The sequence below is a fragment of the Vitis riparia genome, unplaced genomic scaffold (genome assembly GCF_004353265.1).
Source record: "Vitis riparia cultivar Riparia Gloire de Montpellier isolate 1030 unplaced genomic scaffold, EGFV_Vit.rip_1.0 scaffold866_pilon_pilon, whole genome shotgun sequence".
NCBI lineage: Eukaryota > Viridiplantae > Streptophyta > Magnoliopsida > Vitales > Vitaceae > Vitis > Vitis riparia.
In genome coordinates this window covers 5,894-77,982 of record NW_023269818.1, presented here as the reverse complement: position 1 = coordinate 77,982, position 72,089 = coordinate 5,894, and the positions used below count along the sequence as shown (strand labels likewise).

The 72,089-nt window shown below is 35.6% G+C and overlaps 3 protein-coding genes and 2 long non-coding RNA genes across 20 annotated transcripts; 2 read left to right on the top strand and 3 right to left on the bottom strand.

Annotated features, from left to right (window-relative positions):
- Window positions 1-17,260: 17,260 nt before the first annotated feature.
- LOC117910800 (serine/threonine-protein kinase ATG1c-like) lies at window positions 17,261-19,058 on the top strand. The gene is made up of 6 exons (XM_034824949.1): window positions 17,261-17,377; window positions 17,808-17,901; window positions 17,984-18,064; window positions 18,258-18,366; window positions 18,629-18,701; window positions 18,791-19,058. Exons 1-6 carry the CDS (start codon window positions 17,295-17,297, stop codon window positions 19,056-19,058), a joined length of 708 nt encoding a protein of 235 aa, XP_034680840.1. The 5' UTR covers window positions 17,261-17,294.
- Window positions 19,059-20,983: 1,925 nt separating this feature from the next.
- Window positions 20,984-22,132, top strand: LOC117910799. The gene is made up of 3 exons (XM_034824948.1): window positions 20,984-21,358; window positions 21,467-21,643; window positions 21,917-22,132. The coding sequence occupies exons 1-3, from the start codon at window positions 21,071-21,073 to the stop codon at window positions 22,130-22,132; spliced, it is 681 nt and encodes a 226-aa protein (XP_034680839.1). The 5' UTR covers window positions 20,984-21,070.
- Window positions 22,133-26,102: 3,970 nt separating this feature from the next.
- LOC117910804 lies at window positions 26,103-34,243 on the bottom strand. Its single transcript, XR_004650801.1, has 2 exons — window positions 34,170-34,243; window positions 26,103-26,498 (listed from the first exon to the last, which is right to left on the bottom strand). It is a non-coding gene; the product is annotated as an uncharacterized LOC117910804 (long non-coding RNA).
- Window positions 34,244-54,045: 19,802 nt separating this feature from the next.
- On the bottom strand, window positions 54,046-59,319 carry LOC117910803. Of its 12 annotated transcripts, none has more exons than XR_004650791.1 (10): window positions 58,924-59,087; window positions 58,391-58,804; window positions 57,686-58,210; window positions 56,705-56,830; window positions 56,507-56,596; window positions 56,270-56,395; window positions 54,903-55,485; window positions 54,715-54,814; window positions 54,452-54,615; window positions 54,046-54,110 (listed from the first exon to the last, which is right to left on the bottom strand). It is a non-coding gene; the product is annotated as an uncharacterized LOC117910803 (long non-coding RNA). The 12 variants fall into 12 exon arrangements; XR_004650795.1 differs by lacking the exon at window positions 54,046-54,110 and adding an exon at window positions 59,191-59,319 and having other exon boundaries at window positions 54,243-54,615; window positions 58,924-58,969; XR_004650793.1 differs by lacking the exon at window positions 54,046-54,110 and having other exon boundaries at window positions 54,243-54,615; window positions 57,686-57,890; window positions 58,018-58,210.
- A 746-nt stretch (window positions 59,320-60,065) lies between these two features.
- Window positions 60,066-67,260, bottom strand: LOC117910801 (putative disease resistance protein RGA3). Of its 5 annotated transcripts, XM_034824952.1 has the most exons (5): window positions 67,168-67,260; window positions 62,897-66,405; window positions 61,743-61,980; window positions 61,152-61,609; window positions 60,066-60,497 (listed from the first exon to the last, which is right to left on the bottom strand). In XM_034824952.1, exon 2 carries the CDS (start codon window positions 65,541-65,543, stop codon window positions 62,910-62,912), a length of 2,634 nt encoding a protein of 877 aa, XP_034680843.1. In that variant the 5' UTR covers window positions 65,544-66,405; window positions 67,168-67,260; the 3' UTR covers window positions 60,066-60,497; window positions 61,152-61,609; window positions 61,743-61,980; window positions 62,897-62,909. The 5 variants fall into 5 exon arrangements, 4 of the variants coding, with proteins under 4 accessions (XP_034680843.1, XP_034680844.1, XP_034680841.1 ...); XR_004650788.1 differs by lacking the exon at window positions 67,168-67,260 and having other exon boundaries at window positions 66,119-66,561; XM_034824953.1 differs by lacking the exon at window positions 67,168-67,260 and having other exon boundaries at window positions 61,152-61,628; window positions 62,897-66,591.
- Between the last annotated feature and the right edge of the window lie 4,829 nt (window positions 67,261-72,089).

The window sequence follows — 72,089 nt, the reverse complement described above, 5'->3', positions numbered from 1 at the left end:
TACTTGAAAATAATTTATAATTGTTTAATTGGTTGCTAGAAAACCAGGAGAGGAAAAATGGAAAGGGGAAATGGAAAACCTAAAAACCCTAAAGTTTTCTTATGGTGCCTTGGCTTGAGATGTAGGCACAAGTAACAGACTTATCTTTTTTTATCTATTAGTTTTTTTGACCCTTAAACCTTAAATGTGTTAAACTATTGCTTATGGTTTTGTATGAATCATCTAAAGTAGGACATGATAGTTTAGAAGAGAATTCTATATTTGTTACATTTTTTAGGCTATTATCTCTTCATATTATTTTGCAAAGCAACGCTTTATAATTAATATTTAAATATCTCCATTCTCTTTGAATAAGTTTGTAGGCATGTCTGATATAGTAGTACCAACAGAAATTTTCTAAGGGTTTGAGTGAGAATGAGAATTTGTTTTCTACCTAGTGTAAGTATAGGTTAGAGCTTAATAAAACGTGGGGGATTATTTCCTATTGAATGTCTTATAGTTCCATAATTCCAATGTTTTTGGTGTATATATATATATATATATGTTTTGGAGTATTATGTCGAATCAGACACAAAATCCTCCTACTTTACTAGATATTGTTGTGATGTTCTGTCTTAAAGTTCCAAGTACTGACACGATTAGATTATTAGCATAGGTAAGTAGTAGTGTCAAATTGGGTAGCACTAAAGTAGTTGGAGAGAGAGGTTTTTGCTTATAAAAATGTGAAGTATGAATATATAAGTAAAGGGGAATGATAGGGAAAATAAGTTAGAGATTTGTTTTTAGAAGTAGGAGTAGAAGTAACATAGTTTTTAGTTGTAATCTTTCATTTTTTTTTTCCTTTTATAGCCTTTCTTAGTTTTTAATTTAATGATTTTTTTAATCTATTAATTTCAATCTTTTAATTTCCATTTCAGTTTTACATTTCTCATTTTTGTTTTTTATTTTTATTTTTATTTTTAGTTTTGTTTAGGTTAGGTAGTATTTATCAGTCCAAGAGAAGAGAGAAGCTCGGTCTTCATATCTTAGTTCAACTCACCGTTTGTTTATTAGTGCCTATCTTAAAATAATCTTACTGTTGACAATGGTTAGAATAATCAAAAGGAGCAACAAAAATTATTTTTTAAGACTTTAAAGTTACATTTTTTTGTATATACATTTTTTAAAATATAACTTTTTCGTATGGGAACATAGTATATTGTGAGATGAAAAAACTTTTAAGATCACATTGAATATGCATTATTGTTTGTTCAACAATATAAATTTGTGCTTTATTTCAATAGGTTGATGGATGCCACAAATAGAATATACTGTTATATTTTCGTGGGAGGCAAACTTGTCCAAAAAAATGATGGCCTTTGGGAATATGTTTGTGGAAGAAGCAAAGGTATTCACATTTATAAAGGAATGACATTTGAAGAATTCACTCACAAGGTCTTAGAAAAATTCGACATTTCCCTTCATGTGAGGAGGATGCACTACACCCTCAAGTTTAACCCTAGAGTCATCCAAGATTTAGAAGATGAGGATGACTTGGATAACGTGGTTTCCCACAGTGATGACTTTGCAAATGTGTACATAGTAGAGTCACCCGGTGTGGAAGCCATAGAGGCAAATATACCGAATACACAGTTGGCACTTGGGTAATGCGCTTTCACTTGGATGTCTATTTAAAATTTTATGAATATCAATTTTACGCATTATGTAGTCTAATTGTGGTTATGAATGTAAATGCAGAGGTCCACATCCTACGTTTCCTTCGTCTAATGCATCATGCGATGCAAATCCTAATACTATGATGTTATCAAGAGGTTTTGCATCGCGTCGTGCAGATAGTGAGTACACCCCTTTGGAATTGAATCAGTTTCATGAGGCAATATTAGGTTCCGGACATACGTTTAAGAATGCAGATGAGTTTCGAAATGCAATATACCAAATGTCATTAGCTGGAAGGTTTCAATACAAGTACAAGAAAAATTCACCTACTCATATGTCAGTAAAGTGTTCGGTTGAGGATTGTCCTTGGAAGATAACAACTCATGCTGTTGAAGGAAATGAAATATTGCGAGTTTATACTTACCAAGTTAATCATAATCATATAGCTCAAGATGAGTGTTCATCTAAGGTGCGGGTTTCTTCCAAGAGAGGTGCTGTTGTTGTTGAAGACGTGTTTAGAACAACTTCAGAATACCTTCCTCGACAAATTTGCAAGGATTTTGAACGTGAGCATGGAGTTCAATTGACTTATAACCAAGCATGGCATCTTAAAGAGAAGGCAAAAGAACGTTTATATGGATCTCCATGTGCGTCCTACGCGTTTTTGCCTTGGTTATGCCATAGGCTAAGGGAAATTAACCTTAGAACTATTGCCGAGTACACTTCTCATGAAGGTCACTTCAAGCAATTGTTCATTGCTCATGCATTTTCAATTCAAGGGTTCACCATGGGGTGTCGACCGGTATTGGCTATTGATTCTTGCCACCTAAGTGGTCCATACAAAGGAGCTCTTTTGTCTGCCATTGCATATGATGCAGATGATGGAATGTTCCCTCTAGCCTTGGGTGTGGTTGGTTCAGAAAATCATGAGGATTGGTATTGGGTCTTGGAGAAATTGAAGGGGATCCTAGATGGTCAAGAAGTAATTATTATATCATATAGACATCAAGGGATATTGCGTAGTGTTTTAGAGTTGTTTGGGGTAAAAAATCACGCCTATTGTTATCGACATGTGAAAGAGAACTTTTCAAGCTTCTTCAATAGGCAAAACATTAGGGGAAAGAAAGGGAAAGAAGATGCTTTGTTGCTTTTAGACAACATTGCATATGCTCGGTTGGATATAGACTACAATAAGGCGTTTGAAAAACTTGTGCATTTTAATGGCGACCTAGCAAGGTGGGTTGCGGAGAATAGTCCGGAGCATTGGGCGATGTCAAAGTTCCTTAAAAAACGTTGGGATAAAATGACAACTAATATTGCAGAGTCCTTCAATGCGTGGTTAAGAGAGGAATGACACCAAACAATTTATACGTTGTTGTTGATGCACATGGATAAGCTTGTAGCCATGTTGGACACCCATATGTGTGGTATAGATAAGTGGAAGAGTGTGGTTGGACCCAAAACAGAGGAAAAGCTAATGTCAAATATCATGAGATCTGCTCCGATTACTGTGATGCCCTATTTGGGTGGGACGTTCAAGGTTTTTACTAGAGATGTTTATTTGGTTGTGGATATGCAGCAACATAAGTGTACATGTCTAACATGAAAAATGTCCGGGTTGCCATGTCCACATGTATGTGCTGTGATCCGCACATTGAGACATGATGTGTATGACTATATCGGCCCATGTTTTAAAGTCTCCACCCAACATTTGATTTACTCGGGTCAGTTTCAACCGTTACCAACACACAACATGCCTAAAGTTTGTGAGGCTGGGACTTTGCAAGATGGCAAAGGCAACGTATTTCCTAGCCTCCAACCCCCGCAAGTGAGACGTCCTCTAGGAAGACCCCGACAAATGCGTATTGAGTCATAATTTAGCCATAAGAGAGCTATTCATTGCTCTCGATGCAATGGCATAGGTCACAATCGGTCTAAATGTAATAATCCATTGTCGTGACATGTTCATTTCTTTGCTTGTAAGGTTTTCATTTTGTGTACGATCCCTCATTGTTCCATTATTTGCTTTATGGTCATGGGGTTGTTGCTTTTGGATGTTATGTATTGTCCTTATTATAGACACGATGCACTACTTTTTTATTTTTTATTTATAAGACTACTTTTTAATTTTCATTATTTGGAGTTGTTTTCATTACTGATTTAATTTGAAATTGCACTTTCAATGTGGTATCCTTTAACTTGATGTATACTTTCACTTCTCTATTTTTAGTATGTCCTACTCACATCATTGGATGCGTGCATTTTTCTTGTCACTTAGCTGAACTTTCATAGTATTGTACTATACTTGTTGTCTAGTTATTCAGTTGGTCAGTTTAGCTGTGCATAACATTCTACTTTTCTATGCCCAATGATGCAGTTATAATATTAACAATGGCTGGTAATGGCCTAGATGGTTCTGCTGCCAATTCACTCCCACTCTCGGTATGGTTCATCATACTTGCTTATCTTTGTTGTTTTTTGCATTCTTCCGTTGCCAACATACTATTTGAGAGGTTTTGGCTTCTCTGGCAGAGTGCCACAAGAACTTATAATCTATAGTCATGCAATTTTAATGTATTGTGATAACATAAATCAGAATGCATGTTGGTATCAAAATGGGTAAAATTTCATTTTATGATATTTTACATATTTGAATTGGTGTGAACAAATGACTCCCTTGTTTATATATAATCTGAAATCATTTTATGAAAATTTCATTTTCAGATACCTTTTAAGTTAGTATATATATATATATATATATATATTATGCATGAAATTTAAGTGATTTCTTCATCTCCCTTATTATAGTTACCATGTATCAGTTATGTTGGAAAGTTCTCTAATATTGAAGTTTTAACAATTCAAAGTTTATTTATTAAATACTATTATATCATCTTTGTAAGTTGTCGGGTAATATTTGTGTACAATTTGGTAATATGGAAAATGTGGTTCACTAACGCCATATAAAATTATGCTTTAGGGATCTAATGGTCTTCGCTATACAGTTGTGGGGATAGGCAAAAACCATGTCCTCTAGGAGGAGGGAGGAGGGTAGAGGAAGGGATAAAGAGAGGTGTTGTGGTAGGAATGGTGATGGGGATGAGATTAATGCTAATGGATATACTCAAAGTATGTTCGGTTGTGTCACCTCAAACCATATTTTATAAAACCTATAAAAGTTTTAAGTCAAAATGAACTTCCTTACCTAGTGTAATGCTTCACCACATAATTTAAGTTTTCCATTTCTTTACTTAGGTTACACTTAAATTACAACTTGACACAAAGAAAAGAGGGAAAAAAAAAACTACTATATTTTTTGCAACTTTCTTATGGTTTGTTAAACTATCAAACAACATCCAAGAAAATAATTGTTTGACTTTTAAGTTGCTATGATGTCTTATTATGAAGCAATCTAAGTATCCCTTGATTAGCTTTTTGTTACACTGATATTCAACCCATTTTGTAAAGCAAGATTATGAGGACAAGTTGTCCCCCTTTAGAAGACACATGCAATATGCCAATTTTTGAATTTTGGTTCATTTTTTTAGTGAAATTATCACCACAATTAGAAGATAATTTCAAATGTTTTGATTACTATTTCCAATTACAACTCTTGGCTCAAGGTTTAATTTTGAAATCTGTTTGAACAATCAATTTCACACTTCACTTTCAGGTTTTACTTTGATTTTTAACTGATCATAGTCCTTAGCACTCAAAATAAAAAGTGACTTTACTAAAAAAGAACTAGTGAACATGAATAGCAGTTAGGTGGTCTCCAGAAGGATTTACCTATCTAAGTCCTACATCTATATATAAATGATCTATATTACACTACAAGAAATGTAAGATATAATGACTTAGTTTTAATTGGGCAAAATCCACAACCAAACCAACATTATTGCTAGGGGAAGGAATCACTACTGCTATAAAAGGTCTTATAACTGAGGGAAGAAATAGGTTGTAAATATAAGAGCTCTTATATTTAGGAGAAGAAATGAGCTGCTATTATAAATGGCTCAATAGAGCTACTAGATAACCACTACCTTTGCCGCTCACTTCGGACTGCCAATAACCCACTAAGAGCCACTTCCTTACTTCAAACTATTGAGAACCCACTGGTGATAATCTTCAAATGACTTGTGATTTTGTTTTCTTACTAATTGTTTGACATTTTTCTTCTATTCACTCTTCTCAACCCTCAATTTTGAGAGACGTTGCTAGTGATGGCCATTGAACTCTTCTTCCAAAGGCATAAAACCTTAGGAGCTGAGTCAGCAACTAGATTGTTGATGAACAACCAACTCGCTCACTGAACTCCTTGCCATACTCGAATCAGAATTGCATGTTAGATACTAATGATAAATAACCCTAGGAAGTGAGTCTCTATCCCCAAATTTTTAATCTCGAAATATATGAAATTTGATTGTGTTTATTTTCCTTTTTGGCCTTTATTTGGCTTATTTCAGTGAAAAAATGAAATTTGATTTTCTATACGGACCAAGAGTTATTTTTTACGCTAAACTTCGGTTCACTGTCAAGAGCTGCTCAGATATAGCGATTACTGCTAATATAATTAGTTGCTTCACCTTCGAGAAAAAAACATTTCCAACCGCATTCTAATTCTCTCAACTCTATATCCAGCCTTTAAAATAGATGAAATGGTGCTCTCCGTGACAATTTGGCACATATGATTGTAATCCCTTGTAGGAGTTTTCTTGACTTGTACCTCAAAAAAATTCAATTAAATAATTGGGAATCTAATGCGATAAGGCAGAAATTCTCCTCTTGAGGCAGGATTTTAATGCGTTGGACCAATATCCTACTCCACCAAATGTGAATTTGGATGAATAGTTCAGCTCCATGTGAAACTGATAGAAGATTTGGTGCATGAACTGACTGAAACATTAGAACTGAAACATCAATCTTCATGATGATGATGATTATTATTGTTGTTGTAAATATTTTCCAAATAATTAAGTCCTCTTTCTATAAAGATTTTTGTAATTCTTGAAGTTTAGGTCTTGAAATTAAAGCCTCACAATATTCTCAAATATCTGATAATTTGGTTCTGTAAATGGGTATGCAACCAAGCTGTTGAAACTCTAGTTGAGTCTTGCCTTATATTACAATTTTCATTTCTTAGGCAAACAGGAAACTTGTAATTAAGCAGGACATTATAAGTGTATGTTGTGAACTATGTTTTGGTTTGAAGACTGATGCATTGGCATAACACATAACTTAATGCTAGTTACTATGCTGTGGTAATGAAGAAGAACTACTGTTGAAGTTCCAAGTGTAACAAGCAGTGTCATAACTTCTACTTGAAACTATGTTCGATGTTTCTTACCTTAGTTGATGTTCTTGTTTATTGGCCATCTACCAGTTGGAGTTTATGGTTTCCAAACTCCTCTTCATTCATTTAATTCTCCAACACTCATGGATTCACCTTATTTATTCTTGTTTTCAAGCGTAAAGATACTCTTTGTTTACTATTCTACAAAAAATTATGTAGTAGCATTTCATAGTGTATCAGTACCTAATTTGAAATGCCCACTTCCTCTATTCTGCAAATTTTAGATTATTATGCCCATTGAATCAGATTCAAGCCTCAAAACTTTCACAAGTTTAGATTAATAGTCTTAGTTTTCATTTATTTTCCCATGAATCCTCACTCAGCTAACAACTTAGGTATGAATGAACTTTGGTCAAACACATGATTCATGGTATCAAATGATAGTGTACAATTATTCAATGATAGTTATTACCATGTGGGAATACTCTCAATAGAAACTTGGATTCCAAAACTTGTCCATGTTCAATGGCAGTAGCAAAGTGCTTGCTCTAGCAGTTCCTCTAGATTTTGTGTATGTCAGAAGTATCAAAAGGAGCAGGTTAAACCCCTTTTAAATAGCCAGAAGAATGAAAAGAACAGGGAAAACAAAGAGATCTCTTTGAGTTTTTTCTCTTGCTCACATCCATGAATGCAAGGCCCTTAGCAGCCACCATGTTGTTCGGTATAGTGGAAAACACTTGGGAGAATAGAATTATTGTAAAGATGATTCCTGACACAAAACCCAGTGTGTGCGAGGGAATACGAATACAAGGCCTTTGAGTTTGTGAGCTTTTATTTCCACCTTCTCTAGCATTTTATTGTAAGCATGTTAAGGCAATGAAAGAAATCTATTTTTCCATAGCATTTTCTGTTTACTCCATTTGTTCGTTGTTGTTGAAGATCACAAATTCATTACCAAGGATTTTTGTTCTATCAAGTTGTCTTACAATCTAAATGGGAATTAAATAGGATTATTCATTGATTTGTTGATGGTTTCTTTCTCTAATAGAATTAGTCAATTTATTTCCATAAATTGATTTGATTTCTTTCTTTTATATATCATGTAGTATTCTCATATTTATTTTTGTACTTTTATAGTCTATTCTGTACATTTTTACTGTTATTGTCTATTCTATATAGGCTTATTCATAAATTTACAATCCTCCCTCTTACAGGATATCTCACTGTCAGTAGCACCCAACCCCATCTAATGTCTTACCCTGCTGTATATTATTTCTAAATACAAGCAGATAAGTCTTTGTAACTTTGAGAAATGACAACTTTACTTTTTCACTTATTTTTTGCATTACTAACTGCAAAAATGTTGCTATTCCTAACATGTCCATGTTGTCAAACATTGCATGCAGGGCACATCAATGTTTACACGATGCTCAGCTGCAAGATTTAAGAAACTCTGCAACCGGTTACCAGAGGAAAAAATACAAGCCATAAGAGACCTCCAATTTGGAGGTCTCTTAAACTTAAATTGCACAGAGATGCGCCACAACATCTGTATCTTTCTAATCCAACATTTCAATGTTGGATTTAGACAGATAGAGTTCTTAGCCCAGAAACACTATCCTCTTACAGTCACCGATGTTGGCCTCATTTTCGGCCTCCCAACAGAAGGGCGGATTTTACAGGTGACCTCTACATCATCAGAGCATCCATTTGGGACTATTTGGGCATGCGAGGAGAAACTCCTGAACTTACTTGTAGGCGAGGAGTTCCGTAGAGCATTCATTTACTATGCATGTGCCACATTGTTGGCCCCCACGTCTAGGCTCAATGGTTGCCGTAACTTGTGGCATACTATCCATGAGGATGGATTTTGAAATGACGTTAATTGGGCCCAGTTTGTGCTTGACCAACTGGTTGAGGGAATTAGGCAATACCAACAGTCTAACACCTCTTGGGTACATGGCTGCGTTTTATTTCTACAGGTAGTGAACTTATTCAGTCTTTGTCTTCCATTTTGTTATATAATTTTATTGCACAACATAGTCACATTTGCATACTGATGTTTGTATTTATTGTGCAGCTGCATTATGTCATTAAATTCCAAATTCCTTCAGTCCAAGTCCCCATTACAGTGCCCCTAGCATTGGCATGGACTGATGATTTGATTAAGCGACGACTAGTCGCTGAGATAAAGGAGTTTGGAGCATTCGGACATCCTGAGATTGATTTTGTAAGTGATGCATGCATAAATATATTGTCATTACCAGCATAACACTCATTATTTAAGTACTAATCTTCAGTGCTAATTATAGGCGTCCCAGAGATCTCCAACCGTAGAGAAAACTATGGAGCCAGAGACTAATGTGGACCATGACACAAATGTTGATGCTGAAAATAGTGATGTAAGCTATTAATTTTTTAAAAACTTAATAAATGTTCATTTCATTGTCATTGTAATTTATTTTTACTTCTTAACTACAAAGAAATATGTTGTTGTCACATTTTGTTCTCAAAGATTGACATCAATATCATGTCATAGGAAATATGGCATCAATATCATGATGCAGAACGAGCAATCCACCAATATCAACGGGGCATTCAGCAGCAGTTGAGAATAATGCGTGGCCTTATGCATAAGTTAGGGACTCGAAGACATATTGGGGTAAATTCAAATGCGGGTGGTCACTCTAGCTATGCACTAGCCAACACTCCCACAGTCGATGACCATGCATTTCCTGGTGATGAGTACATGGCTTCGCATGCTGCAGACCATGTGCTAGACACACCAGATTGCGTTGTCGCCCCTGAGTATGAGTTGCAGCCCAATGTACCCATTAATGTAGTAAGCAATAAGTGATAAAATTTATGCAAAGACCCATATGGTTAACAACCCAAGTACCCAATCATAATGTATACCTTTGCTAACTAGTTCTAAATCTTGTATTGCAGATGGTGAAGAACAACCAGAAGGTAATGTTGTCCCCACAAATAGGAACGTTCGGAGACACCGAGTGCGTCGAATGGCTCTAAACCTGTTGTCCTCATACATATCCCAACCACAAACCAAACAATCTGCCATCAGAATCGACCTAAAACAAGCAGCTGCACTGGTATTTGGAGAGGATTTGGATGCTAGGTAACATACTTCAGTGACACTCCTCTCATTGTATGATAGTGAAAACACAAAAACTAAATTGTATGTGTTTGTAACAATGAGGAACTAGTGTCTATGCATGACACTATCCTAACCAGAGGCAATTTGGGCTGCTTCGAAGGGAATGGCTGGATAGGAAACGATGTGCATATCACTTCTTATCCCTCTTTATGCATTATTTTAAGTTTGAAAATGAAAGTGTGGTTCTAATATAATTAGTTGCTTACACTTTTATGATATACGAAATCAGGTCGTCGATGCCTATTGCAGATTGTTGCAGTATGAACATGAACCGAAGTCGAAACTGTTTCTATCCCCCTACATAGCTGTAATGATGACTATTCCATTAAATCCTTGATTAACTTTATTTTTTGTCTTGAACCAGGCATCACCTACAATGACAAACCTGATGTTATTCCCTATTTGACATGCAGGAAATGGTAATCCACTCCTAGGCAAAACACTTAGTGAGGGAGGCAGTTATAGGACACTTTGAACCACATGTGTATCAGATGGATATTCCATATATCAATGTTAATGAGGTGGATTCCTATGTTTAATGCTTGGATTTGTATTTTTATTGCATGAAGGTACAATATTTAGATGTATGTTTAATGGTAGTCTATTGGTGCAGGTCTTCTTACCAGTTCTCATAAAGAACCATTGGACATTGTACGTATATGACCTAGCAAACAGGAGAATCCAACTGCTAGATTCTCGTCCTGGTAGGAAGAAGACAATGTTGAGTGGAGTACAACAAAATCTGGTAAAGTAATAAGCAACAACTAATAATTTGTTAGGTATGTCTTCCCATAAAAATTTCAATTGTTGCGTTAATAAATGTTTCAGGCCAAGGTTGTCCTGTGGTTGGTTGCCCACAAAAAAGAGGTATCACCTTATGATTTGAGGACATTCAATTTCATAACACCTGATGTACCCCTCCAACATAATGAGTGAGTGTTGACCTTGCAGTCCGAGATATTGTATAGGATTGCAACTTATTTTAAGTTCATCTCTTATTTATAATTCCACACTTAATAATGTTTTGGTAATTATATTGACGTAGGCACGATTGCGGAATTTTTGTAATGAAATTCATGGAATTGTGGTCAATGGGGGGGGGGGGGGGTTCTCCAAATCAATCGATGTGGTACGTAGGAGGAATTATCTATGACTATCTCATTAATGTTAAAATAGTTAGAAAAGCCTAATTAATTAATTTGCTGATTTGTTGCTATCAACTTGAATGAATGCAGGGGAAATTGAAACATTACAGGTTGAAGATTATGGGGAGTATGTTTGTAGACCCCCATTTAGGTCATTCTTTGCTGCAGCTGATTTTGCCACGTGGAAAAGCCCCCAGCGAGCCACGTGTCGCACCCTCAGTGGCCACAGGTGAATCAGCCTTGCTTTTTGAAATGCCAATGGAAGGATGACACGTGGAGGGGTCTTCTAGAAGGTTCCTGCAGGCTGTTAGGAGGAGCGGATGAGAGAGAAATAGTAGAAGCTGCAGGCTGGTAGTGGGGACTTTGGTTGGCTGTTTCTGCAGAGGCTGTTAGGAGGGCAAATCCGGGAGAGAGGGGAAGAAAAGAAGAAAAAAGCTGCAGGAGAGGAGAGAGGATGGTTTTTTTAGCTGGGGTAGAGAGCTTTTAGAGGAGGGGGCTTTTGTTTGGACAATTTGGAGGGCAGCTGCGGCAGAGAGATATTTTTCTGAGGATTCCTTGCCATTTGGAAAGGACTACCAGGGAGAGTTAGGGTTTTCCAGAGGGGAGAGGTGTCCGTTTAGCTGTGAGGGAGCTTTTGTTTGGGTCGTTTTTGGAAGAAAGGCAGGGAGAGCTTTCAGGAGAGGGACTTTTGTTTGGACATTTGTAGGGCAACTGCAGTAGAGAGAAGGGGTAGGAGAGTTTTTCCGGGGAGGTATCCATTGCCCTTAGTGAAGGGTGTTAGAGTGAGGAGGCGGCTGAGAGGTGATTTCCAGGCTACTAAGTGGTTAAAGCAAGGGAGAGAGATTTTTAGAGCAGGGAGCTTGAGAGAGAAGGGAGATTCCTAAAAGCTGGAGATGAGGATTTTTTAGCTTGAGAGGAGAGGGCTATTCTGTAGCTAAGGAACCAGAGAGAGGTGGAGGTTGCGTGAGATCCAACTATTTTTTTTTGTTTGAGGGAGCATTCAGGTAATTTCATCACATATCTTTTGTTTCATTTTTACTACCATTGTTTGTTTTTCTCTTTCTCCTCTGATGGTTTGGAGTTCAGCTTGTATGCTTGGTTATGAATAACAGGGGTTAAACCTGAGTTGTGTCGACTTATGGTTTGTTCATATGCTCATTGTTTGCTTCATTCATTGTTCTTTTGAATATTTGCTTGAATCTAGTGAAGCTCTGTGTCATGGTGATTTATGTGAAGATATTTGCTGCCATTTTTTTGTTTGAATTCGCTAAGCATTCTTCCCCACCGATCCAGGCCCATTGACAGAGTATCAGATCCAGCTGTTTCTTGTTTTTTTATATATTGCCTGTTTACCTGTTTTCTATTCTCTCTCGTCCTAGATGCTATTCTTTCTTGTTACTCTTATTTGGTGCATTCGATCTGGAATTGTGCCCTATGCTAGGGCCAATTCCAAAGTATCTTTGACTGAGGTTATGCAAGCTGCACTAGTGCGCATCTCATGAAAAATATTATCAGTTGATTGGGGAGATTCTGAAAGGTGACGCAACATTAGACGCAATTGGCATTTGATGATGGTAGAACAATGGAATATAGGAATTTATTTGCTGCTATTGACGGGTATGGTAAAATTGCATAGGCATTGGTTAGGCCTTCTGATCATCATGCTCAGCCTAGTCAAGCTGATGGATATTGCTTCCTAAACCATGCGGGTCTTGCTGTTCAGTTAGCTGTAAAATCTGGATGTTCAAAAGTTACAGTCATTGATATTTGATGAACGGGACAGCTGGAGGCTTCTATCACTCTGATAAAGTCTTTACCACCTCACTTCATATGAACCATGGTTCATGGGGTCCATCACGTCCGCAGTCTGGTTACATTAATGGGATTGGTGGAAGGGATGCAATTGCCCAAAATGGTAAAAGCATTAGAAGGGTCTGCTGTAATGGCCATAATTCATACCCACTACCACTCACGCCTATTATTTCCCCAACCCTATCACTAAACCTGACTCTCTCTCCATACCCATCTAACCCGTTACTTCAAGCCCATTGAATCCTTCCTTCGCGTCCATCTTTGTCACTACCTGTTATTCCACTTAACACCACCCTTCATATATAACCATTCTTCTCACTTACTATACCTTATCCTCTGCCCGATCACCTTACCACCTTGCCCATTCTCCTATATGCATGTCCCCATTCCGACCCTCATGCACCATCATGATTCACTACCTGCATCCACATCGACATATCCCACACCATAGTCTTCACTGCCAAGGCTACCCCACCTTGCATGCTTTCCACTCATAACCGCTACCCACCTTATCTACTTCCTCACCTTTCAATACATCATACCCATATTCTCACACCATCACCCTATCTGCCCATCTTCCTATCTTACCCATATTCACATACCCCTGAACCTATCTCACTCAAACAAATCCTACCACCTTGCAGATTGTTATGGGCTTTGTCTTAGTTATTGCATGGATATTCGGGAAGGAAGTCTAAAGTGCGTTATGGTGAATTTCTAGAATGCGGATAGAGAATTTGGTTGCGTGGATGGCAGAGACCCTACATCAGAACTTCACTGCATGAGAATGACTCAGCATGGTGCAGTTTTCAGTGATTGAATAGATCCTAATAGATGCACGTGACTTCAGAATCGTCTATCATTCATCTTGAGAAAGTTTCAGCTAGTCTTCATGCGTTAAAACTTCCGCAGTTGTTTAGTTTGACGCCAAATCCTTCTGGAAAAAATGGAAGTTCTCTCAAGGTTAAGGAGTGAGGTGGAGGAGCAGTTGCAGAGCTTTATGAGTAATAAGGTGGAGATATCTTATGAAAAGGAAAAGATTAGCAAACTTCAGAAATAAGCAGAAAGTGTAAACCAGGAGATTGCTTGGTGATAAACCATCCACAAGACTGTGTTTGATAAGGTTTTCTCTTCACTTGGAACCGAATTGGATCTTAAGAGGGTTTCGTCACCTGGGTTGAACACGGCTGTTCAGAATTAGCTCATTGGATCCTCATCTACCCAACAAAATATCGTTCCGCACCTGGGCTTCCAAGTACTACAGTTGGTCTTAATATGGCTGAAACACATGGAAAAGTTGAAGAGGCTTCACGTGTTAACCCAGAATTAGAAGAAGCAAATCTCTCCCTACAAGCTGAAGCCGCGGAACCCCATAATTCAGAAAGGCAACAGACCGGAAGTGGAATGCTTTGCACAATGTGAGGTCCCTCAAGTGCTATGATTGTGTGTCAATCCATCAGCAGTTGCTTGGAATATACACCCAGATCCCAAGGACGGGATTTAAGGTCCTCATCCTTTGTTCCAAAAAGAGGTGCCGCCAGCTTGCGCGTAGTATTGGACGCCGCTTTGGGGTTTCTGTAATTCATAGAGGCGAGTCTCGAGTGGATCCAGACTGGGTTCTGAACCAGTCCTGCAGCAGAAAGTGCCCAATCCTGGTTACCACTGATGTTGCTGCTTGGGGATTTTCCATAAAAGATATAAGGGTTATGGCTAATGGTGTTTCCCCTTTGAAGTTGAAGATCACATCCACTGATTTAGACGAACTGGGAGTTGGTCGATGGGTCCATTCTTCCATTGAGAACAAGGATGATCAGTTCAGTGTTCACGAAGGGAAAGCTTTGAAACTGCTTGCAACAAAAGCTTCTAGTGATGATGAAGAAGTGAGAACCAAGGCAAATGATGTTGTAGCTTCTGATTCTCAGGATTTGATAATTGGAGGGAAGATGACTGGCTTATGGTCCAATGGACGACACCATTTCTATATTTGATGAAAACCGGGTCAAATTCTTTCATCACTTAGAAGGTCACTACATGCCCAGACCTGACTTTCCAACTGGAGGATTAATCATGAGAAATATTGGCATTTTAGAGGCATATCGAACTGAGTGGGAGCATGGGATATGGCATAAATGTTCCCTGCAACAGCTTCGTGTCAATCAAGAGACCCATGCTCTGATACAGATGTCACTTATCCTTGCAAAATTGCGTATCTTACCAATGGTTCTGGTGCACAGATTATGTTTGGTTGTAGCGAAGACCAGATTGGCTCCTTTTGGACGGGGTTGCTCTCAATGGCATATTTGGGTTTGGTTCGAGAGGTGTTCGTTCCAATCATTTTAGTGAAGGAAAGACCACTACTGCTGGGGTATATTGAGAAGGCGGGAACCCTTGACAATGGAGTTTTCCCCTACACGCATTGTATCGAATGGAAGCCGATAACTCCAACCCAGATCAATAAATCCGACACCCAGACATTCATGCTTGAATCTTCAAATTCCTAACCAATCGGAATCCATCTTCATCAAGGCCACCTGGTTTCCTTCCTATTTCCACCTCCCTATCACCGACGGCCTCCACACCTGGCTCTGTAACGCATTGGAAGACGAGGTCCGAGAGCGAGCCACCCAGTGGGATCAACCCGTTTCTGAGTGCATCACCTTGGCTGAGCAGTTCCTAAGGTTTCAGCAGCCTGGTTCGGTTTACGGGTTCTCAGACGAGGGTGACGGCCACAGAAGATTGTCATGGACATTTGAGAAGGAGTGGACTAAGCTAGAATGGCAGTGGAAATGTGGACCCTTCATAGGAGCTACTCTGTCTACCCTGCAGCCACGTGTTTTGTGCAAAGCGCTTAAAGCAGTTGGCTACAAATCAAGCCTCCACCCTTGCATGAACTATGCATGGCCACCTTTGACCAAGTGCCACTTTCCTCCTGGTTTTAAAAATAGTTTTCTGAATCCTATTCTTTAAATGATCCTCCAATTTCTAACTTTCTTTTCTAATAAATCTCAACTCCAAAATATTCATCCTTAGAGCTTTAGGTACCAAAATTCCGTTTTTCAATAAAATTTGGCCGCCATTTTCTTTTCGGCGAGCCACTTTCGAATTCTTCATGATTTTTAAATGTTTTAAAATAAGTGTGAATTAATTTTCGTAATTCTTAATTATAGAATTTACGAAATTAATTCACTCAAAAATAAAACGGGCTTTGGTGGGGGCCCAACATCAAATGAATTTTCTTTAAAATAAAAGTGAATTTTGAGTGAAGTGTCATGCGTGCCTCTGATGATTTTGCACTCAATTTAGTGACATGTGAGCTATGTTATGCTATTTATTGGGCACTAACCTTTTTCCTTGATAGCGCATGATGGCTCGTTGCTCAGGTACGTACTCACTTCCACTCTAGCCATCTTCTATGCATTGTTCTGTTTCTCACATGTGCATGATCACTCTGAGTATTCATCGATTTCCTCATCATTGCCATGTCAACTTCATTTTATTAGTAGAGACCCGACTTTAGGGACTTAGAGGGGTGCTACGGTCTTTACCGTACCTTCCTGATAAGTAACCTGACCCCCGAACCCGATCCGGTTTTTCGCAGACCACCTTTTCCAAAAATAAGGAGTCACACTTAGGGTTTTCTTTCTTATTTTGTTTACCCTTTAAAAATAAAACAAAAATAAGTGGCGACTCCAACTCATTTTTAAATAATCAATAAAAATCAATTTTTCAAATAAAAATCGAGTTTCGCCATCAAGTGGGAAACGCATTGAGCACGAAATGCGTGGGTCCACAGTTATCTTGTATTCATTGTCATCATAAGAGATGAGAAATCACAGCTATTGTTTGGTGTGAAGCGTGCAAACCGTCAGCAAACATCATTGCCATCATCAGTTCTATCCGCTGATAGCCTGCATATTGGAGTTCTTGCAGCTACATCTCATGTTGCGGCTAACCGAAGCCCATTTACCATTTTCTACAATCCCAGGCATGCTTTTTTCTTGTCTACTTTTCCTTTTTAATAAAAAAGTTATAAATATATATATTAGCTCTTGTTTTGTTTTTGACTTTGTCATGATTTTAACTTTTCTATAGGGCATGCCCATCATAATTTTTATCCTCTGCAAATACGATGGGAATTTTAGTGACAGGTATTCTTTATGTTGTACATCCTATGCAAAAGAGGCATTGCATAAGATCTAATTCCATTTGGCATATGTATTACTTGGAACAAAATCTTCTTCTCTCCACAAATGACAACAATTCAGTACTGAAGATTGCTGATTTTGGATTTGCAAGGTAAAATTCATATTATCTTTTACATTTTGTATGTGGGTTTTGATGGTGATTACTTTTCAAATCTTTTTGAGCAAGCCTATAAGATTCTTTCTTTTAATACATTCCTTTTCTTTTTATTTTTTTTGTTTATTTTTCTTTTTAGAGAACACTTGATGGTCTGACTTTTAGCAAAACCAAGTTGTGATATTAACATTACATGGCAAAGTTTTAACAAGTTTTCCTCTGTTTGTATTCCAAAATGATTCAACAAATTGAACTTTCTCATGAGTCTCCTGATTTCAAAGGGTGTAAATATTCATTGAAATGAAACCTGTTCTCTTTCATTTTAAAAATCCTTTTGTTTAATGTTTCTAGTTTCTAGTACAGCTAAATGGGTTATATAGTTAAGGTCCTTTCAATAAGTTTATATGTTCCAATTCTTTTTTGGCAGATCTCTACAACCTAGAGGTCTTGTAGAAACATTGTGTGGTTCACCACTGTACATGGCGCCAGAGATAATGCAACTTCAGAAATATGACGCAAAGGTGATATTTACTTTCTCCATCTGTAAGAATCCATCCATTTTCTCGCATAACCTTCTCCTATTAACTTCAACCAAATACGCAGGCAAATCTCTGGAGTGTTTGTGCCATTCTCTTTCGACTTGTGACTGGAAGAACACCGTCTACAGGAAACAATCATATACAGGTTTTTTTTCTCTTTCTTTTTTTTAGCACATCTGAAATAATCATTTGTAGTGGTTGGGTTTTCAACTTGGTTTAATTATTGATTCTTTTTGTGTTTAATTTAAGTAGTAATAATTCTGTAGCTATGTTTAATTTGTCTTTCTTTGTGCCCTTAACTTTTCCTTGATTAACCTTTTGTATTGTTTCTTGAGCAGTTGCTCCAAAACATTGTTAAATATAGTGAATTGCATTTCCCTCCTGATAATAATGCTTTGAGTGCTGACCGGAAAGATTTGTGTCAGAAATTGCTGTGCCACAATCCAGGTATTTCACAGAATTTAGCTCGAAACTGGCAGCATATATATATATATATGTGTGTGTGTGTGTATTTTTTATTGGGGAAACCTGTTTGTTGCTAGGAATTCTTAATGGCACCAAGTGAAAAGCCTAAAACAGCTAAAGATGATACAAAAGTGAAACATATATGATATCTGATTGTGCCAAAAAGAAATCACTGTAGTTCTAATACTAAAGGCTTATTGAGGTTTAATAGCTCTTTGATCCTTCTATGTCCTTGTATATGCAGTGGAACGACTAACATTTGAAGAGTTTTTTAACCACCTATTCCTTTCTCAAAAGCAACCAGATGAAGCATTAAGGTAAAGGAGAAAAAAAAATTTACTCTTCTCAATCTTGGCATATGATATTTTCATTCTTTACTCATGTTAAAATCCTTCGTGCCATGCAGTAGTAGGAGATCATCAAGAATAAATGATGGGTTTCCTTTGTCTGAATGCAATCCTATGAGAAAGACAGAGGCAAGTTCTCAAGAGGATTGTATGTCTTTTCCTCTAGATGATGATTCTAGTGGTGCTGAAGGGAGCCCATCATTTTTTAGGAAGAGGTCCTCAATGAAGTCTACCTACGGATTTTCTCTTGATAACAAAGTTGATATAAGGGAAACAATATTTAACACTCCCAACAACATGGATCTTGCTTCTAAATACAGCAGTTAATCACATAAACCAGAAATTACTGGCTTTAGGATTGACAGTCTTAGGCCTTCAAATGAGAATGTCAAAGAACCTCTAAAATCCATGGAACAAAGACCAATGAGAAGTTGTTCAAGAGGTACCAAAGTTTTCAATAATATTTCATTGCTCATTTTAATATTCTATTATCTAAAAAAACGTGTTGCTAAAATTTATGTTCTTTTTTATTATCTTATTTGTATGGATTCCACAGTTGTGGATTCAAGTACTTAATAGAATTCAATGCTTTATAAAATTAACTCTCTCTCCAAGCTCCTCTGTTTCTCTCTCTTTCTTCCAAGAATCTAGTGCCAGTAATGAGGTCGTGATTGCATCTCCATTATCTCGGCCGCCAGAAACCGCCGCTTCTCCCGCCTCCGGCGTGAATTCCGGTTCATTCCTGGTTAGCACAATTCCTCTGTTTCCATGGGATTGGTGTAACAGTTTTGGGCTGATCAAACTGGTGTTTTTGACAGCCTGGAGAGGAGATTTCTGGGTTGCGGTTCAAATGGAGAAAATGTTGTTTCTGAGGAATCTTTGGGTGGTCATGGTTTTGATAATTGGAGTAGTTTTGGGAGGTGATGGACAGTCAGTGGAGGGGAGGCCTCATAGAATTCTTCTGGATACGGATGTGGATACCGATTATTTCTTCGCTATCTTGTACCTCTTGAAGCTTAACAGATCAGAGTTTGATTTGCAGGTTCATCATCTTTCACTGTTGTAGCTCTTCTTATGTTTGGTGTGGTTTGTTTTTGTCTTCATCATTACTATAGTCATAGTTGTCATCATTTTTGCTATTATTACTGTTGGACTTCTTTTGAATGCTCTTTTGATGTTCAATTCCATGATTCATCTCATTGAATCCAATTTGTACCAGTTCTCACTTCTCCCTTTTGAAGCATCCAAAAGTTGTGCTCAAGTTAAAGTTTGTTGAAATGTTTTTTTTTTTTTTGTTTTAATTTGGTGGACTTGGATGGAAGAGAGGAGGGTATTTGTTTTTGAGTCAACTCATATGGATGGCTGCTTTGTAAGAAAGTTGTACCACAGGCCTCTTTTGAGCCTTTTGAGACATTTTTTTATTGGGGCATTAGATCTTCAAAGCATAATTAATTAACCATTTTGTTGTTTGCTCTTGGAATTCTCTTGGCAAAATGTACCTTTGGGGACCTGCTGATTGGGGATTTGAATTACTCAGATTGACCATTTTCAACATAGTCTGTTTTCGGGAAATTCCTTACTACTAAAGGAGGATGCCCACTTCTGTGTCCTGATTCGTCGCTTTATGCATCGAGCCATGTCTATGATTTTGGACTGTAATTGTAATTTGTAACCTTGGTTGTTACCTAATTGCAGGCGATCACTATCAACACAAATGCATGGACTAATGCGGGTCAAGCAGCTGAGTAGAAGAGTAGACTTTTTCCGTGGTCAAGCAGCGAATTGGTTGTTTTTTTTTTTTCTCATGAGTTGTTTTCTTGATTTCTAGACCAGTTATCTGCTTCTCTAAACCTGATTAGATCATGGTTGGTTTCTAGATCGATTTGTTCAAATTTTGCTCTAAGCAATTGTTAGCCATTGGTCCTTCAGTATCCAGAATAATTGATTTGATAGGTACATCACATTATTAAGTATAAAAGAGTTTTGTATATAAAGGGTTTTGTCATTGATATATAAATGGGGTTTGATTATTTCTTCTCTTTTATGTCCAAATGGTTCTCGGTTCTAATCCAGGGAGCCTGGAACTGAATCAGGGAACTTTGTGGTTGCAGGCTATTGTCTGAACCTCAATGGCAGTGAATCCCATTTACATTGACATATGAGTTCTTTTCTTTATCATTTTTGGTCAAATTATTTAGCCCACCCCGATTAGCCAAGATTAAGGCTTTTTTTTTGTTGTCCAGCTGGTGATATTATTTGTATATAGCTCATAAATTTGTTGATGAAATCAGGGGAGCAGGAAATATCATCCTCTTCAACAGCCTACTGCTCAGCAAGTGATGATTGACACTATATCTTCAGGGCCCATTAATGTATTTGTTATAGGAGGACATACAAATTTTGCCATTTTTCTTATGAATAATCCACATCTAAAGAAAAATATCAAGCACATTTATGTCATGGGTGGCGGCGTAAGGTCAAAGAATCCAACTGGTTGTTGCCCAAAAAATGCCAGTTCAACGTGCAAGCCTCGACAGTGTGGTGACCCTGGTAATTTGTTCACGGGCTACACTAGTAATCCATATGCAGAATTCAATATTTTTGGAGACCCGTTTGCTGCATACCTGGTAGGGCAGTTGTTTAGATGTTCGTAGTACCATTTATAAATTTAAGAGTCTTTTATAAGCTAAAACATCTGCATTTAGCAGTAACATTTCTTTTTCCTTTAACTGCAGGTACTGCATTCTGGAATTCCACTCACCCTTGTTCCCCTGGATGCAACAAACACCATCCCCATAGACGAGGAATTTTTTGATGCATTTGATCAGAACCAGAAAACATACGAGGCACAATATTGCTTCAAATCCTTGAAAATGACTCGAGATACTTGGTTTGATGACCAATACTACACGGTAATTTCTTAAGAGTACTTCACAATTCTCATCTTTGTATGCTATCAAAAACCTTTCCACATAAAAACCTAAAGTTTTGTTTTCTGTTTTGGCCTCTCTGTCAAATTCTCTTAGGGACATTTTCTTTGTCTCTCTATTTTTTATGCTTTGAAGGATATCTTTTTGGTCCATGGCACAATGAAACCATTGTTCCTCATACGTATATATATTCAATTATGCTAGTTTTCAGATACATTAGAATGTGTTAATAACTACAATTTGAACTTCTTGCAGAGTTATTTCATGTGGGACTCCTTTACATCAGGTATAGCAACCTCAATCATGCGTCACTCACAGAAGAACCATCATGGGGAAAATGAGTTTGCTGAAATGGAATATATGAACATTACTGTTGTTACTTCAAACAAACCTTATGGGATATCTGATGGCTTAAATCCTTTCTTTGATGGCCTCAAAATTCCAAAGTTCAATCTAAAGAAAACTATCTAGCAATTACTTCCTTCATTTGACAAAGTTCTTAAATTAAACTGGGTATCTCTGTTTAGTTCATAAGGCCTTCGGTGGTGGCTTTATAGAAGAGGGCAAGATGTGTAGGTGAAACCAGGTTGTGTGCTTGCATTCCTTAATTGGAAGGGAAAAGGAAAAGGATTACAATTCAGGAATCCAAAGCCCCGAAGGGAAAGCAAAAGGATCTCGGCGAAGAATGATCTTGCAATAAGGGTAGAATTATGACTAATTGATCTCATCCATCAACTGTCTACAGTCATAAGAAAATACACCATTATTCTTTTACAAAATTGCACTAGAAAATATGCCATGAATATCCATTTCTTTTGTTTCTCTACTCTTATGCCTTATACATCATCAGACTGCATGTTCATGGGGGTTTTGAACAAAAATAACTTGTTTTCAAAAAATATTCTCTAAAGTAAATCCCCTATCAAAATAAATTCTAAATTGGTGTTTCTCAATCATGTGGATGCCATGTGGTTTGAGATCTTTTTTTTTTTTTCATATATATATATATAAATTTTTGGTGTGGCTTTTTCCCTTTTTTGTCCTAGGTTTTTTTGTGGGCAAAATTGCTCATGGCTTGGTAATAAGAACCCACTTTGCCCTTGGGTTAGTTGGGTGGATATTAGCTTGATTGATTATAATAATAAGGTTTTTCAGAGACTTATAGTCAATATTTGTGTTTAAATTATCAATGGATTCCTACTTTAGTATTGGGAACTAGCAAGTTCAGACAAGAGAAAAGGGAAACTCAAGAATAATCCATAATCACTTGAAAATTATTAGTCTTTATTTTGGAAGTTATTATGTATGATTTTAAAAATTATTATTAACCATTCTCAGAATGCAGTAGCTCCACACCTTAAAAGTAATCATTCGACACATTGAAAAATGGCGATCATCATCCCAAAATTTTGGACTAATGGGAATGACACCGTTCAAGCACAAAACACATTCTTCATCACTAAGTACTTGGTTAAAAAGCTAATCTATCAAGTCAATTCTCGTTATATTATAGGCAGGTTACCTCTATAATTCCTACTTTACAACTGTTACAATTATTGAAGCACATGTTTGTCATACAAAGCAAGATGTCTCTCTTGCTGGGATTCCTGAAATGAAGCAACTCAACCCCATAATGATGTTTTGTGAGTTCTTCCATAAGTTTCAGCACAATGAATTTTGTATAGTCCTCTGGGTTCGTATGTTGGCTATTGTTGTTCCTCACGTTTGGAAAAAGTAAGATAGACACACTTGTACACCCTTATACTTTTAGTACATTGGCCTTGTACACTTAGTGTAAATGCCTTGTACAGTTGCAGAAATTCAACCTAGATACAACATAACTAGTGCATATGGTTGGGTTAACCACGTTTCAATGTCATGGCTCACCGAGTTGGGGAAAAATGACACCAAATCGAGGTTCCTATTCATCATAAGCGCGCTATCTCATCCAATGAATGTGTATGAAGGGAAATGAGGAATGTCCCTCTTAGAAAAAGTAAATGAGCAAGCAATTTTTTCAAAAGCATTTCAAATCCTTCCAGATAGGCACCCCTGTACACACTTGTACAGTTAGCACATTTGCTTTGTACACTTAGTGTAAATGCCTTGTCCAGTCACCAAATCCCTAATAGGTACATATTTTCAAGTGAATATGGGTGGGTAACCAATGTTTCCATTACCATGGACTAGGGAAAATGACACAAAAGTTTACCCTAATTTCGGTTCATATTCATCATTACTAGGGAAGCCAATAGGATGAATGAACATGGTAGACATCAATTAAATTGCATGCAATGCGTGTGTTATCAAGCAACATGTGTGAGGATTGTTCCCCACGTTTGGAAAAAGTAAGATGGACACTCTTGTACTTTTAGTACATTGGCCTTGTACACTTAGTGTAAATGCCTTGTACAGTTGCAGAAATTCAACCTAGATACAACATAACTAGTGCATATGGCTGGGTTAACCACGTTCCAATGTCATGGCTCACCGAGTTGGGGAAAAATGACACCAAATCGAGGTTCCTATTCATCATAAGCGCGCTATCTCATCCAATGAATGTGTACGAAGGGAAATGAGGAATGTCCCTCTTAGAAAAAGTAAATGAGCAAGCAATTTTTTCAAAAGCATTTCAAATCCTTCCAGATAGGCACCCCTGTACACACTTGTACAGTTAGCACATTTGCTTTGTACACTTAGTGTAAATGCCTTGTCCAGTCACCAAATCCCTAATAGGTACATATTTTCAAGTGAATATTGGTGGGTAACCAATGTTTCCATTACCATGGACTAGGGAAAATGACACAAAAGTTTACCCTAATTTTGGTTCATATTCATCATTACTAGGGAAGCTAATAGTATGAATGAACATAGTAGACATCAATTAAATTGCATGCAATGCGTGTGTTATCAAGCAACATGTGTGAGGATTGTTCCCCACGTTTGGAAAAAGTAAGATAGACACCCTTGTACACCCTTGTACTTTTAGTACATTGGCCTTGTACACTTAGTGTAAATGCCTTGTACAGTTGCAGAAATTCAACCTAGATACAACATAACTAGTGCATATGGCTGGGTTAACCACGTTCCAATGTCATGGCTCACCGAGTTGGGGAAAAATGACACCAAATCGAGGTTCCTATTCATCATAAGTGCGCTATCTCATCCAATGAATGTGTACGAAGGGAAATGAGGAATGTCCCCCTTAGAAAAAGTAAATGAGCAAGCAATTTTTTCAAAAGCATTTCAAATCCTTCAAGATAGGCACCCCTGTACACACTTGTACAGTTAGCACATTTGCTTTGTACACTTAGTGTAAATGCCTTGTCCAGTCACCAAATCCCTAATAGGTACATATTTTCAAGTGAATATGGGTGGGTAACCAATGTTTCCATTACCATGGACTAGGGAAAATGACAAAAATGTTTACCCTAATTTCGATTCATATTCATCATTACTAGGGAAGCTAATAGAATGAATTAACATGGTAGACATCAAATAAAATGTATGCAATGAGTGTTATCAAGCAACATGTCTGAGGATTGTTCCCCACAATTGGAAAAAGTAAGATAGAAACCCTTGTACACCCTTGTACTTTTAGTACATTAGCCTTGTACACTTAGTTTAAATGCCTTGTACAGTTGCAGAAATTCCACCTAGATACAACATAACTAGTGCATATGGCCAGGTTAACCACGTTCCAATGTCATGGCTCATTGAAAAGGGCAAAAATGACACCAAATCGAGGTTCTTATTCATCATAAGCGCGCTATCTCATCCAATGAATGTGTAGAAATGGAAATGAGGAATGTCTATGAGGAATGTCATCCTTAGAAAAATAAAATGAGCAAGCAATTTATTCAAAACCATTTGAAATCCTTCAACATAGGTAGCATTGTACACACTTGTACAGTTAGCACATTTGCATTGTACACTTAGTGTAAATGTCTTATACAATGGCAAAAATTTGACATACCTAAAACTAAAAGCGTGCATATGGGTGAGCTACCATGTTCCAATGTGATGCCTAAGGGAAAATGGGGAAGGGAAAAGGGGGAAGTGAAACCCAATATAGGTTCCTATTCATCATTATTATGGTTGGTCATCCAATCAACATGTATGAAGTAATAAAATTGAACGGGATGAGTGCGTGATCAAGGAATGTGTGTGAGGGAATGTTCCTCATCCTTTCAAAATGGAAATGATTTTAAAACATTGCAAATACTTCAACATAGGTACCTTTGAACACCCTTGTACATTAAGCACAGGTACCTTGTACACTTAGTGTAAATGTCTTGTACACAGACATAAATTCCATACAACCACTACTGAATGTCTGCTCATGCATAGGTTAATCATGTTTGCAATCTTTTGGTTAATAAAATAAGGAAAAACTGAAGTCTCAATTTGTTCCCTATACTTTTGTAACAATACAAGCAAATTAAAAAATAGCAATTTGTCCATTAATGTGAAGCTATTCGAAGTTAATTCCAACTTTCCAGCTAGAATTCAAAAGAAGATTATATGTTAAGCATGGCAAATTATTATTCAAACATATATTTTATTTAGTAAAAAACATGCCTAAAGATGGGTTCCATTCAACTAGTGAACAGCTTTTTAAACATCACATGTGGCACCAGGCCTAACAATTGTCTATAATTTACGAGGAAACTCTGAAGAAGACCAAAATGCTTCTAACTGTGGCTCACTTTTAGAGTACCCACCATTTTCTCATCCAAGCAATTCTTCAGAGCCAAACAGGGAGACATTATTTTCTTCTGTCCGCAATTCTCCTTCTCATCCATTCTCTCCTAATCCAGAACTTTCATTTCTAAACCTGCTTCAATTTAATGCCAATGATTAGCAATTTCAAGCTTCCTGTTTATTCCCATAAACACCAAATATTTCCAATTAAAATTACATGAGATAAATGTGGATGAAATTTACACCAAACTAATTGGGCACAAATTAAATTTTTAATTCATTTTTTGCAAGAATATACATTGATCAACGAAATAAGAATTGTTTCAGATACTAATAAAAAAAACGAGAAAGGAAAAGTTGGGTGGAGTGGGCTAAGACAAGAAAAATCTTCAAAAAGAAAATTTAAGAATTCAAGCAGAAAACAAAAGCTCATGATTTTGATAAAATCAAGATAGCTAATAGAAATTTTAATAGAATGTGAAATAGTCATGAACTTACAGCTAACACAAAGAGCAAGAGAGATTCTAAGAGAGTGGATCCTAAATTAATCTCATGATATCAGTTTCTATGAGCCCCAAGCCTATAGAGCTTATAAAACCTTATTACAAAAGTCTACAGCCACATGGAAAGGCAATAGGACCAAAAGTAGCATTAACTGTGCATGCATCATGTAACCAGGTCAAGGTATACAAAACGAAAAGGAAAAATGTAAAAAATAGAATAACCTAGAATGTTCCAGAGGAACACAACACCTTATGCATATACATCTTGCCCAGTGTTTGTGAGCCATAGAACAATAGTTACATTTGAGGCTTTTTAGAGGTCTGGACTCATCAAACAAAACGGAGGTCTTGCATTGTCCAACTGGTGCACCATATGGCCCACAACCCACTAAAACTGAAGCTGATGGACTACATAGATGTTTGATATGCTAACAATGAGTAGTCAATTGGTGGACATAGCAGTTGGTGGCAACCAATTTATATCTCCATTGACAGCCAGTTTCGTCGGGTTGACCAATTTCTCTATTTTTGAAATATTTTTGATCCGAAGGATAGCTATTCTGGATTATTTGCATCATCACCGGACAATCTTCTTCCCCAAAGCTCACCGTTTGGATGAAACCCATTTATTCTCTTTGGACAATAATGATAAAATACCTACAAACGCATCAACTTGATAAAATCAAAATGTCAGCAAATAATTCAGACCTCCATCATTTGGATTTGGGAATGATCATTGATAAAATACCTACAAAAGCTTTTCTGAAATGCTCACAATCCTCGGCTGCTGAAGAAAGCGATTGGGGGACAGTTAAGGTCTGCGTCGTTTGTGCGTATGTTGTTTACAGAGGGAGAGAAAATGGTAGGAAGATTCAGAATTTTCACTCTAGTGACATGGCATTTCAAGTTTACCAGTTGTGAAACCCATTAATTTACAACCATTTGAGTTGGAAATGTAAAGGGCATTTTCGTCTGTTAACATCTGATATCCTTATCATTAATTAGGTCAGTTAGATGGACCTTCTCTTAATTTTTGGGCCCACCTGGGCCCAAAACACAATTCTCCCTATTTCCTTTGATGGAAAAATAAGTCGTGGGGCTAAGAATAAAACATTGCATTAAATTACTCATTGAAAGTAATGTCAATTATAATGCATTTTGCGCAAGAAAGAAAGAAAAAATCATAAGTGGTAAGGTACTTAGAAAAGGTTGTTTTGAATTATTTTGGCTCACGGAAAGAAGCTTATGAGATAAGGATGGAACAAGCAAAGTATATGCAACTGCAATGTAAGGGATAAGGTCACAATGCCCATGCCAGTGACAGAGGAGGTAACACCATTAGCATTGGCGATATTGGTACGTCGTGGTAGGGAAGTCGTGGTGAAATCAGTAGCAGTAAACGTCATATGGTCAGTTGCGACGGAATCCAGTAGCCATGCACCACGGTAACCATTATTAGTCGAAGTATAACAAGCACAACCATAGTTACCTGAGTTCGACATTGTCATCTGTGGTGTGAATGAGAGTTGAGGTTCGGCAGTAGCCACAACTGCTGTAGCGGAGCCTTCATCCTTAGTGCCCACGTCATGACCCTTATTAGGGAGGAGATCATTCCATCAATCTAGATACCCGTGCAGTTTAAAACACGTGTCACGAGTGTGCTTTGAATTGTCACAATGAGAGCATTTCAAGCCCTCTAAAGATGTACGAGACTTATGCCTGCCATTGTGCACGGTAGGAGGTTGGATAGATGAGCCAAGTTTGAGACCTTTAGTTGTGAGAACAACGCCAGAAACCGCATTTGCACTGCCAGTGATCATAACAGATTGACGGAGAGCTTTGTGGACGCTTGCTCCATAGTAGGGAATGGACGAAGCTGCAACATGTCGCCCCGAATCTTATCTAGTCAATCATCCAGGCCATCCAAGAAAACATACACTCTGTCTTCTTGAAGAAGAAGATTATAGTTGTGAATATCAATTGCACACTCCATAGGATTAGGGCGACGGAAGTCAATCTCACGCCACAACCCTTGGACGTCATTGTAGTATTTCTTAAGGGAGCCCCCAGCCTGTTTAAGTTGCATCACACGACGTTGAAGATCATAGACTTGAGACGTGTCACTACCATCAAAGTAAGTGGTAGCAATGGAATCCCACTCCAACTTAGCTGTAGGAAACCGAATGAAATTGCCTATCAAAGAGGGATCCATGGAGTTGATCAACCAACCTTTGACAATGGCGTTGTCAGTGCGCCATTTTCGAAATATTGGATCCATCGAAGGTGGTTGTGGTATATCACCATTGATATATCCCAACTTGTCTTTTCCAGAGATATACATCTCGACAACTTGGGACCAGAGAGCATAGTTGGTTCCATCCAGCTTGATGCCGATCGGAGCAGTAGAGGGTTCGGTGGTCAGAGTCGGTGGTTAGACTTTGGTAAGAGCTTCGGTCATCTTAGCCGTGAATTCAGAGAAGAGAGAATCAGACTGAGACGCAACAAGCTGGGGTTCTGCATCGGAGTCCGACGACATGGTGGGCAAGGTGAGAGATGCAATGTTTAGGGTGGGTGGGTACTAGGGTTAGGCTCTGATACCATGTCAAAAAGTTCTTTTTTTTTTCCAAAATCGTTCTTCCGTTACTACAACCCTATGAGTATATATCAGAATATATTTTCTATTCTAAGCTATACAGATTTTGCTCCTATAATTAAGCTAACATGTGAAGGAAAGAAATCCCACTTTCTATAATTACTCTAATTTCCTTTTAATATACAACTCACGCCAACACTTCATACTATGGTGACTCTTCTACCCAACCATCCCTTTGGGGTCCAATGCCGAGTCCATCAGGCAGGCATGTAGTCCCTTCGCCAAGATCTTTATCTATACACCCTTCCAACTTGGGGAACCATCCCATCCAACCAGCTGCTCAGTACCAGGCAAACCCATCAGCCATGCCTTCGACACCTTTGCCAGGATCTGATCTTCCATCTTCTAGCTCTGCTAACTACGGGTATCAAGCAAATCCATCGACCACGCCTGCAACATCTCAATCAGGAACATGTCCTGCACCTTTAGAGTACTATACTCCACATGTAGTTTATCATGACCCTATCAGTCCAAGCTTTTCTTATCAAGCGAATGAAACAATCATGCGTCCAGCATCTCAGCCAGGAGCTTACCCCATACCTTTATTCGATACTACTAATAACCCTCCTACCCATGCTACCACTCAATCTCAGACAACCACATCAGGCATGCCTTCAAAATCCTCATAAGAAATTATTCCAGCAGCACAATTACATCATAACAATCCTATCCAACCAAAAGCTAGGGATGAAGCATACTCATCGACCATGCATGCATCCACCTCGAGAAAGCGCCAGAGAAAATGACTGAAAGTTTAATCCCAGGAATAGTCCCACTGCATCAATCACCAGTTTGCAATCAAATAACTAGTGGAATTTCACTACTTCTATTATTAATTTAGAATTCAGCAGCCAGTAGCAGTTAAGGTCCTGTCCTGCTAGAAACTGTGTCTTACAAACCGAAGGTAGTGCTGGTATAACCATTTTGCGCGCTTTTTTTTCACCTCCATTTAGTAGAAAAGACAAATACTCATGACAGTGTTGGGTGATAAACTAGGGTGTGAGGTAATTTCTATGGATAAGATTTTCTTCAATGCTATTGGAGGTGCAGGCTTCACCAGTATGGACGGGTTCCTAATTTTTTGCTGATATAAGCCAAGTAGACAGGTAGACTATGTTCTGAATTTGGCGCATTTGGTGGAATTGTGAGTAATGATATGACCTGTTCATGCTAACTGCAACAGCTACCTGTAAGCACTAGATTTAGCGCACTAGTAAAGGTTGATGATCAATTACTAAGCTTGAAATCATACAACTTACAAGGCACCAAACTTTATGATAACTAATATGAAAAATATTTAGGCACATGCACATGATTATAATGACTTCAATTAACATTATAGTTATAAGGCCATAAAAAATTATCTTCGGGTGGATACAATAGAGTTAAAAACTAAATGTCCGATAATGATTTTAGGAAACGTTTTTAACCTTAAAAATGTTATATTCTTGATATTAAGTAAGGGTAAACTTAATCCAAGACAATAAAAAACAAAATAGTTTGGGATAAGCTTAGAGGAGTTATGTCAAAAGCAAATTAATTACTCATAATTAAATAACTACTTATGGACCCCGCATTTCGGCTCATGTGTTTTCCGCTCGATGACGAGGTCGATTTTTATTTGAAAATGATTTTATTTATATAAAAAAAAATGACTTGGAGCCGCCACTTATTTTTGTTTTATTTTTTAAAAGGGTAAACAAAATAAGAAAGAAAACACTAAGTGTGACTCCTTATTTTGGAAAATGTGGTCTGTAAAAAATCGGATAAGGGCTCGAGGGTCAGGCTACTTATCGGGAAGGTATGGTAAAGACCGTAGCACCCCTCTAAGTCCCTAAAGTCGGGTCTCTACTAATAAAATGGAGCTGACATGGCAATCAATAGGAAAATCAATGGATACTCAAATTGATCATGCACATATGGGAATCAAAACATGCATAGAGAATGACCAGAATGGGAGTGGATGCGTACCTAGGCCACGAATGAGCAATGCGCTATTATAATAATGAGGTCAGTGTACAATAAAGAGCACAAAACATATCACATGCATCACCAAACATAAATTAAAATTGTTCGAGGGAAAATTGGATTTTTGAAATTTATTTGAAAATTGGAGTCTTAGAGATTATTTAAAAATTGGAGTCTTAGAGATTATTTGAAAATTGGAGTTTTAGAGATTATTTAAAAATTGGATTTTTAGAAATTAAATGTAAGAATGAGAATTTTAGAAATTAAATTTGAAAAAAATTGGAATTTTGAAAATTGTTTGAGTGATTGGGATTTAAAAAAAAAATTAAATTACGAAAATTGGGACTTTGGAAATTAAATTTTGAAAGAAATCAGAATTGAAAATTATTTGAGAAGTAGAAAATATGAAAATTGATTTATAAAAATTGGAAATCTTGGAAATCATTCGAATGCGGAACTTTTAGAAATGAATAAAATGATAATGATAATAATAAATGAGTAACTGAATAAAATGCAAGAATTGGAATATTGAAAACTGAAAATTAAGTTCGGAGATAGGAAAATTGGAATTTTAGAGAACTAAATTTGGAAATCGGAATTTTGAAGAATTATTTAAAGACAGAATTTTAAATAAATGAATGAGTGAATAAATAAATGAATGGAATAATAATAATGATGAAATAATAATGATCGAATAAATAATTGTGAAAGTTAGAATTTTGGAAATTGGAAATTGAACTTAGGGATTGGAAATTTAAAGAATTATTTAGAGATGAAATTTTAAATAAACGAACAAATGAATAAATAAATAAATAGAATAACGAAAATAATAACGATTGGATAAATAATTGGGAAAGTTAGAATTTTAGAAATTGGAAATTGAACTTAGGGATTGGAAATTTAAAGAATTATTTAGGGATGAAATTTTAAATAAATGAACAAGTGAATAAGTAAATGAATGGAATAATAATAATAACGAAAATAATCGTTAAACAAATGAACATGAATAGTGAAATTTTTGAGATTGGAAATTAGATTTGGAAGTAATAACGAAAATAATACTTAAACGAATGAACGTGAATAGTGAAATTTTTTAGATTGAAAATTAAATTTGGAAAACGGAATTTTGAAAAATTGAACTTTAATGATTGAAATTTTTAAAGGAAATAAACAAATAAATAAATGAAATAATGATAATAATAACGAAAATAATATTTAAACGAATAAACGTGAATAGTGGAATTTTTTAGATTGGAAAGTAGATTTGAAAGTCAGATTTTTGAATAATTGTTTAAAGACGGAATTTTTTTAAAAAAAATAAATAAATAAATAAATAAATGGAATAATAATAATAATAACGAAAATAATACTTAAACGAATGAACGTGAATAGTGAAATTTTATATATTGAAAATTAAATTTTGAAAACAGAATTTTGAAAAATTGAACTTTAATGATTGGAATTTTTAATGGGAATCGGAATTTTAAGAATTACTTAAAGATAGAATTTTAAAAGTAAATAAATAAAATAATAATAATAATAATAACAAAAAGAATAATGATTAAATAAATAAATACAGAAATGGGAATTCCAGAAGACTATTCTAAAATGAAAGCTTTAAAAATTATTTGAGAAGTGGAATCATGAAAGGAATTTTGGAAACCTGGAGTTAGGAAAATTGTTAAAATAATAAGAAGATAAATAAAAAGTCAAAAGCTTATTGGGGCCATATGCCAAAGTGACCACACTTAGAGGTGGCCAAGGTGGGAATTTTCAAATGATGTTTGAACATCCTAGCAGCCCAAAGAAAAATAAAGCAAAGTCTTACAACGTGCACATCATGAATTTACATCTGGGCCCCACCATCAACCATAAGATATTTTCAATTGTAATGCCTTAGATACTTTCTAGCATGGCTACAACTGCTCTCTTGGCTTTCCTATTATTATATTCCTCTTTTCTTTTTGAACCACGACCCCTCTTTTTTACTTCAACAATTTCACTCCCTTTCTCCTCCACACGATTAAATATGATGGAATCCATTTTTATTTTTTTCAGCAAAAACTCTGAGTATAGTTGGGTCTATGTTAAAAGCTCATCCAATTTAGTGAACTGGCTGTCATTCAAGTGGGGGGCCTCCTGAGATGCTACTTGTTCAGCATCCTCTTCCTTCACCCGTTCTTTCATCAACATCTCTTCTTCCTTTGCCATGGTTCCGGATATAAGAGAAGAATCTCCATTTTTTGCATCGAGAGGAAGAAGTATGTCATCTTCCATCTTAACTTTAATTTTCTCCTCACAAATACCCTCATTCTCCAGGACTGAAGTTAGAGAATCTACAGAGGCGTCATCCTTTACTTCGTTACCAAGTTCCATTTTCTAACCCTAACAATGTTGAGAGTTGCGGTGTTGGTGGTCACAGAGCAACATACCACAACTGACAAGAGAAGATGGAGTATTTAATACCCAGAAATGGTCAAGATGGATCGTTTACCAGGGACTCGGTGGCTCACTCGCTGAGCTTCCAGATTTATCTTTGAAGTGCATGTCAGGATAAGATGACAAGGAAAACAAAGCAATAATATACCCATGTGACAAATGCAAGCCAGAAAACGACCAGATAAATGCATGAAGAGCGATATAATAGGGAAAATGGATAGGAAATCTACAGTACTCTTACCTGGAAGTCTCTTCTCCGCGCCAGATGTGCTCGCCTTTCAGCACTAGTCTAAACGCAGAGGTACTCCCCTCCTCTTTGGCTTCTCACTAGTTCCTCTTTTCTCAAGCCAACTTTTTCTTTTTTTTCCTACCGTCCCCCTAATGTGTCTTTTCTAAGCTCTCTTTGCTTGTCAACCCTTTAGATCTACTCCCTACTGCCCTCTCAGTTGTCTCATCAAGCCGCCCCCAAAATGCTCACCCATCATGGTGGTTAGAAAAAGAAAAATAAAAAAAATAAAAAATAAAAAAATAAAAAAATAAAAACCTTCTCATTCGAGAGGGTCTAAAAATATGCCCCTCTTCGGTAGAGTTCATGAGTGTAAAGAATATGAACACTTGAGTGAAAAGAAAGTGTGAATAGTGAATGGAATGAAGTGAACTCTACTGAAGAATGAAGAAGACCCCCAAAGGGACACTAGTAAAACACGAACTCACTTAGGTCAACAGATGAACAAAAGGGCTCTAATCTCAAGGAAGGGTGACTCTCTCAAAGTGCCTCTAAAGCTACACTAAGGACCTAGACTCCCTCTAAAATGTCTCCAGAAGTGACTCGAAAATCAATGTCAAGGACAAGTAACGGTCATACCACCTTAGAGCATAGGAATGAGTATGAAGGGGACTACCCTATGTTAACTACATGAGAACGTTAAGCGTAGGGTGCCGAACAACATGATTGAGATATGTGTTGTGAACTCAATGGACCATGTCATGTGCAGGGGAAGGGAAAGTCTAGAAAAGCATGATGAATAAGCGATAAGCACAAGATAATGAGGTGTGGAAATACTAAGGACGAATGCAAAACCATGAAGGTAATGCCGATGAATATGAATGCTAATGAATATGAATGCCAAGAGCTATGACTCTAAATGATAAGGCCAGGGAAAAACGATTCTAAATGCCAAAAAGGAGGAAATATGGTAACTCTAAATGCCTGAATGAGTGTGCATAATAGCGTTGAACGCCATAACTAAAGGAAGATGGTGACTCTAAATGCCTAAAAGAGTATGCACAACGACTTTGAATGCCAAAACTAAAGGAAGATGGTGGCACCGAGTGCCAAGCTAGACAATGGCTCTAAATACCAAAATGAAGACACGACTTTAGACGCCAAACTAAAGAAGATGATGGCTTTCAATGCCAAATTAAAGACATGGCTCTGAATGACTAGCTAAAAATACAACTTTGAACTCCAAGCTATAGAGAGATGATGGCTCTGAATGCCTGAATATGAATGGAGACTTTGAACATTTGAACGTGAATAATGGCTCTTAACGCCTAACTGCAAACAACGGACTCTAAATGCCAAATCGTGGAGAGAGGATGGCTCTAAACGCCGAAACAAAGAATGATGATGGCTTTGAATGCCGAAACTGAGAAGCGATGATGGCTCTGAACGCCGGAACTGAGAAGCGATGATGGCTCTGAACGTCGAAACTGAGAAAAGATGATGGATTTGATCACCGAAACTGAGAAGCGATGATGGCTCTGAATGCCGAAACTAAGAATGATGATGGCTCTGAACGCTGAAACTGAGAAGCGGTGATGGCTTTGAACACCGAAACTGAGAATGATGATGGCTCTGAACGCCGGAACTGAGAAGCGATGATGGCTTTGAAAGCCGAAACTGAGAAACAATGATGGCTCTGAATGCCGAAACTGAGAATGATGATGGCTTTGAACGCCGAAACTAAGAATGATAATGGCTCTGAACGCCGAAACTGAGAATGATGATGATGGCTTTGAACGCCGAAACTAAGAAACGATGATGACTCTAAACGCTGAAATTGAAAATGCGATGATGATGGTTCTGGATGCTAAAACTGAAAATGCGACTCTAAACGTCAAATTGAAAATGCGATGATGGCTATGAACAACGAAACTGAGAAGCGATGATGATAGCTCTGAATGCCAAAATAAAGATGTGGCTCCGAACACCGAACAAAAAAACAAGGATCTGGATGTTGAAATGAAAATGTGGCTTTGAACGCCAAAAGAAAAATGAACAGCAGCTCTAAACGCCAAACGAAAAAGGTGGTAGCTATGATATCAAAATGAAAATGCGGCTCTGAATGCCAAAATAAAGAAAGATGGTGTCATCAAATGCCAAAATGAAAATACAGCTCTAAACGCCAAATTGAAAAAAGGTGGTGGCTCTGAACGCCAAACTGAAAATAATATAATGACCCTGAATGTCAAATTAGAAACATGGCTCTAAATGCCAAACTACGAAGAAATGGTGGCTCTGAAAGCCAAACTAAAAATAATAGCTATGAATTCCAAGCAGAAACAATGACTCTGAATGCCTAACTAAACTAATAACTAGGAATGTCAAGCTAAGAAAGACAACTCTGGACATCGTGATTGAGAAGACATGGTGGCTCTGAACGCCAAGCTGAAAATGGACGACTCTGTACGCTGAACGCCAACGACAAGGAAACGATGAGGGGGGGAAATATGCCGCAATGTAGTGTGCTGCCACAACTCTCCATCCTCTGAGAATGTATAAAAGAGACTCCATGAGCCTCAAGAGATGCTCTGCTAGCGAGTTGGAATGATCAAATCGATTATAAACATAGTCTCGCAACTCATCCGTCTGGATCATGAGGCCTGACGAGATGTCACAATGAGTCAGACATCTCTATCTCGAAATGCTATATTGGAGGAATCCATTGTCATCTCAAATGTAATCCACTAGGGAGTCTCAAGAGAATAATCTGCTAGGGTAACTACCACGATCTCATCAAAACAATCTACTACAGGGTCATGTATAGTGGGACAATCACAACCTGAACGTCATGTTCCACTGAAAGCTCATCTCAATGGAAATCATAGGAATAGTGATCGGTAAAACAAATACAACATATCTCGGCCGAGTAATGAAAAATGCAACAGATCTGCGAGAGAACGATCATCTTCATAACTAAATGAGAGAATATGCCCTAGTATGGTATTAGATGTACCTGATCCGCCTAGATGGCTCAAGAATAACTCCATGGGGATGCATAAGAGATCTGACATGTACTCCACTGAAATGGTGATGTGGGAACCTATGCGACTAGAGTAACTCCACCCAAGAATCACGACTATATAAGAAAGTATGAGCCTGACGAAATGACTCAAGAAAGGCTCCAATAGAGAATTAGGACAAAATGAAATTGAATCATCAACCTAGCGCGTATCTCATAACTGGGGATGATCATGCAAATAAGTGGGGATGTACAAATCTCAACCGAAAGGGGAATATGCCCCAGTATAGCATCAAATGTGTGACGGGTCGGAAAATCAGATGACATCAAATCATCCATCATCAAATGCATGGTCCTGGTCATCCATGTCCATAATAGAATCAAACCCACATATCTAAGAGGTATCTCTCAGATGGAGAAGCGTAATGACATCTAAGTGTCGAGAAGTGCAAGCTTAATAGGATGGCTCCCAAGAGGCTCCACCAAGGAATCACCATAAAAATAGCGAATAGATCATCTTCTCAGCGTACATCTCGCAAGTGGGGATAAGCATGCAACTCCATCAAGATCTGTAAATCTCATCCATGATGGAAATATGCCCCAGTATGATATCGAATATGTGATAGATTAGAAAATCGGGTGACATGAAATCATCCATCATCAAATGCGCGATCTCCGTGATCCAAATCAAATCCAAACATCTAAGGAACGTCTCTCAGAATAAGAAGCATGACAACGACCAAATGCCGAGAAATGTGGGCTTGCCTGAATGGCTCAACAGAGGTATCATGATAAGGTAACGAACATGTCAACGTTTCAATGTGCATCCAGTAAGAGATGATGGCCATGCAACTCCATGAGGGTCCATAAATCTCGTCTGAAACGAAGTATGCCTCAGTATGGCATCAAATATGAGATAAACCAGAAAAACAGGTGACATTGAATCAACCCTCATCAAATGTATGATCCCGGTCATCCAAATCCATGACTGAATCGGATACAAACATCGAATAGGCATATCCCGGAAGGAAGCATGATGACATCTGAATGTCGAGAAGTGCGGGCCTAACCGGATGGCTCCCAAGAGTCTTTGCTGAGGAATCATCATAAAAATGGCTAATGAGTCATTATCTCAGTACACATCTCACAAGTAAGGATGATTGAGCGACTCAATGAAGATCCGTAGATGTCACCCGAAATGGAATATGCCTCAGTATGGCATCGGATGTGTGACAGGTCAGAAAAATAAGTGACATCGAATCATCCCTCATCAAACGCGTGATCCCGGTGATCCAAACACAGCTGAATCAGATCTAAACATCAAAGAGGCGACTCCTAGAAGAAGAAGCATGTGATATCTAAATGCTAAAAAGTGTGAGCCTGACTGAATGACCTAAGAAAGACTCCATTGGGGGATCCTGATAAGATAACAATTGGCCATCAACTTGGCATACATCTCGTGAGTGATGAGGATCATGAGACTCCATGAAGAGGGGCACTATACGCCTAGAATGAGAGATCGCAATCTACGACTTTAAGTCAAACCACTGAAGGGTGACTAAAATCAGGATGATCAACTCACTAAAAATGAGGACACAACTATCTCTGGAAATGGGGTATGCCCTAAATGAAACTCAAAGGAAAGAGATGCCACTAATGAAACCAAAATGAGAGGATGTCATAAATGAAATTAACGGTAAGGGGTGTCCTAAACAAACTGATTGAAAATGGATGCCCTAAACAAACTAATGGAAAAAGGTTGCCTTAAACAAATAGAAGGAAGTGGGATGCTTGAAATACAATGACAAAAAGGGGATGCCCTAGACAAACTAAAGGAAGAAGGATGCCCTAAACAAACTCACAGTAGGGGGATGCCCTAAATAAACAAACAATAGAGGGATGCCCTAAACGAATTGAAGGAAGGGGGATGCCCGAAACAAAATGATAATAGGGGGATGCCCTAAATAAACAAATAGTAGGGGGATACGCTAAATAAACAAATAGTAGGGGGATGCCCTAAACAAGCAAACAGTAGGGGGATGCCCTAAATAAATTGATAGTAGGAGATGCCCTAAACGAATTGAAGGAATGGGATGCCCCAAACAAAATGAATAGTAAGGGGATGCCCTAAACAAGCAAACAGTAGGGGAATGCCCTAAATAAACTGATAGTAGGGGGATGCCCTAAATAAACTAATAATAGGGGATGCCCTAAACAAAATGATAGTAGGGGGATGCCCTAAACGAACTAAGGAAGGGAGATGCCCTAAACAAAATGATAGTATGGGGATGCCCTAAACAAACTGAAGGAAGGAGGATGACCTAAACAAGCTCAAGGAAATGGAGAAGTATGCAATCTGTAAACGAAAACACCTAAAGCAAAAATAAGAAACAAGGAATGTGGTCTACAACCAGAAACACCCAAAATAACCCTAAATAAGTGATTGAGATAACAAACTCAATGAAAAGGGAGGATGCCCCAATAAAAGACTCGGAAATATCAGCAAATGGGTCGAATGACCAAGAAATCAACAGGAGATATGATAAACCCAGAAATGGGGTATGCCCAGTATGACGACTCATAAGAATCAGGAAGTAGAACGAGTAGGAAGAAAATTTGCAAAATATCTCATGAACTCAAGGATGGGGGTATGCCCCAGTGCAAAATAGTAACCAACATAAGACACCTTAATGTCACCGTATAAGACACTGTAGGATATGCTCAACGATGATGCAATGAAAAAGTCTAACATTAATGAATAAATGCTTAAACAAGACTATACATCACAGAAACTAATCAAAGCAAAACTAAATAACAGACCAAACAAATGCTGACCAAGACTCCAAGTCTGAAATGTAAGCAAAACAAGACACAACATATCAACTATTAACATAAAAACATCATCACAAATATATCAACAACCTAATAAGCCCTGCCATCATGGAAAATATTGAATCTAATGTCCAAAGGCATGTGAAAACTCAACCAGAAAGCTCAAGACTAATCTACATCTTCCTCTGATCAAAAGAAATGGATAAAGTCATGTAGGATGATGAAATATGTGAGCTCAAAATATGTGAGGCTCTGACAAGGTGGATGCAGGTAAAATGGTGCTGAATGTAGGATGTATGAGTATGTAACAAAGGAAAGTGGGTATCCAAGTCGAGCCAAGTATGTTGAGAAGTCTGAACCCAAAGTGTCAACGACTCTATGATCCATCAAAAGCAGCGATCATAAATAGAGGTGGAGTCTCAATGTCAAAATCAACAAGATGGCTATGCCCCAGTATGAATGCATCTTCTCAAGATGGGTAAGCCCTCAATGCAAGATAATATCTTAAAAACATGTGTCTGGCATAAACCGTCATCTCATAAAATCCATCACCGATGGGTAGGCAATGCCCCAATGTAGCAGCTCTGAAGCAGACATTGATGAGAGGAGTACAACCAATCATACATCATCTAATCAACATGAATCTCCATTCCTTAAAGTCACCGTGGTGGTGTGAAGAGAGTATCCAACCTCATCTAAAGAAAGACCATGTCCCAATATGAAAAAGATCAATCAAAGTGATATGCCTCAACAAAAATGCGCTCTGACATGATCATGCCCAGATGTAAGCTAATATCTCTAAGATCAATCACCAATGAAAGGATTATGCCTCGGTATAATGCAATCTCTTAAATGACTAAACTCTGCTGCATGCTCTCATAAGTGTCAGTGTCCTTATCCAATCATCGCAAACATCTGTCAACAATGATGAGAAGGCTATGCTCTTATAGACACATCCAATCAAAGCACCCAATCATATCTCATACCCCAATGTGAAAAGAATCTAATCACCTTCAAGAAATAGCTATGCCTTAAAAACCATCATCGACTAAGAAATATGCCCCTATGCAAAGTACACTAGATGAAATATACCAATCATGCCTCATGCTCCAATGTGAAAAAGGACGTCTGATCTCCTCCGAAGAGTGGCCATAACTCAAAAATCTATCATCGACTGAGAGAAGTATGCCTTGGCATAATGGCCATCTAAAAAAATCAAACCTCGACCAAGAAATGTGTACCCCAATGCTATGTATCAAACAGAATGGCTGCATACCCGATAAAAAACTCTCTGAGGGGGCTATGCCCCAGTATAGGGTCATACCACAACTCCTGGCCTATCATAATCAAAATGCTCTCCAACCAATCCCAAGTATCGCCCACATGAGAGCTATTAAAACACGGTGCATGATATCATGGCCTCAGAGTGGTCTTAAGACCCAGGACGTAACGTAGGCTAAGATAATAAGGTGAAAGAAATGAAAAGAAACATGCGCAAATACCCAATGATCAGAAGCCCATGCTCTCATATATGAAATGCATCATGTATAGTAAATCCCGTAAGCCATAGACCTGAGGATTCCTAACGTGAATATGATGTCGATGAGGAGACAAATGGAGCAAAATGAATTGATAGTGATATGTGCAATGATGACGCAAAGAGAGTATCAAACCCGATATGGGTTACTGTAAGAAAAGAATAAGACGTGAAGTGAAAATGATGAATCAGAAGTGAAAACGAGGATAATGATGAAACAAATAACACAAAAAGGAGTAGTGATCAACTCAAATCAAACATAGAGTGAAGTCACATCAACAATGAATGTAATAATGGAAGGGATAATGACCCAGAGCTCCTAAGAGAAGGTCACTCATCTCGCTCTCAAAATATACAAAAAGATGAATACAAAGCATGGAGGGTCTCGAAAAGTTGGCATACGAACTCCCATCAACAAACATACTCAATCAAGTGACCCTTGAACATCAATATACACACTCAATGATAGAAAATAATACACACATGCACTTTTTTTTTTCTTTTCTTTTCACTTCTATTTTTTTTCATTCATTTTTTTTTATTTTCATTTTTTTTAACATATATACATATATATACACTCTGAACATGAATAAATAAGCCCCTAAAGATGATATCAATAATGGATAGACACGCTCTCGAATGTTAATGTAGCATAAACTCTCTCTAACAAAGTGACCTTCTCAAGCTGAAGATCCCTGGATCAGCGTCCGTGGGATAGATAGTGGAAATGTTTTGACTACCCTCCATGTAATGAACTGAGGAGGATCACCACTCAGGGCGAAAGGAGATGGTGCAAAACAAGCAATAGGTAGAATAGAGAAGATGAGATGAATAACACAACCGATAAAGTGTGATGAAAATGCAGTGGTGTAGTGATAGGAAAATATAATGAGAAGAGCGTGCCCCTAGGTCCAAGGCTCGTGAAACTCCCAAACAATGAATGCATATACTAAAGGGCCCCTATCTCGGTGTGAAAAATGTGAGCAAGGTGATAAAAAAGAAAGGCTATAATGCGCGTGCGAGGCTCAATGGGCTAGCAACGGACTATATATATCAAAATGGTGAAAGGGTACATGGCTAACCGAAATAAAGGCCACCCATCCTGCAACCACAGTCTCAAACATCGTGCTCTCAAACCCTTAAATGATCGATACTAAATATCAATGTCCATCTGATATAACCACGTCAACCCTCTAGAATCGTGCATCGAACCATACTGCAAATGCTCCACAATAATCTCAAAGGTAATCCTTTCAAAGCAAAGTAAATGACGATCTCATCAGGCACAACTGCTCATCACAAGCTAACTCTCATCATACAAGATCAATCTTTATACTCATGGCAGAATAAGTGACGCTTTATCAAGTAATCGAACAATCCTCACGTCGTAAGCCACCCAAAAATCGTAAGTCATCCCTCGCCATGCGAGATCAACCCTGGGCTCAAACTCCTCACACTCTACCTGGTCGGATCAAAGAAATGATATACAAAGTTAGAACAATTAGGGATGGAAAGGTCATGTAATGGTCTCAAGGGTGACATTGTGCAATGCTCACAATGGATGGATGTAGGTCAAAGTAGAGTCAAGGTGTGAGAGTGGGTAAGACACTGCTCTGATCATAAGAAGATGGGTCACAGTCTCAAACTCCCTAGGTCAAATCTCCGATCCTAGGCTAATAAGCTCAATATCCTTCATGATAGGTCAAGCCTCAAGACCTCAAGGTGCAAGTGAAGAGATGTCTCAAATCAAAAGTACAACACATCATATGATATATGGTCCTGTGGTAGCAATCTAAAACTGGATAAATGACAAAAAAATCTAAAGTCATAGAGGTGTCCACTGTGAGATGGCTACAAATGTGACTAAAGAATCTTTATCAGTAATCCAAAAAATAAATGAGGTGTGAAAAACAACACTGTCATGAGATCAATACTCCATCTATAACAAAATATCCTTGATTCACTTTCAACCCGAGCTCCATAAAGAAAAAATGATAAGGTGACAAAGGTGAACCTCTCAAAACTGGTGTGAATGTGAAAACATGCCTTTCATCTCTCTGTAATGAAAATATTGGGTTCAAAATTGAAATAGGCAAATTGACCAAAGAATGAAGTATTGAGCCCATGACATGTGGAGAATGTGAAAAAGTGAGCATAATCAATGAGCATATCCCAAAACGTCAAGTAGAAAGTGACAATAAACCGAAATAAAGCTAACTCAAGAAAGGAAATCTATCTAAAACCCCTAAGAAGAAAGTGTGGCAAACTCAATGAGTGACAGGAAGAAACCAAAATCATACAACAAGAGGTGGTCCAACTGATACTCAAACTCGCACCGATATCTAAGCACTCTCAACTGGAGACCAAAAAATGGAATATGGGATCCGAACTGTAACTAAAGAGGTTCTAAAGGCCCTCAGATGCACCCACGTGTAGGGAAGAAAGTCCTGATCGAAGGATCTAAGGCTCAACCTACAAGGTCAAGGTGACTCTAAAAAGAAATTTGGTGGACTTTAAAGGATCCCTAGTAGAAGCGATCGTACCCTCCGATGGTACGCAACCCTCTGCACGCCTCCGAAAAGACGGGGCTCTTCCATGCAAGGTGGTCATCACCTCCACACATGCACTACCTTAACATCCTAGGGGATTTCCTATGGTAAAAGCTCTCACAACTCTCAGCACTTAGTAGTCGACTAAAGTGCACAATGAGTGGTGTAGGTGCATCTGAAAATCCTATCAAACTAAGCAGAAAGAAAACACACTAGTCATACAAATATCATCAAATCTAGCTCTGGGCTATACAGGTCTTCAATTATAGGACTCCAATCGACATCAAAGTGTCGTTCTCCTCCAGAATGCTCCCAAACATTGGTATAACCCATCGCTAGACCCTACTCCTAATATCTGGCTCGATCGGAGTAACAAACACACACAAGGCCTCACACTTGCAAAAGTGAGAACTGGAATGAAGGAAATGATCGAAACCAAGAGAGTTGGAAGTAAGGGGATAGATGTGCGGCCCATATGGACATACGACATGCAGTCATACAGAAGAAAGACAATCATGCAACATACAGTCAAGCATAGTACAAAATATATCACTCATGTACACAAACAAGCTATGACAATCAGGTGAAAAGTGATACAGACATCATGCTCAAAGACGATCAAGAGAATATACAAACAAGTGAATCAATGTGTCAAATCAAGCAATATATAACAATGAATCCATACATGCAAGGCGATCAGAACAATCATGGAAAAATCAGAATCACTATGCTAAGCAAAGCAAGATAAGCAATCAATGTAATCAACATGTCAATATCTCAAACAAATATAGCGATGAAGTACTAAAGAAATAGATATCTCGGAATCCTCAATCAAGACAAATCAATCATCATAATCAGCATGTCAAATATATCAAACAAATATACCAATGAAGCATAAAGAAAATCACTATATCAAAGTCCCCAACCAAGATAATCGACCAACACGATCAACATGTCAATCTCCCAAGTGAAAACAAACAACCAAGCATGCATCCAATGGTATCGGGAACTCTCAATGTGCAATTAAGAGATAGGTGCCCACTAATTGACTCATCAAACACCACATTTGCTTCATCTTAAGTTCAAGCTTGACCCTCTAAACGTTCCCCAGTGGAGTCACCATTTTGTGGACCCCGTCTTTCGGCTCATGCATTTTCCACTCGATGGCGAGCTCGATTTTTATTTGAAAATGATTTTATTTATAAAAAACAATGACTTGGAGCCGCCACTTATTTTTGTTTTATTTTTAAAATGGTGAACAAAATAAGAAAGAAAACCCTAAGTGTGACTCTTTATTTTGGAAAATGTGGTATGTGAAAAACCAGATCGGGCTCGGGGATCAAGTTACTTATCGGGAAGGTACGATAAAGACAGTAGCACCCCTCTAAGTCCCTAAATTCAGATCTCTACTAATAAAATGAAGCTGACGTGGCAATCAATAGGAAAATCAATGGATACTCAAATCGAACATGCACATATGGAAATCAAAACATGCATAGAAAATGACCAGAATGGGAGTGGATGCATACCTGGGCCACGAACGAGCAATGCGCTATCATAAAAATGGGGTCAGTGTATAATAAAAAACACAAAACATATCACATGCATCACCAAACAGAAATTAAAACTGTTCGAGGGAAACTGGATTTTTGAAATTTATTTGAAAATCGGAGTTTTAGAGATTATTAAAAAATCGGATTTTTAGAAATTAAATGTAAGAATGAGAATTTTAGAAATTAAATTTGAAAGAAATTGGAATTTTGAAAATTATTTGAGTGATTGGGATTTTAAAAAAAATAAATTACGAAAATTGGGACTATGGAAATTAAATTTTGAAAGAAATCAGAATTGAAAATTATTTGAGAAGTAGAAACTATGAAAATTGAATTATAAAAATTGGAAATCTTGGAAATCGTTTGAAGGCGGAATTTTTATAAATGAATAAAATGATAATGATAATGATAATAATAATAATAAATGAGTAATTGAATAAAATGCGAGAATTGGAATATTGAAAACTGAAAATTAAGTTCAAAGATAGGAAAATTGGAATTTCAAAGAACTAAATTTGGAAATCGGAATTTTGAAGAATTATTTAAAGATGGAATTTTAAATAAATGAATGAGTGAATAAATAAATGAATTGAATAATAATAATGACGAAATAATAATGATCGGATAAATAATTGCGAAAGTTAGAATTTTGGAAATTGAACTTAGGGATTAGAAATTTAAAGAATTATTTAGAGATGGAATTTTAAATAAACGAACAAATGAATAAATAAATGAATAGAATAACGAAAATAATAATGATTGGATAAATAATTGTGAAAGTTAGAATTTTAGAAATTGGAAATTGGAAATTGGACTTAGGGATTGGAAATTTAAAGAATTATTTAGGGATGAAATTTTAAATAAATGAACAAGTGAATAAGTAAATGAATGGAATAATAATAATAATGAAAATAATCGTTAAACAAATGAACGTGAATAGTGAAACTTTTGAGATTGAAAATTAGATTTGGAAGTAATAACGAAAATAATACTTAAACGAATGAACATGAATAGTGAAATTTTTTAGATTGAAAATTAAATTTGGAAAACGAAATTTTGAAAAATTGAACTTTAATGATTGGAATTTTTAAAGGGAATAAACAAATAAATAAATGAAATAATGATAACAATAACGAAAATAATATTTAAACGAATGAACATGAATAGTGGAATTTTTTAGATTGGAAATTAAATTTGGAAGTCAGATTTTTGAAAAATTGTTTAAAGACGGAATTTTTTTAAAAAGAAATAAATAAATAAATAAATGGAATAATAATAATAATAACAAAAATTATAGTTAAACGAATGAACGTGAATAGTGAAATTTTTTATATTGAAAATTAAATTTGGAAAACGGAATTTTGAAAAATTGAACTTTAATGATTGGAATTTTTAAAGGAAATAAACAAATAAATAAATGAAATAATGATAATAATAACGGAAATAATATTTAAACGAATGAACGTGAATAGTGGAATTTTTTAGATTGAAAATTAAATTTTGAAGTCGGATTTTTGAAGAATTGAACTTTAATGATTGGGATTTTTAAAAGAAATAAATAAATAAATAAATATGGAATAATAATAACAATAACGAAAATAATATTTAAATGAATGAACGTGAATAGTGGAATTTTTTAGATTGAAAATTAAATTTAGAAGTCAGATTTTTGAAGAATTGAACTTTAATTATTGGAATTTTTAAAATAAATAAATAAATAAATATGGAATTATAATAATAATAACGAAAATAATATTTAAATGAATCAACGTGAGTAGTAAAATTTTTTAGATTAAAAATTAAATTTGGGAAATTGGAATTTTAGAATTACTTAAAAATAGAATTTTAAAAGTAAATAAATAAAATAATAATAATAACAAAAAGAGTAATGATTAAATAAATAAATACGGAAATGGGAATTCCGAAAGACTATTTTAAAATGAAAGCTTTAAAAATTATTTGAGAAGTGGAATCATGAAAGGAATTTTGGAAACCTAGAGTTAGGAAAATTGTTAAAATAATAAGAAGATAAATAAAAAGTCAAAAGCTTACTGGGCCATATGCCAAAGTGACCACACTTAGAGGTGGCCATGGTGGGAATTTTCAAATGATGTTTGAACATCCTAGCAACCCAAAGAAAAATAAAGCAAAGCTCCTCCCTTATAGAGCCGACCAATCCACATCGTTCCCCGATCAAAATACAAATACGATTAAACGGAATGAATAAAAGAACTGAAGACGTTTCCAATACCGACAGCATGAGGCTTGGCGATTACTAACGTCTTGCAACGTGCACATCATGAATTTACATCTATGCCCCACCATCAACCACAAGATATTTTCAATTGTAATGCCTTAGATACTTCCTAGCATGGCTACAACTGCTCTCTTGGCTTTCCTATTATTATATTCCTCTTTTCTTTTTGAACCACGACCCCTCTTTTTTACTTCAACAATTTCACTCCCTTTCTCCTCCACACGATTAAATACGATGGAATCCATTTTTTTTTTTCAATAAAAACTCTAAGTACAACTGGGTCTATGTTAGAAGCTCATCCAATTTAGTGAACTGGCTGTCATTCAAGTGGGGGGCCTCCTAAGATACTACTTGTTCTGCATCCTCTTCCTTCACCCGTTCTTTCATCAGCATCTCTTCTTCCTTTGACATGGTTCTAGATATAAGAGAAGAATCTCCACTTTTTGCATCGAGGGGAAGAAGTATGTCATCCTCCATCTTAACTTTAATTTTCTCCTCACAAATACCCTCATCCTCCAAGACTGAAGTCAGAGAATCTACAGAGGCGTCATCCTTTACTTCGTTACTAGGTTCCATTTTCTAACCCTAACAATCTTGAGAGTTGCGGTGTTGGTGGTCACAGAGCAACATACCACAACTGACAAGAGAAGATGGAGTATTTAATACCCAGAAATGGTCAAGATGGATTGTTTACCAGGGACTCGGTGGCTCACTCGCTGAGCTTCCAGATTTATCTTTGAAGTGCATGTCAAGAGAAGATGACAAGGAAAACAAAGCAATAATATACCCAAGTAACAAATGCAAGCCAGAAAACGACTAGATAAATGCATGAAGAGCGATATAATAGGGAAAATGGATAGAAAATCTACAGTACTTGTATCTGGAAGTCTCTTCTCTGCGCTAGATGTGCTCGCCTTTCAGCACTCGTCTAAACGCAGAGGTACTCCCCTCCTCCTCGGCTTCTCACTGGTTCCTCCTTTCTCAAGCCAACTTTTTCTTTTTTCCTACCATCCCCCAAGGTGTCTTTTCTAAGCTCTCTTTCCCTATCAACCCTTCAGACCTGCTCCCTGCTGCCCTCTCAGTTGTCTCATCAAGCCGTCCCCAAAATGCTCACCCATCAGGGTGGTCAGAAAAAGAAAAATAAAAAAATAAAATAAAAATAAAAACCTTCTCATTCGAGGGGGTCTACACTACCCTTTCTATTGTAATTCATTTCCATTAAAGAAAAATAGAAAATTTTATATAAAAAATAAAAATAAAGATTTTATAACTTTAAAAAAATTTCAAATTTTTAAAATTTTGAGTAGTAAAATTTTTTTTAATACTTTAATTTTTTTAATCAATATTCAAAAATGGTTATATTTTTAATATAAATTTCTAAAAACTATTATATTTTATATAAAATTTATTATATATTTTAAAATAGGAAATGAGGCCAAATGTACACTACAAAAATAAGATAAGGTTGTGCACCTAAAAAGGCTAGTCAAGATTAATACGTTGCAGGTCAAGTCATAGCCATAACATAAAACGATGCACCAAAAATAACGGGGTATGGCAAGTCAAAGCTATAGACATAACTTAAAAGGCCAACTTAAAAGTAGAGTATAAATTAGTTAAGGCAACAAAAAAGCTTTAAAAGGTTAAGGATATTAATTTGAGTTATAAACAAGGTTTAAAATATTAGTAAATACGAATATGTCAGTATTTGAATTTTATGAATATATTAGAACATCGGTAGATATTTTTTACACAAATATTGACTTAGAAAACTTTCAAAAAAAATGATAAAATAAGAAATAATATATATGTATATATATATTAAATTTATTTTGTAAGTGTAATTGATATAAGTACTATTAAAGATAATATTTATCAAATTTTTATAAAAAAAAATTATATTAAATTCCTTTAATATATTTATATTCATTTATTTTAAAATTTTAAAATTTTTTATTAAAAGTGTCCTAAGCACAAGTCTTTTTAGTAAAAATGTTTTATTTAAAAGTGTTTTTGAGAAAATCACCTATTAAGTGCTTCTCTAATAAATACTATAAGTGATTTTTTAATTTTTTTTTTTTTTAAGTGTTTATTAAATTTTATCAAACATTTGATTTATTTATTTTTTTCAAAACATTTTTTTTTTTTAAATTAGAAGTATTTAATAAAAAAAAACTATGAAATCGACTCTTAAAGCATTGATAGAGGCTAACTAAATAAACTTGAAATCATAGAGGGAGAAGACCATAAATCACACGGGTCTATGATAGTAGTTTAATGGGTAAAGTCTATTAGCTAGCTAAAGTAATTATACTTAACCTCCAGTTACTAATTTAATTAGTGTTATTTAAGTTGTCAGCTAATGAATGGCTAATAATAATTTACTCAAAAATGGAAAAAAGTTAGAATGTTGTTTAAATACATCATTTATTTTTTATTTAAAAAAAAATAATAATAGTAACTTTTATATAAAATGGAGGAACCTTTTTGTAAAAATAATAGTAATAAAAAAATAATTAAATACCACTAATTTTGAATTAAATTTTTTGGAAAATAATTACTCTTATGCTTTAAAATTAGAAATAAAATGAAAATTATATCCAAACAACCCCTTAAATAGTAAGGTGAACAAATGTTAGTATAGGTGAACAAATTCTAGAATGCAATAGAATAAGAATCCAAAACGGCACCTCCATCCATCTAAGAAAGTCTCTTGATTTTCTTGGCCTTTTTTCCACAAGAATTTCTCTAAATTTCCCTTCAGACTAGGAAAATGAATGAAGAAGATCAAGAAGGAGATGAAGTAAGCATGGACGTCCATCAAACCATTGATCATGGCAAGAGAAAGGTAGAGGAAGAAGCTGCATCGAAATCCAAAGAATATGCATTCTTGCTTTTTTTCTATACTTATTCTCAATTCTCAACATATTCTTTATTTTAAATCATTTCTTGTCTAGCCTTTACTTTTCTTCTTCACGTGTGCTTGTTTTGATGGAAAATGGGAACGGGCAAAGAAATGAGGTGGTGATGCCAATTGCCCAGGATCAAGCTCTGTTTTAATTTCAAAGTAGTTTAGAACTTGAAAAAACATCCTCGAAAATGATAGTTGCCCAGGATCAAGCTTTGTTTGAACAAGTTTTTCTTTCTCCTTGCTTTATTTCTTTCTTGAATTCTTTAAATTGGACTTCGACAGGCCATGCTGTTGTCTGGTCCGTGTTATTTAATTCTTGATCATTCCCTCTGTTCTAGAAACTTCAAGAATTTGTACCACTGTTATGCCTTTTAATAGAATAAAGTGTTTTCGGAATTGTTTTGTATTGTTTTCACTTGTTTTCTTATGGTTATTTTAAGAAATAATTATACAATTATGTAGAATAATTTAAAATAAAATATTAGATATAAAAATTATTTTTAAACATATTTAAAAAATATTAAAAACAGTTTAAGTTTTCAAATAGACTTTTGTTTTATAAAAAACAGAAAATAGTTCAAAAACTATTTTATAGCATTGTTTTTAAAATGAGTTACCAAATGGACCCTTATTCATTTTCTCATCTATTTCATGTTTATTTAAACATGTGAATGAAAGAGAAAAAAATAAAATAAGATGTCTATTTTCACTCGTCATTTTCATGTACCAAACATGTTTAAATAAATTAATATTTCATATTTTATTTAATGTATGTTAATATTCGTGTGCTAGAAATCAATATTCTTGTGGTGATCCATACACACGTTACTCCTGTCAAAATACACAATAAATGAAATAAAATTAAAAATAATGATATTGGTCCAAGAAAATAAAATCACTATATACCATTTCATTATTCTTATTTTACATCAAATAAATTTTTCTAAATTATATTTTCTATTCATTATAAATTTTTGGTATGTTAAATAATTTAACACTGAAAATGTATTTTCATTATAAATAATTTATTTATTTCACTCGTTTTTCGTTTTTGAAGCTTCGATCTTAAAATTCCTTCATTTTTTTTTAGAGTTGATTAAATATGATAAGTTTATGATGATGAATGATACATATTTGTATTCTTATAAATATAATGTTATGATTTTGTGAAAACATTAAAAATGGTAATATGCTAGTATTCTATATCATATATACTTTTCTAAGGATCATTTATTTAGATAATTTAACTATAGCTTTTAGTTTATAAGCTTTATAATAATAATTTTGAATATTATGAGGATGGAAACTTAAGTCAACAAATACAGAAGTATATTTGAAAAAGAACATTAGCTTTGCAAACACAAGAGTGTGGAATAGTTGAATTCACATGGAGTGGTACAATATGTTAAGATCAAATAAGTGGATGGGGTTTGGATACTCTCCACCTTTTTTTTCAAGGAAAAGAAAAATATTTGGGTTCAATTATGGATTTAGGGCTTTTTTTTTTTTTACATCTTAATTATGTAGTATTTGAGTGTTTAGCTAGGTTGGCAATTCTGAACAAAATTTCTAAGTTTCACTTAACTCGGTTTTTCCAATCCTTCTTTGGACTACTTACCTAATGAAGATAAAGTTGTTGAATTTGTTATGAGGCAAAGGTATGTAGTTGAGGTTGGAGTTGGAGTTGGATGAAATTTGAATTAACCACATTTTCAAAATGTTGATTGTCTTGAAACATTTTAAAAGAGTTAGGGAAGCATGAGAAAAATATTTTGCTAAAAGGTTTTTGTTCCCCTATTTCTAGATCGTTCCAAGTGGAGGGACAAATCGATACCAATTAACCTCCTTTTAAGGTCAGTTTTCAACCATTAGATTAAGGGTTTCTTTTCCTTTTTAAATACAAATTTCTCTAATTTTTGGAAACTGAGAGACTGTAGCAATCGTTCTTGTGCTCCTCATTCCCTTCTCTCTTTGAGGTTGCTTGCTTTTCAAGAAAATTTCATTCAAGTTTTCAACCAAAATTTTTAATGGATTTTCTTGAGAAAGAATGGGATGATTCTTCATTCATTCATATCTCAATTTTGAATCTATTTGGGTTTGTGTAAAAACAAATGTTCTTCTTGTGTGAATTCAAGAAGAGCCCGAGATTGAGCTTGATGTGGACTCCAAGTGTGCTTTGGAAGAAGAAGAAGGTGAGAAGTTGAAAGTGAAAGATACTAGTTAAATGGTCCGGAAAGGATTGGTATGCTTGAACTAGGTAAAATCTTGTATTCAGTTTTTATTCTTCAGAGTGGACATTTTTTATTGGTTGTTGGCCCGTGGTTTTTTACCTATTCGGAGGTTTTCCACGTTAAAATTTGGTCTCATTGTCTCTCATTCTCCTTTTCATTTCAATTTCAATTTTAGCTATCTTTGATATTTTGGACATCTAATTTTTGGTTGAATGTTGAGGTAAAATATATATGAGTTACCTTTAATGTTGTTTTTGAATATTGTTCATAGGTATATTTGAGATATTTTGCTCTTGTTATTAATAAAAAATTGTTCTCAGTCTTTGTGTTGGGGAGTGTTGGAACATGTGCATATGAATTGCATTTTATTCTTATTGGGGAGTGTTGTTGCATTCATGTTTGCATGTGATTTCTAATTTGTGTTTTAAGGTTTTCCACGTTAACTTGTGTTGAGAGATTTTTAAATTGGCCTATTCACTCCCCCCACCTCTAGGTGTATTCTATCATTGAGATTCACCTTTCGTAGTAAAATTATTATATTTTAATTATTATTTGAGTAAAAAAAAAGAAATAGCTTCTAAATTTCTTACAAAACTTTTTAAAAAAATTTTAAAATTGCCTGCAAGTTCCAATACTTTAAATAATTATAGAATTAACAAAAACATTGATGGATAGAAATTTTATGAATTCAAATTTAATGAGAAAAATTATTACTTTTCAAGTTAAAAATAAATGAATATAAATTAATAATAAAATAAAAGATTATCATATGATACTAAAAAATTGTTTTTGGGTGTCATTCATATTATAACATATTACAAATCAACAAAATAATCTTATTTCTTTGTATATTGTTACACATGTCAACCAATAAAGAATAAAATAATCTAATTTCTTTTCTCTCTTGTTATACATATCAATCACTCGTATTTGAATTTTGTTATGCCACTCATGCATTTTGAACCTTAGAATTTTCTTTAAATAAAACAAAAACAAAAAATATGAACAAAAGAGATATTTTCATTTAATCTTGTAAAGTTGCCCCATTGATGACATGTAACAATCAACTAGTGCATAGCAGTCATTTACTTATGGCGGCTTACTGCCTGGCCAAGTTTTGGTCAAGTGGGACTACTTGGACCAACTTTATTTGGGTTGCCTACCTAACTATCTTACTCTTTGGGTACCCACATAACCTATAATTGAAATTTCATGAAATGATTTATTAGAAGAACACATTAACAAATCCCATTAAAGCTTCATGAAATATATTTCCAACGTAACTACATGAATCACATTTATAGATCACGTAAAATATAACATTTGTCACACGAGAAGTTCTTTAGAATGGTGATTAATTTTTACTTCTAAAATAGTCTAGGAATTGGAGATGGAGGTGTCATTGGACTGTTATGAATAGCAAGCTTTGATGTCCTACTTGGACTTTTTACATTGATGTGCCCTATTCGAGTCTCTCTCTTGGTGCTACACCTACCATGGTATTGCGTCCATGGCTCACCAAGTCATCTCCTTGCGCAAGGCATTGAGCCTTTGTGCCACCTTGCTGTAGTCCTAGATATGAAGAAGATGAAGCTAATTTAGCAATAGGTGCTCAAATGAATTTTAAACATTTTACAGTTCATTGAAATTTTCAGAAATACATGGACTTACAGAAAGGCTCTCCATGAGAAGATATTCCACATCCTCTACGGAAAGTTTGGTGCCCTCTGCAATGATATTCAATGGAATGGTACCATCTTCTGAAGGACGGCTACAAGATCCAATATATCAGTTGAATTCAGCAATAACTTTCTGAATCTTGCCCAGCAATCACAAGTAAAAGGATATTGTTAACATACCTGAAGATGATATCCATCAAGCAGAGAATGATTTCTGGTAGCTTCTTCTAATTCTGAACCAATGTCGGTTGAGAACTCATCAGCATTATGGACACGGCATAATTCTTGATAGTAGAGTAAATCATCATAGTTGGATGCCTGGAGTATCTAGTAGAGCCGCTCAACCTTTTTCCCCCAGGAGACTTTCTATCTGTAGGAGTTGGTAAAACATTTGGATCCAATGAAGACATTGTGCAGTTCTCTTTTGGTAAATCATCAGGCGCAATAGCTCGCTGGGCCTAGGGATGATTGCTGAAGAATTCTTAACGGATTAGAATTGGAGCATCCAGTCAACACCAAAGGATTAAATATGATAAAGCTCAAAATTCCACCATTACTCGAAGCCTGTAAAATACACTTGACCCAATAGCTGCAGGAAATTCTGTGAGGGTTGTTTCCGGAATAAGGTTGAGCTGAAGGTGTTTTTACGACTCTATTGGACCATCATCCCCAGGGAGGCCAAATATGTGGAGGTTCCGTTCCATTGATCCCACAGCCAAGTATTTGCACCTATCTGGACCAAATTTTACTCGAGTTGTTTTGCCTGCATGCAGGACCAGAAGAAGTCATATTGAAGATTGTAATGGAAGAATGATAGGACAGCAAGATAAATGGGACACAAGTTTGCAAGAAAACAAGACAAAACCAGTGCCAGACAAATTAGTGAAAGTTTTGATTCAGTTCCACTCCGATTTTACTTTGGCAACTTGGTAAACTCTGCAAAACCAGAAGCCTTAATACCAATTTCCAGTTAACCATAAGAAGTTCTTCTAAGGTTTCATTAAAAACCCACCTATTGTAATCTTTCAAAATACATGAAAGAAAATGATACAACACATTAAATCCCCAGACTATGTCTAGAATAAGCATCTATAACTGAACTTGCATATAACAGGATAGTTTAACAACTTCAAAAACTAGGTTTCAGAGAACTGCCATCTGAAAATAATTTAAAGATAGGCATATGTAAATTAATCATAACAGCTAGTATCAGAAAAAAAGAAAAACCAATTTAACAAAACAAGAGGCTAACTAAATAAATTTATATAGCTTGCCATTGCAAAGGTCTGTCGTGGATGAAATTACAAGCTGCCACATGAACCACAAAAGACAAGTACCTTGCAGATTTTAGAATTTACTTGACACACAATTTGACACTGAATATTCATTTTCTAGAGAAGTTCCCACCAATTTTGAGGCTATCTTCCACACAACTTCTGAATTTCTTTTGGTCAGAAATCAATTGTTTGGGCAATAGGACTGACATGTTTTCAGTAGAATGTGAAGAATATGCACAACTATATTACAAGAAGGTGGATTGAACTTACTTTCCACCAACATAAGGAATGCCCTTCCTTGAATTGGCAGGAATCTCGCCTTGAACCCAGGCATAATTTTTGTCATTTCCTGGACAATTTTGGGATCCTCAGTGTAGCTCACCCCACCTTGGATCTCTGCATACATATTATATATAAAGGGGTCCAAGATTAGAATAGTTTGAGAGCCATATGTCATTTCATTAATACCAAAATTTTATTCAAATGATTTTCAATAGTACACAATACAGGATGCCAAGGCATATGCACAACCAGCAGCTCTAACTTCAAGGGCAGTTGTAGGATGACATAATCAGCCAAGTAATGATCAAACATCCTCTGCAATAAAATACTTAACCTAAGTCGGAGTATTTTGAGAATGGGAAGAGTGATACACCAAATTCCCTTTCAATGAAATAGAATATGAAGATGAAGAAAAGTCATTACCATTACTATCAGTATATTTCAGAGTATTTGGATTCCCATGCTCAAGAAAATTTAGAAAAGTGGGGAAACCAAATTTTCTTATGATTTCGTACAATATGTGCTCCTCACCAAAGTGTTAGTATTCTACTGTATATGAGAACAAACAAAAAAAGCTCAGAATTGCAGGGGAAAAAATTATATAAAGGGCAGCAATAAATTAATAATCCAAAAACTGAAAGCACAAAGAGAGGGAGGAATTATAGACCTTAATAATTAAGAGATTATATAGACAACAGACAAAAATGAAAGAAAGCATATAGGTTTAGGAGAACAATGAAATTAAAAAAAAAAAAAGAAAAAAATTAAAGTGAGCTCTCTTTCCATATGTGTCAACCATCGATAAGCCATACACATTTATCTCTTGAATATTGAACCAATTTGAGTAAGTTCTCAACAATATATTCAACCAAATCGAGTAAGTTCTCAACATTATCTAAACTTTGGACAGAAAACACAAAGCAACTTATGATTTATTGGCAAATGATTAGTCGTTAATGATAACAAGCATGAAAAAATTTCAAAGCTAACCTAATTATTCAACAAACATGTACAATGAACTTAAATAACATTATTAATTTTTCCAAAAGTAATTGGTTGACATAATTATAAGTACATTCATCCAAAAATATTAAATTAAGTCACAATTCAAAACCATGGAGAAGGTTTGCCTAACATGGGATCTATTTAAGATTTCATATCTTTAGTAAACTACTTTTGCATCAGAAAAACAGAAACAGAGGCAACAATTTTAGAAGACCGACAGTATAATGATAAAAAAATGGTCATAAAAAATGGAGGGATTGCACTCCTGAAATATATTATAGATGATATGCTTGAATGAAAGAGCATAGTAGTCCTCTTGACATCTTTCAATAAGTATAACATTCTGAAATATATTATAGATGATATGCTTGAATCAAGTATCGTTTTAATGTCACTTACTCTTGCAATGGTACTCCCTTTCAAAGTACTTTTTCAAACTATTGAGTCTGGCTACTTCAGATATGAGAAGAATAGTGCTACCTTCAATGGTCATTGCAAAGCATTTAGGTTCCCGAGCTTGAGAAGCTTCAAAGATGGGAATTAACCAAACTCATGTTTTACTGATTCAGCAGTATATGCTCCTCACTCAACTCTCAGCTATAGACTACACATAGGAATAAAAAAATCAACATTGCAAGCAAAGTATAACACTTTTTTAACAAACTGATTGAGAAGTAATAAACAATAAAGGGATCAAAAGCATAAGCCTGAATAGAAAGAATGGTTGTGACCAATAACAAAAACTGAGGGCTAAGGTTGGTGATGCAATTGAGATAACCCTTTTCATATTCATCAGCCATCCATAACTGGCCAACATTTGTCTCTGGAACATTGAAGGGCTCAAACAGCATAACAGCGTTGTCATGGTGGCTCAGACACTCACAAATGGCATGGAAAACAATTCTCTTTTGCTTGTGTACCCAACTGTACAATTAAAAATGAAAGAAAAGGCAGAAGTAGAGGAAATATTAATTTATCAGTGTTTGTCGCCAGCTTATTAGTCATGATGAATATTACTAGAATAATGCAATATTTGTAACTGATGGGTTCTAAAACAATAAACATGAACCGACAAAAGTAGGAAGAGAGGTTGGCAGTGAAAACCTGGAATTGTGGAAGACTCGCTTGAATTAAAAGAGACCAGTGAGTCCTTCATGCACCACCATCCATATATAAATTTGTCCTTTTCCTTTTGGCATCTTCTCCTTATGTATTAAGAGATTTTGAGGCTATGTAGAGTGCCAATGGATTGTTACCTTCCAGTGGTGTCAAGCCACCAATCCAAATGGTTATGAGGCTTCCCTTTGAATTGTGTGCCACTATCATCATCCTCATTCTCAAACAGATGTTCTTCTTAGCAGCTGTGACAAGCTGAATACGTTGAGACATTGTTCTCTGCACAGACAGTTTACAGTCTTGGAGAGAGGGGAGGTGTCACAGTCCCACCTCTAGCAGAGATATTTGGAGACTTCCATGAAGACAAGGCCAATGTGAACTCCAATCAGCTTTAGTTCCTCACTATTTTGAAGATGCAAAATTTTCAAAACTTAGTGATCTATGCATTTATTCGAACATATAGACAGTAACATTATAAAAATTGAAGCTGTTAAAAGCAATACAGAACATGGATTGCAAACCTGAAATTTGTTGTAGATGACATGCTTCAATTGAAGAACAGAAATCCTATTAAATCAGGTACCATAGCTAGTCAATATCAATTTCAGGAAAGTTGAAGTGTTGAGTGACACATTCCTTCCGGCAGTGATTTCAATTCCAGGCCAACAACATTTCAAGCTCATTAAGAGATGTCAGGCTGTCTCTAGTCCGGTAAGTTACAAAACAAGAGAAATTGATGATTTTAAGGATTTCCAGAATGTTACCATTAAGGATTTCCAGAATGTTACCATTTCCAAGCTCCAATAGCGGAAGCATCAACTCATTGTTCGACAAAAAAAGCTCTTTGCAACATTTATTCCACCTCTCAAAGGTGATTAAATGTTGCATCCACTGATAGAGATGTCCAAGCCCCACCATTATCCTTTTTACATTGAATTTACACCATTACATCTGCAAGAAAATAGCAAGATCATTTTAGCAAAACAGAACTAGCAATTGATATCTTTAAAGATACATTTTTCAAACTTTACTAATTACAAGCATGCTTTCAGGCCACAAAGGTTCAACTAATAATAATATCAAGGAACATTGCATTTTCTCTATGCTAACTCTATCAATGGTTGACATAATAATCAAGTGTTTTTGTCTATGTTGTGCTTTAGTTCAAGTGATATTTAGAAAATAGTATTAAAGCATAGGAATATCCTACTGTTTTGTCTATGCTAATACATACACATAGCATAGAGAAGACAGGGACTGTAGAAAAGATAGCAAAATTCCTTTCTGCATGAGTCATCTAAGAGTATAAATTTTTGGGCCATGTGAAATTTTAGGCAAATTCAAGACTGATCTCCTTTGGGCTTTAGGCCAATGAATAATCTCGAGTTTCAAATTTGCAAGAAATAGTAACTAAATCAATCCTAGCGTTTTCCAAAAATCTTAGGATGTAAAAATTGAAGTAACATGATTACCTTGGTCCTCAATTACCAATTAAGAACTTGTCTAATTGTACATTGATTGGAAGATGCAACATTTTCATACTCAGTGATCTAAGCATTTTTCCAAATAGATTGGGGAAAAAAATGATAAAAATTGAAGCTATTAAAACAGGAAGAACCATTGGATTGCAAACCTGAAATATATTGTAGATGACATGCTTGAATTATAGAACAGAAATCCTTTATGAATCAGCCATCCATGTCAATTTCGAGAACATTGAAGTGCTGAGGGCACACATCCCCCCCTCTGGCAGTGATTTCAATTTAAGGCTGACAGCATTCTGAAGCTCATTAAGAGAGGTCAAGTTGTTTTTTCAGTCTAATAAAGCTGCTAAACAAGAACAGTTGATGCGAGGCTACCAATACAGTTTAGTAATGTTGTCAAACGGTCCCAAATTGTGAGTCTTTGTAGAGTGCTGAGGGAATCCATCTCGTCTAGTGGTGATATCAATTGAGGGCAAGAATGAATTCGGAGCTCTGCAAGTAATGTAAGCCTGCTTATCCACACTGGGAATGTTGTCAAATCAGAACAGAGAAGAGGGCTTGTCCCTTAGCAAGTGAGCAAAGCCTTTCCTATTGCACCAGCTCTCAATAGCCTGTCAAGATATATCAGGAGGGCATGGGCAATATTCAGCCTATCTTCACTATCACCTTTTTTTGCATTATCTTGAAAACTATTAACACCTATAACAAAATATTTAGTTTAAGAAAGCTTCCAAATGTATGGAAAGCAAACATAAGATAAGAAAATCATTTCAACAATGTTTCGTTTCATGTCTCAAACTATTAAGATTTAGTACTTTCAGGAATGAGAAAAATGATGCTACAAATTGCCTTTCAGTGAAAGTAAAGATGATCTCAAAACCATTATTGGTTTACTCCCTAGCATTTTAATTCAAAAGGTCAAGAACTTGAAATAAAGGGTGACCAGATTGTTGTATGATTCAGTAAGATGCATTCCTTGTGCAAATTGTTGGTGTTCTACTACATATGAAAATTAGAAAAATCAAAACTCCAAGCAGAATGTGAAAGTCTTTAACAAATTGAATGAGAAGTAATAAATTAATAATCAACGGTTTTAACATGTAAAAAGTAGATGGAAGGGCAGCAACATAGTCTTTATACATGCTAATGCATATGAGAATTAGGAAAACAAAATTTTAAACAAAGTATTTAAACTCTTAGAAGATTGATTGTAAGATTATAAAAAATGAAGGCTTCAAAAACAGGAGAAATGTTTGATTACAAACCTGAAACATTGTAGAGGACATGCTTGAATTGAAGAGAACAAGATCAATTCAAGAATCAGCCATCATTTCTAGTCGACATCAACTGTGGGAACTTGAGAAATTTCAGGGGGTCAGTCTTTGAGTTTTCCTTTCGGCATGTTTCTAAGCATAGACAGTAGGCTCACAGCACATCTCTTCTGGAATTGCTTTCATATTAGGGCAGTCAACAACTGAAGGCCAACCGTAGAGATAACTTTTGAGGCTTCAAGGGTAGTGATTAGGAATTACTTGAGACAAACACATTAGGTCACAACAGCTTTGAATTTTCAATAGCTTGAGAAAAGTGAGGTGTGGAATCGCTGCAAAAGACAATCCTAACTTTCCAGTTACTGAAAGAAAGTGAGGTATTTCAGCCACAACGCTATCTGCTTTTTCTTACAACACTATCAGCTTTTTCTTTGATGTGGCAACAATTACATCTGCAATAAAATAGTTCACCTGACAGTTACACGATCCATTTAACAAACAAGATTACAAAGGTGCACAGGATTCTTAATAGATAGACAGAAAAATAAAAGATGAAGTAACCATCAATAACAGGAAGAGGGGTACCTGAAATATATGGTTGCTATCATCCTCATTCTCTAACAGATGAAGTTCTTCTCAACGGTTGTGACATGTTGAATATGCTGAGACAGAGACATTGTTCTCTACACAGACAGTTTACAGTCCTCGAGAGAAGGGAGGTGTCACAGTCCCACCTCTGGCAGAGATATTTTGAGACTTCCATGAAGAGGAGGCCAATGTGAACTCCAGCCAGCTTTAGTTCCTCACTGAACTTGTTATTCTACTGCATATGAGTATCAATAGATCATAACTAAAAACATAGTACAGAGTTTTTAATAAATTGATTGAAAAATGATAAATGATAAATGACTAAAGGACCAAAAGCTGAAAAAAGAGAGAAATTGCAAACCCGGATAACGAATAAATATTATGGATGGGACACAAACTAAAGAGATTATAGATTGGAGAGTATGGTGGAAGTGAGTTAACTCTTTCCAAATTGTGTCAAATTTAATGGCTTTTCTAATTGTACATTGATTTAAAGATGCAAACCTTTCAAACTGAGTGACCTTTTCAAACTAATCATTTTATCAAACAGTTTGGCAGTATATAATAAAAATTGAAGCTATTAAAAGCAAGATGAAAGATTGGATTGCAAAACTGAAATATATTATAGATGATATGCTTGAATCAAAGAACAAAAATATATTATGAATAATCATCTATTACCTTTGAAGCTCAAATCCTATATTGGCCATCTAGTAGATATGAATTTTTGGGCCATGAGAAATCCTTACACCAAACCAAACTTTTGGCAGTGATTTCATGCTGGGGAATTGAAGAATGCAGGAAGTGATTTCAAGATGGGTCAAGGAATAATCACAAACTTCTTAAGTAAATAAGGTGAATCTGCTATAAAATAGTAATTAAATCAAGGTCGATCTTTAATTATAATTTTATATCGTCATTAGTAATTGAATTGAAGAGCAAAATTTTCAAACTTACTCATTTAAGCATTCCATCAAATGGATAAGGTGCGAACATAAATAATAAAAGCAATTTTTGCTTTATATGCTAATATAGTCAACTTTTGCTATACATAAATTACCTAAATAGAATTCATGTTATTACAGGATATTGATTGTAAAAATAATAAAAACGAAGGCATAAAAGAATGAGAAGAAGGGTACATTTCAGACCTGAAATGGCTGTCTACACCTCGTCCCAATCAGTAATAATGTATGGGACATGAGCAATCTTGGGCCAATCTTCACCATTTTCCCTTTGGCATCTTTCCGATAAATGTGGACACTTGGAGATATTGAGTCTGTGGAGGGTTGTGAGGGAACGCATCTCTTCCGGCAATGATGTCAATTTAGGGCATTCACAAATTTCAAGGTCTTCAAGTGAGGAGAGGCTGCCTATCCAATCTGGTAATGTTGTCAAACCAGACCAGTTGCCAATTGTGAGACTCTTGAGGGTTCTAAGAGAACGGAATTCTTCTGGCAATGATGGCAATTGATGGCAAGAATTAATACAAAGATGATTCGGCGAGGTGAGGTCGCCTATCCAGTGTGGTAATGTTGCCAAATGAGTGCAACCCCAAATTTCGAGAGTTTGGAGAGTGGAAACGTGATGAAGCTCATCTGGGAGAGTCATCAAATCATCTATGTCGAGAATAAACAGAGACTCCAATGAAAAAGCAGTGGCCAACAACTGTTGTAGTACCTCTTCTCTCACTCTAAGCAAATCTAGTGCCTTAAGACAAGGTAACGAAGACACTTGCACGGATGTGAGTTTAGGGCAACTAGAGATCTTCAAATTAGAAAGACGAGGAGACGAATGCAGTTCCAAGGATGCCAAGTCACCACAATCCAAGATATCTAATTGTGAAAGAATAGGAGAAGGAGGCAGTCGCAGGGATGTCAGCTTACGACAGTCTCTAATCTCTAACTTGGAAAGACGAGGAGACGAATGCAGTTCCAAGGATGCCAAGTCACCACAATACTGGATATCTAATTGCGAAAGAAGAGGAGAAGGAGGCAGTCGCAGGGATGTCAGCTTATCGCATGCGAAAATCTCTAACTTGGAAAGAAGAGGAGATGAATGCAGTTCCAAGGATGCCAACTTATTACAGTTTTGGATCTGTAAATCTAAAAGACGAGGAAATGAAGGTGGGTGTGTTGGAGATAAGTCCCTCCTCCACAACTCCTTTAACTTTGGCATGCACTTGAGTTCGAGGTACTCAAGTGATGGGAAGAATGGCCCTCCTGATGAACAGTAGTCCATGTACTCCACCTTTTCTAAACTCCAAAGCGTCAGAGACTTGAGGTGAGGGAGTTCAACAAATGGTGGTAGAATCTGGCATCCTGAACAACTATCCAAATTAATTGTGATGAGGTTAGGGAGTATGCAACTTAACTCACCATTCATCATCCAACTTGGAAACCCTCTACCTCCATATCCTATTATAAAAAGCTCCTTTAGGTTTCGATGTGGTCGTAGGCCTACCATCACTGACTCAGCATCCTCACCGGACTGAGCTTCTTCACCATATGACCATTCTAATTCCAAGGACTCAATGTATTGTTTTTCCCCCAAATTTGCTTCCCCGGATTCTACCTTACCATCCCTCACATTTTCAAGCTTTTTAATGCTTAGCTCTCCTCGAAGGTTGTTCAGCCTTTTCAATTCACTTAATCTGCTAACTTTACTCCCAGTTCCAATAACAAACAGTGGTAGGCTTTCAAGCAAAGTCAACTCCCCTATCGGCATATAAGTCAAACTTTCACACCTATCATTCTCCAAGTGCCTCAGATTAATCAATTCCCTTGTGTCTTTGGGAAATTCTTCTAGAAGTCTACAACCATTAAGTTTTAACGTTTGCAAATTATATAACCTTGTAATAGCATTTGGGAGTACCATCAAAGAATTGCATGAAAGATCGAGATATCTTAGGTGACTCAATTTACCTATAGATTTTAGTATCTTCATTGCATTGCTTCCATTGATTCCATTTAGGCTCAACACACGGGAACGCTTGAAATTTGAAATAGGTGTACTCCAAATTAAATTAGGGTCAAAATTTTGATCAATCTTCAAAATGGTCCTTATGTCTTTTATTTTCAAATCCTTCCAATGGATATACTGCTCATGAGAGAATGACACATGATAAACTTTGTCCAAGGTCTTCTCTTTCTTCACATTATCATTTAAAACAAGGACCTCAGATCCAACAATAGATTGTGCAAGATCATGAATAAGATCATGCATTTTACAACTTGATATATTATCATCAACATCTTTTTTAGCCACCTCTAATAATGATCTTGACAATAATTCTTTGAAATATTGATTTCCTACATCTGAAGTTTGAATATAGCCCTGTGCCATCCATAATTGCACCAACATGTTTTTCTTAATTTCATAGTCTTTTGGAAATAACGCACAATAAGTAAAACATGGCTTCAAATAGATTGGCAAATCGTTGTAGCTTAACCTCAACACTGATAAAACATTATCACTTCCAGCTCCTAGTGATAGCAAATTTCCATTATTTTTTATGGACAGCCAATGACTTTCTTCTGGTTTCAGGCCCAATATTGTTCCCAATGTTTTGATGACAAGCGGAACTCCCTTACACATATTTACAATTTCTTTTCCCATTTCCACAAACTTTGGATGCACTTTCTTTGGTTCTTCTGTGAATGCTATTTTTGAAAATAAATCCCAAGCCAGGGTGTCATTCAACCCTTGCAACAAAAAGGGAGAATTAATTCCCATTATTAATGCGACTCTACTATGTCGGGTGGTCACCAAAATTTTACTTCCCTTTCCAACAACCATCAACAAACTTTTCAGTCGATCCCATTCTTCAGAATTTTCATTCCAAACATCGTCCAGCACTAGCAAGCATCTCTTTTCACTAATTTTTTCATGAAGGAGATTTTTTAAACCATTCAACTCCAACCTTTCTACATCTTGGTTACACACTTCTTTTAAGATTTTTTTAACCAACGACTTCACATCAAAATTATCAGAAACACAAACCCATATTCTGGGCTCAAAATATTGCACCACTGTCTCAGCATTGTACACCAACTGGGCAAGGGTGGTCTTACCCAACCCCCAATCCCAACAATGGCAACCATGGAAAGAATTTCTTGATTATCAGATGACACCAACGACGTTATTATCTCCTTTTCATTTTCTTCTCTTCTCACAAATTTAGAGGTCCACACAAATGAGTGAGTCTCTCTCCGACTACTCTCTACCTCCCTCTGAACTATGTTCCCTTGAACAAGTTTTAGCAGATCGATTTCTTTTACAATTTCATCAACCTCTTCTTTGATATTCTTGACCCTACTACTCATCTTAAAACGAAATACGAGTTGATTTGAAGATGAGAAGAAGTCACTGACCTGCCTTGCTACCCCCCCACGCTGCAGCTGATGGGTTGCAAAGTCATCCAACAAGTCATCAGCATCATACACAACATCTTTGAGCCTCCTCACCCATGCTTTTACTGCATCGCTCTCCTCCTGCCTCTTCTCAGCATCAACCAGTACACCTTTGATGCTGGTCAGTTTCTTCGTAAGCTTCGTCAACTCCTTTGCCACACCAAACGCAGATCCAATTTGTTGAATAGCCGAGGAGCCTAACTTGGTTAAAACGTCAGCTATAATATTTTCAGCCATTTTTTGAAGAGCTGAAACAGCAGAAGACCAAGAAAGTATGGTAAGAGAAGGAGAAGTTGAGAGAATTGTAAGAGAGAATACCACCAGACAAGTAGTGATGATATACACAGAGCTAGTGAGAGGATAATAGAAGAAGATGCAGTGGGCCTAATATGATATACTTTGATTAGTCAAAAAGCAATGTGAACTTATCATATGCTCATCAAATAATTTCTAGAAAGAGATTTCAATGTATTATGGTTATAAATAAACATGAGGCACATGCTGTTCAAATTTATGATTTTTAGGCATGCATTTTTACATCACATTACGACATTATTTTATATGGATTAGTTACACTCCTTCTATTAAGGATGAATTAAGATAAGATAATTATATATATAATTGGTCACTTGTTAAAGCTCAAATAAATTGGTGATTTTATATAAATAAAATAAAATAAATATTGATGATTGAATTTTATGAATAGAAATTAATCAAAAACTTATGAAATATTAAAAATATTTTTAAAAATAAGCAATGAAGTAATAATACAGATGTGGAAGTACATGATAAACCACATCAAATGATATCCAATGAAATCAAATATTAAACTAAAATTTAAATTGAATTAATTAATTATAGAGTTATCTCACTAAGTAAATAAGTACATAATTAAATTTGTAATAATGAAGCATAAACAATGAATTTAAATTTTAATATTAAAAATTTTGAATTAATACTCAAATTGAACCATAGTCATAATTTATAACAATATTAATTTAGTGACATACCTTAAGTAGTGGTTGACGTTGATTCGTAATGAATCTGCAGCAGCTTCAACAGTCTCAAAATTATAAAATTTTGAGAGATATAAGAAAAAAATTGATGCAATTAATAAGAGTTGTGCCTCAAAATTATAAAATTTTGAGAGAAAATGAGAAAAAAAAAATAATTGATGCAATAATTAATACGAGATCAGGAAGGCTTTCAAGTTGAATGGAGAGGAAATGGAATAGAGGTGAAAGCATTTATACTGGGAATCAAAATAGCCGTTGGGAAATGTGTTTGATTGTTGGATCACATTCAGATCGAAATCTGACCGTTGGATCATTAAGTAGCCGTTGAAAACCGTTCCTGACCATTGGATGATATCGGGGATCATTACGGCCGTTGGACGGGAGAGACATTGGGACTTGGAAGGAGGGGGCCAACGTCTCCTTTGTGGAGTTTTGGGTCAAAATGACCCATTTTTGAAACTTAATGTTGAAAACGGGCACATTTTCAAACTATTGTTCAAAATGGCCTCTTTGATGCCACGTAGGCGCCACATCATTAAAAAATATTTTTTTTTTCGTCATTATAGTGAAAGCAGCAGTTGGGAAACGCGGCTTCATTTTTGTACTAAAGCCGCAGTTGGGAAACGCGGCTTCATTTTTGCAATAAAGCCGCAGTTGGGAAACGCGACTTCATTTTTGTATTAAAGCCGCAGTTGGCAAATGCGGCTTCATTTTTGCACTAAAGCCGCAGTTGCCAAACGCGGCTTCATTTTTTAACTAAAACCGCGGTTGGCAATTGCGGCTTTAGTTAATTTTTATTTAAATTAAAATTTTAATTAAAAAATTATTAAATTACAATTTATGAATGAAATTTAAAAATATACTTAAATAATAAATTATTTATATTTAAATTTAAAATTCTAGTATTACTTCAACAAACATAAATTGATAAATAGAAGATATTATAAATGAATGTTTTATTTATTAATAAATTAATAATCATAAAATAATAAATTTATATAACATATAAATAATATATAAAATTGTATAATTTATTAATTTAAGATATTTAATTTATTAATTTTTAAGATATTAATTTATTTGTATTATGACAAATTTATCTTTAACAAAATAATAACATACTCTTAAGTCGTAGTTGTCATATATAGATTTTTTTTACAAAATTAGTTAATGAAATTATTTACAAAAAGTCTACTACAAAATGTAATTTTTAATAGTTTAATTAAAGTCACAAAAAATATCCACTAAACATTAATATAGTGAAAAATAAAAAACATATATAATCTCACATGCCTCCACAAGGAGAGAACCTATGTGTAACTGGTACTCTCTTCCTTTTTGGACAAGAACGCCAATTGTGACCTGATTGCTTGCAAAGTCCACATGTTTGTGGAGTCCTAGTTTCCCTTGCATCCATCTCATTATGCAAACGACTTGATTTTGGTCGACCAGAAGTTAGCCGTTTCATTGAGTCTGAAGGCACAATTATCGGTCCATTATATTGAGGCCACTCCAACTCATCAAATATGGGATAAAACAAGGGAGCCCATGTTGATAGGTAAGCACGTGTGGTGTAATAACCTTGTACAAATTGTCGAAAATCAATTGCTCGACAATGACAAGCAGCAAGAATGTGCGAACATGGGAATCCTAACAAAAGTGTTTTGTTACATGTGCAAGACCCCGTTTGAAGGGTAACATGATATGTGCGAGGTTTCCTATTACTGCTTCCAACAGAGTGTCTAGTTTTAACATGAAAACGTCCCGCCACATAATCATACAAAAGAACCTCATGTGCACCCGTCTTAACAACTTTAGCCTTTATCTTGGCGTCAATATGTGGAGTGAATTCTTCACCTGAAGCGAGCCGACTGGCACCATGCTCCCGCCTGACTGTGAAGTAACTGTTAACCCGATAGAAAGTTAACTGGACTAAAGCTGTTATTGGTAAGTTACGAGCACCCTTAAGGACACCATTAAAAACTTCAGACATATTAGTTGTCATAATCCCATATCTCCGCCCACCATCACATGAGAGTGCCCATTTTTCAAGAGGAATTTGCTCCAACCAATTTCTAGCCTCAGCATTTATCCGACCAATTGTATCCATGTGAGAAATAAATTTTATCATGTGTGATTATATATAGGTTCTTGTCCAAAAAGGAAGAGAGTACTAGTTACACATAGGTTCTCTCCTTATGGAAGCATGTGAGATTATATATGTTTTTTATTTTCCACTATATTAATGTTTAGTGGATATTTTTTGTGACTTTAATTAAACTATTAAAAATTACATTTTGTAGTAGACTTTTTGTAATTAATTTCATTAACTAATTTTGTAAAAAAATCTATATATGACAACTACGGCTTAAGAGTATGTTATTATTTTGTTAAAGATAAATTTGTCATAATACAAATAAATTAATATCTTAAAAATTAACAAATTAAATATCTTAAATTAATAAATTATACAATTTTATATATTATTTATATGTTATATAAATTTATTATTTTAAGATTATTAATTTATTAATAAATAAAATATTCATTTATAATATCTTTTATTTATCAATTTATGTTTGTTGAAGTAATACTAGAATTTTAAATTTAAATATAAATAATTTATTATTTAAGTATATTTTTAAATTTCATTCATAAATTGTAATTTAATAATTTTTTAATTCAATTTTAAATTTAAATAAAAATTAACTAAAGCCGCAGTTGGGAAACGCAGCTTTAGTTAAAAAATGAAGCCGCGTTTGGCAACTGCGGCTTTAGTAAAAAAATGAAGCCGCGTTTGCCAACTGCGGCTTTAGTGCAAAAATGAAGCCGCATTTGCCAACTGCGGCTTTAGTACAAAAATAAAGCCGCGTTTCCCAACTGCAGCTTTAGTGCAAAAATGAAGCCGCGTTTCCCAACTGTGGCTTTAGTACAAAAATGAAGCCGCGTTTCCCAATTGCGACTTTCACTATAATGACGAAAAAAAAAATTTAATGATGTGGCGCCTACGTGGCATCAAAGAGGCCATTTTGAACAATAGTTTGAAAATGTGCCTGTTTTCAACATTAAGTTTCAAAAATGGGCCATTTTGACCCAAAACTCTCCTTTGTGGGTAACAAAACATGTGGTGTTGGGATCGGGGAAAGCCTGTGCATGTCAGTGTTCACATGCCAAACTGTCCTTCCATCACATTAATTTTTTATTTTTTAATGCTTTCAAATCACAATAAAGTATTTGAACAACACTTCTTGAAATAATGAAAAAGACGAAGGAATCCGACAAAAATGTCAATCACCAAAGGAGAAAGGGAGAATTGCGTTTTGATAATTAAGATAAGTTTCTCCACCTTCCGTAATTACAAATATAATTACGAGAGATACTAATCAATAAAAATACCCTTTGATTTTTTTTTTTTATTCTCCAACTTTTCACATGCCACTACTAGTAAATTCTCTTTTATTTAACCATTTTTAAATTTTTTATTATTTTTTTAAAATCTTTCACAAATAATTAAAAAATCAATATTATTTTCTATTTTTAAATTATAAATAAAAAAAATTATACTAATGATTCAAATACTATTTTGAAAAATACTTTTTTTTAAAAAAATATTAATTTAAATAAATGAAAATTATATTTTATATTTTTGAAGTAAATAATTTAATGATTAAAACACTATTTAAAATAAATATTTTCACTATTTTCTTTTCTTTTATACTAAAAAGTATTTTAAATTTTTTTTTACTATTATAAAATAAAAAGTTTAATTATTTTTTAATCTTCTTTCTTCCTTATTTTAATGACTTTTTGAACATGACTTTTAATAATAAGTTATATGAAATGTTGCAAATTTGTTTACTAAGAATTTTTTTAATGATTTGAATTAATTGAAAATTTATTAAAATAAGAAAAATAAAAAGAAAGAAAAATGATGGATGGATAGTTTTTATTTTAGATACCCAATTAAAATGTTTTCGTATAACCTAATTTTAGAAGTGTATATCTATACCTAGAAGAGATTGAATTTTTTTATATAAAATAGTTGAAAGGTATATTTACTTATTTTAGATGAAAACAAGTAATTAAAAATTATATAGATTATGTTTGAGTTTTACTTAAAAATATTTTTCTAGTTTTTATTTTTTATTTTTATATCGTCTCTTTTTGAAAATACGTTTAATTAAAAAATGAAAACCTTATTTAGTACTTTTTTTTATATGAAATTAATAAACAGAATTAAATTTCATTTATTCATTTATTGTATCATTGTACAATGGTGTTACACTAACTGTACAAGAGAAATATATTAAGTGTTCAAGGGTGTACAAGACTACTCTTTATGAAATATTTCAATCGATTCTAAACCATTCTTTTATTTTTCTTATTATCCACGAATTGTACACATATATTATGCACTTTATTTAATTCTCATATGGAAATTCCAATAACCTTCCCAGTAATGATATTTAGGGATAAAAATTGATCATAAGTCATCCATCATTTTCTCAACTAAACAATTGGTGTTGGCAGATCGGAGGGTTGGCCGCGTCCATCAACTCCCCTTGTGTTCATCGTGGGTGCTTAGGTGAATGCACTATAAGGCTAGAGTATGCGTCTTTCCTACCAGCAATTGCTTTTAGGAGAGTTAGTAGCGCCTGAGGTCTTACAAGTGGTATTAGAGCCGAGGTCACGGGTTCGAACCCCAGGGGTATTGCTGGAGGGGAGATTGTTGGTAGATCGGAGGGTTGGTCGCATCCATCAACTCCCCTTATGTTCGCTATGGGCGCTTGGGTGAATGCACTATAAGGTTAAGGTATGCGCCTTTCCTACAAGCAATTTCTTTTAGGAGAGTTGGTAGCTCCTGAGGTCCTACAAGTGGTATATTGTGAAACCAAGATTTGGTTAATCTTGATTTT

Coding starts and splice junctions, on each gene's coding strand:
- LOC117910799 (XM_034824948.1), top strand. CDS start 21,071: ATGATTGACACTATATCTTCAGGGCCCATTAATGTATTTGTTATAGGA. Junction 21,359..21,466: donor ACCCGTTTGCTGCATACCTG/GTAGGGCAGTTG, acceptor CTTTAACTGCAG/GTACTGCATTCTGGAATTCC. Junction 21,644..21,916: donor TTGATGACCAATACTACACG/GTAATTTCTTAA, acceptor AACTTCTTGCAG/AGTTATTTCATGTGGGACTC.
- LOC117910800 (XM_034824949.1), top strand. CDS start 17,295: ATGTATTACTTGGAACAAAATCTTCTTCTCTCCACAAATGACAACAAT. Junction 18,367..18,628: donor ATTGCTGTGCCACAATCCAG/GTATTTCACAGA, acceptor TTGTATATGCAG/TGGAACGACTAACATTTGAA. Junction 18,702..18,790: donor CAACCAGATGAAGCATTAAG/GTAAAGGAGAAA, acceptor CGTGCCATGCAG/TAGTAGGAGATCATCAAGAA.
- LOC117910801 (XM_034824952.1), bottom strand. CDS start 65,543: ATGGTTGTTGGAAAGGGAAGTAAAATTTTGGTGACCACCCGACATAGT.